We start from the raw sequence: 63,164 nt of genomic DNA, 5'->3' as shown, positions 1-63,164 counted from the left end.
CGCTAAATGGTGGAGGTCGAAGCCTCTCAAATCTCTCAAGTCTCCTCTACTCATCATCTGTCATAACAGGAACTACCGAGGCTTGAGTAGCTGTAGCCGGCTGGGCTGGTAGTACCCCCGGTACCTGAAGTCCCTGTACTACCTGGTCTGGAGTAAGGGCAATAGGGGTATGAGTACCTCCCCCGGTCTGAGAAGTGGCAGGTGCGGCCTGAGCCGAAACCACCTGAGCAAGACCAGTACAAGCTACCAATATCTGGGCCAAAGTCTCCTCAAGGCCTGAAATCTCAATGGGCACAACTGGTGCCTGAGCTGGTCTTGTCGGCTCAGCTATATCTGGAATCTGCTCCTGACGTGGAGTAACTGGTAGTACTACAAGTGCTAGTCCAACTGTGGTACGAGCTACACCTCGACCTCGACCTCTATCTCGGCTCCGGCCTCTACCACGGCCCCGGCCTCTCGCGACCCTAAATGGTGGCACTGCTGGCTCACCGTCTGATCCGGTAGTACGTGTTCTCATCATATGTGAGAGAATAGAATAACATAAATTTAGTTTTCGGAATCAGCAAATTCGCACGACAGAATACAAGAAAGTGATATTTTTTTCCTAAGGGTTCTGCAGCCCCTCGAAGATAAATACAGACGTTTCCGTACCGACCCGTAAGACTCTACTAAACCTGTTTATGACTCGTCAGACCTATGTAACCTAGGCTCTGATACCAACTTGTCACGATCAAAAATCCCACCTGTCGTGATGGCGCCTATCTCAATACTAGGCAAGCCAAAAATCCCAATAAACCACCATTTCTCTTAAATTTAAAAGCAAAATAATTAAATTCAGCGGAATAAATCTCAAAATTTCAAATATATCACTCCCAAAACCCGGTATCACTGAGTACATGAGCATCTAATATGAATACAATGTCTGACTGATAATAAAAAAAAAGCCACTGTCTGAAAGTATAAAACCGTACAATAACTGGAGGAAAGAGAGACAAGGTGAGCGGCTGCCAAATAGTTACCTTGATAGTCCCCAACTGATAATACTCTGAAATCTAAAAATCTCCGTGTCCGAAAGCACCTGGATCTGCAAACGAAGTGCAGAGTATAGTATGAGTACAACTAACTCAATAAGTAACAACACTAACCTCTAGGCTGAAAGAAATGATGAGCTCTGCAGGTACAGTCCAGTAAAAATAATGGTACAGAAATATAGACATGCTTTCAAGTTCAACAGTTAAACTGAGTACAAGTGAAATAGATCAATATAGCATGATGTGAGGCATATGACATCTCAGTAGAAAGACCTCAAGTAAATACTGATCATAAATTATCCGGTCACTTGGTATTGTTTATGGCCAATCCAGCCCAGGGGTGTTCCAACCCGTATATATATGCACATCGACTGACAATCAGTCACCTAGTACCGTATAAGGCAAATCTAGCCCTGGGATAATTTATCCCTAAATATAAATGATACTGACAAGATCCATGTCCGCATAACTCTTTACAATACAAATAAGTAAGGCAAGTCCATGCCCTAGGAAAAATCCATCCCCAAAATAATTTTATATATATATATATATATATAAGCAGTAAGTAAGGCAAGTTCATCCCGAATATCGATGATCATCTATGCTCACTGGGGGTGTGTATAGACTCCGGAGGGGCTCCTTCAGCCCAAGCGTAATACAAGCCAATATGGCCTACTGCAGGCGGGCAGTCCCGATCCGTATAATAACAAAGCCTTTAAGGCCCGCTGCAGGCGGGCATCCCCGATCCATAAAATAGTAAAGCCAATAAGGCCTACTGCAGGCGGGCAGCCCCGATCCAGAACAATAATAATGTATAAAGCCATTCTGGCCTGCTGCAGGCAGGCAACCCCGATCCATTTAATAGTAACATATATAAAGCCAAATGGCCTGCTGCATTATGCAGCTCAATCCCATAAATATCCTCACAATGGACAATTATTATTGAGTGTGAAATATATATTTTAGAACAATTAATTCAACAGCATCACGACCCCATGGGTCCAAAAATATCGACACATAGCCTAAACATGATCTTTATTACTAGCCTCAGCTTAATTCCTCAATCAAGTGCCGCATGTTCAGATAATAACATGATTCTTTAATTTTTCTTCTTCACAGGATTTATTCAAGACACACTTTCTGTGGTGCACGCCTACATGTTCGTCACCTATCGTGTCTGTCACCTCCAAATAATTCATATCATATCAAATTCGGGGATTCATACCCTCAGAACCAAGTTTAGAATTGTTACCTACCTCAGAGTGGGACATTCTTTACTCTGCTATGCCTTTGCCTCGCAAATCGCCTTCCGAATGCCTCAAATCTAGTCACAAATAATTCGTTTCAGTCAATAAAATTCATTGGAATTAATTCCATAAGAAAATAATGATTTTTCATAAAAATCCGAAAATTAGCTCAATCATCGCCCGAGGGGCCCACGTCTCGGAACTCGATAAAATTTACAAAATCCGGAAGCTCATTCAACCACGAGTCTAACCATACCAATTTTATTAAAATCCGACCCCAACTCGACCCTCAAATCTTCAATTTAAACCAAGAGGGTTTTCAAACTTTTCCAACTCAATTCACCAATTAAATGATAAAAATAACCATGAATTCGGGTAATTTAACAAATAATGAGTTAAGAACACTTACCCCATTGTTTTCTCTGAAAATCACCCAAAATTGCCTCAATTCGAGCAAACGCGACAGGTCCCTCGCGTTCGCGAAGCAAAAAATGTGCTGCCCAACATTTGCTCTTCGCGAACGCGAGACACTGCTCGTGAACGCGATGCTTTAGAGAGCCCTTCTTCACGAATGCGAGCTCCCCTTCGCGAACGCGAAGGCAAAAATTCATGTCCACTATTTTTCCCTTCGCGAACGCGATACCCAAACGCGAACGCGATGTACAACCCAGCTCCTCTTCGCGAATGCGAGACCCCATCGCGAACGCGAAGAGTAAATCCTGACTGCCTGAAATTCCTCTTCGCGAACGCGAATGCGAAAGAGAAAATTCGAAAAATGCAGCAAAAGATATCAGCAATCCCACCAAGGCCACAAATGATCCGTTAACCATCCCAAACTCACCCGAGCCCCTCGGGACCTCAAACAAATATACCAACAAGTCCTAAAACATCATACAGACTTAGGCGAACCCTCAAATCACCTAAAACAACGCTAAAACCATAAATTACACCCCAATTCAAGCCTAATGAACTTTGAAATTTCTAATTTCTACAAACGACTCTGGAACCTATCAAATCACGTCTGATTGACTTCAAATTTTGCACACAAGTCAAAAATAATATAACAGAGGTATTTTAATTTTCAGAATCGGATTCCGACCCCGATATCAAAAAGTCAACCCCTCGGTCAAACTTCTCACAATTTTAACTTTCGGCATTTCAAGTCTGATTCCACTACGGACCTCCAAATGATTTTTCGGACACACTCCTAAGTCCAAAATTACCATACAGAGCTATTGGAATCATCTGAATGTCGTTTACACATAAGTCAATATCCGATCAACTATTTCAACTTAAGCTTCCAAGCTAACTCTGAAATACCTTAAAACCAAAACCAACAATTCACACAAGTCATAATACCTCGTAGGAAATTATTCAAGACTTCAAATAGTTGAAATGAGCGTAAATTCTCAAAACGACCGGCCGGGTCGTTACAATCTCCCCCACTTAAACATACGTTCGTCCTCGAACATGCCAAGAGTTGTTCTTAACCTTCAAATCTCTATTCCACCTTACCACGCACATACCCGGGGGTGATTTCACGTCACCCTATTCTATATAGGCCTGACCACACAACATAGCTAAACATCATTAATTTAACATTAGCTCAAAAATCGTTGGAGCCAAATTTCTAACATCCAGAGTTCTTTTCAAGACCCGAATCTCACATCTACACACCGTATACGCCTGAACAAGCTGTATCAAGCCATAGCCATAACCTCAGATATAATCACATTGCATACTATACAACTCACAACCTTGTACCCAAAAATGGAAAATATCTCAACGTAGAGAACCGCATTGTAAGTTCAACAAGCACCACCACAACTGTAATGCTATAAGCTCATTATATATAGTAGTACCAATACACACAAGTTTAATAACAGTAACCAGCTCTTCTAGAGCTCACATTAACATCACTCGCACGGATAACTCACGTGTTAACGTATCAATATCTGAACCTGCACGGACAACTCACGTGCCAATAATATCAATAATTTGAGTATCAATAATATATCAACCAAGAGAGTACCGTAATACCAATGAACATCTGTAAATCAAAACACAATGCCCCTTTCAACTGCACACCTTTCTCAAGGATTACCGAGCAACTATAACATTCATCTAAATATATAACACTGACTATTCCGTTCAGAATTTGTGATCTTCCTTTCAAGAATGAACTGTCACCTCATACATATAAATCTAAATCCCTCACAACACACCACATCTATCACGTGAAAAGCACAAAAATCTCATTATAAACTTTGAGTCACTAGCAAATTACATACCCTATTAGTTGGAAACTTTTCTCTTGCTTCTTTCCAGGAGGAAATCATAATGCACAACACATTTCCCATATCGGTAGGCAATATCCGGTTCAAACCATGGTAGAAACCATTAATAACACTTTGAAATCCATTTTCACCTAATCAAGCCATCATAACTAATTCCCTCTATCTCGTCCAAGCCACGCTGGTCACCAAAACCCAAAAATATTGCCACCAAAACATCTGTAAAGCTTCTACATCATTATTGCCCAAAAGAACAGAGCATGCCATTACCATACTGGTCTAGCCCACTACCCAGTGGTCCTATTTTCTCTGAGGTTCTCCTGAATTACCCTCAAGTTGACGTTTCTCCTTACCACAACACTACTACCCTTACCCAAAGCTCACTCAGTATGCTCAAATCTAAATTACACCGCCCGAACGGGCCAAAAGACACAAGCCCCCAAAGAAGTAACTCTGCCTTAACACCACCAATCTAATTCATATTCCGTGCGCACTACATCCTTCAAAATAACAATTTAATCATCTCATGATTTTTCATAAAGTGCAATATAACCCGCATTCAAGAAGTTTTCTTACTCGAATCATCCCTAATCTCAACCTTTGCAAGTCATAACTAATCAACAAGTATGCCTCGGACTAAAACCAATACCACACATAATCGTGCAATCAAATCATAGATAACAGACTTCCCCACTTAGCCCAAGGCCATATAACAAAACATCTGATATCTCACCATACCCAAATAATATCTAAATTGACAATACTAAGCAATAAAAGACCAACTCTAGTCTCGCCCCCCAGTAATTTCTATACACGATCGATACACCCGATACACAATTATAGGATCGCCCATTGGCGTAGGTACATGAACAGGTGAAACTAAGGACTCACGGGGCATATCCAGAAAATGAACAAAAATATGATGAAACCGGAGTCAAATAATATAGATGCCTCCCTATGGCACACTGAGACAATACCTGTGATCACTGCAACTGAAGCAACAACATCTGGTCTGGTAGGAAAAGCATAGAATCAGCCCTGACCGTCACCGAATTGGCCTCCCCCTCTTGGGTGACCCCTAGCTGACTGAGCTCCACCCTGAGCTGGCTGAGCGGGTGGTGGAGCAACTGGTGCAGAAGTAGTAACCTGACTCCTTTGCTGAACTGGACCTCGCGTACGGCGGGGACAATATTTCCTCACATGGCCCAGCTCTCCACACTTATAACACTCAATCTCGAAGAATGGTGGCGAGTTCTGAGGCGAACCTCGGGAACCAGAATAACTACCAGACGGACCTGGTACATATGATCCTTGAACTGATAATGCACAGAGCGTACTCGGGGATAGAAGTGCACTGAGAGATGGCTGACTCTGATGAGAACTATATGAACCATGGTCGGATGATGCACCACGGTGAACTGGACGACCTCTTTTGTGGTATAACTGCCCTCCAGAAGGTACCTCACTAACACTGCCCGAACTTCGGGGCCTCTTAGCCTCCCTATCACCACACTCCTCGCTACAGACCAACTCTATATGTCGAGCAATGTCAACTACCTCGTCAAAAGTGGCACCAGATAAACTCTTCCTAGTCATAAGTAACCACAACTGATATGTAAGGCCATCAATAAACCTCCTAATCCTCTCCCTATTAGTGGAAACCAACCAGACTGCGTGACGAGCCAACTCAGAAAATCTCATCTCGTACTGCGTCATGGACATATCACCCTGGCGAAGCTTCTCAAACTGTCTGCGCAGCTCCTCTCTACGGGACTGAGGCATGAACTTCTCCAAAAAGGCCACAGAGAACTGCTGCCAAGTAAGGGGTGATGCACCAACAGGCCTACGCCTCTCGTAAGTCTCCCACCATCTGAGTGCAGCCCCAGAAAACTAAAAAGTAGTGAATGAGACCCCACTGGCCTCCAGAATACCCGCTGTTCGAAGCATCCGTTGACACCTATCCAGAAAACCCTGAGCATCCTCTGACTCGGTACCGCTAAATGGTGGAGGTCGAAGCCTCTCAAATCTCTCAAGTCTCCCCTGCTCATCATCTGTCATAACAGGAACTACCGGGGCCTGAGCAGCTACAGCCGGCTGGGCTGGTAGTGCCCTCGGTACCTGAAGTCCCTGTACTACCTGGTCTGGAGTAAGGGCAACAGGGGTATGAGTACCTCCTCCGGCCTGAGAAGTGGCAGGTGCGGCCTGAGCCGAAACCACCTAAGCAAGACCAGTGCAAGCTGCCAATATCTGGGCTAAAGTCTCCTGAAGGCCTGAAATCTCAATGGGCACAACTGGTGCCTGAGCTGGTCTTGTCGGCTTAGCTATATCTGGAATCTGCTCCTGACTTGGAACAACTAGTGGTACTACAGGTGCTAGTCTAACTGTGGTACGAGCTATACCTCGACCTCGACCTCTACCTCGGCCCCAGCCTCTCGCGGCCCTAACTAGTGGCACTGCTGGCTGATCGTCTGATCCGGTAGTACGTGTTCTTACCATCTGTGAGAGAATAGAATAATAGAAATTTAGTTTCCGGAATCAGCAAATTCGCATGATAGAATACAAGAAAGTGATATTTTTTTCCTAAGGGTTCTGCAGCCCCTCAAAGATAAGTACAAACGTCTCCGTACCGATCCGCAAGACTCTACTAAACCTGCTCATGACTCGTGAGACCTATGTAACATAGGCTCTGATACCAACTTGTCAAAACCCAAAATCCCACCTGTCTTGATGGCGTTTATCTCAATACTAGGCAAGCCAAAAATCCCAATAAACCACCATTTCTCTTAAATTTGAAAATAAAATAATTAAATTTAGCGGAAGAAATCTCAAAATTTCAAATATATTACTCCCAAAACCCGGTGTCACTGAGTACATGAGCATCTAATATTAATACAATGCCTGACTGATAATAAAAAAAAAAAGCCACTGTCTGAAAGTATAGAACAGTACAATAACTGAAGGAAAGAGAGACAAGGTCAGCGGATGCCAACAGCTACCTTGATAGTCCCCAACTGATAGTACTTTGAAATCTAAAAATCTCCGTATCCGAAAGCACCTGGATCTGCACACGAGGTGCAGAGTATAATATGAGTACAACTAACTAATGGTACATAAATATAGGCATGCTTTCAATTTCAACAGTTAAACTCATTATAAGTGAAATAGATCAATACTGCATGATGTGAGGCATATGACATCTCAGTAGAAAGACCTCAAGTAAATACTGATCACAAATTATCCGGTCACTTGGTACTGTTTATGGCCAATCCAGCCCAGGGGCATTCCAACCTATATATATATTTGCACATCGACTGACAATCAGTTACCCAGTACCGTATAAGGCCAATCTAGCCCTGGGATAATTTATCCCTAAATATAAATAATACTGACAAGATCCATATCCGCATAACTCATTACAATACAAATAAGTAAGGCAAGTCGATGCCCTGAAAAAAATCCATCCCAAATATATATATATATATATATATAAGCAGTATGTAAGGCAAGTCCATGCCCTGAGAAGTCCATCCCGAATATCGATGATCATCTATGCTCATTGGGGGTGTGTACAGACTCCGGAGGGGCTCTTTCAGTCCAAGCGTAATACAAGCCAATATGGCCTACTGCAGGCGGACAGTCCCGATCCGTATAATAACAAAACCTTTAAGGCCTGCTGCGGGCGGGCAGCCCCGATCCAGAATAATAATAATGTATAAAGCCATTTTAGCCTGCTGCAGGCGGGCAACCCCGATCCATTTAATAATAGCATATATAAAGCCAAATGGCCTGCTGCATTGCGCGGCTCAATCCCATAAATATCCTCACAATGGACAATTATTACCGAGTGTGAAATATATATTTTAGAATAATTAATTCAACAGCATCACGACCCCATGGGTCCAAAAATATCGGCACATAGCCTAAACATGATCTTTATTACTAGCCTCAGCTTAATTCCTCTATCAAGTACCACATGTTCAGATAATAACATGTTTCTTTAATTTTTCTTCTTCACAGGATTTATTCAAGACACACTTTCTGTGGTACACGCCTACATGTTCGTCACCTATCGTGTTTGTCACCTCCAAACAATTCATATCATATCAAATTCGGGGATTCATACCCTCAGAACTAAGTTTAGAATTGTTACTTACCTCAGAGCGTGAAATTCTTTACTCTGCTATGCCTTTGCCTCTCAAATCGGCCTCCGAATGCCTCGAATCTAGTCACAAATAATTAATTTCAGTCAATAAAATTCATTGGAATTAATTCCATAAGAAAATAATGATTTTTCATAAAAATCCGAAAATTAGCTCAAAAATCGCCCGTGGGGCCCACGTCTCGAAACTCGATAAAAGCTACAAAATTCGGAAGCTCATTCAACCACGAGTCTAACCATACCAATTTTACCAAAATCCGACCCCAACTCGACCCTCAAATCTTCAATTTAAACCAAGAGGGTTTTCAAACTTTTCCAACTCAATTCACCAATTAAATGATAAAAACAACCATGGATTCGGGTAACTTAACCAATAATGAGTTAAGAACACTTACCCCATTATTTTCTCTGAAAATCACCCAAAAATTGCCTCAATCCGAGCTCCGAATCGTTAAAAATGGAAAATGGGACTTTTCTGAACTTAAACTTTCTGTCCAGGCCTCTCTTTTTCGCGAACGCGACAGGTCCCTCGCGTTCGCGAAGCACAAAATGTGCTACCCAACATTTGCTCTTCGCGAACGCGATACACTGCTCGCGAACGCGATGCTTTAGAGAGCCCTTCTTCACGAACGCGAGCTCCCCTTCGCGAACGCGAAGGCAAAAACCCATGTCCACTATTTTTCCCTTCGTGAATGCGATACCCAAACGCGAACGCGATGCACAACCCAGCTCCTCTTCGCGAATGCGAGACCACATCGCGAACACGAAGAGTAAATCCTGCCTGCCTGAAATTCCTCTTCGCGAACGCGAACGCGAAAGAGAAAATCCGAAAAATGCAGCAACAAATATCAACAATCCCACCAAGGCCACAAATGATCCCTTAACCATCCCAAACTTACCCGAGCCCCTCGGGACCTCAACCAAATATACCAACAAGTCCTAAAATATCATACGGACTTAGTCGAACCCTTAATTCACCTAAAACAACGCTAAAACCATAAATTACACCCCAATTCAAGCCTAATGAACTTTGAAATTTCTAATTTCTACAAACGACTCCGGAACTTATCAAATCACGTCCGATTGACTTCAAATTTTGCACACAAGTCATAAATGACATAACGGAGGTATTTCAATTTTCAGAATCGGATTCTGACTCCGATATCAAAAAGTCAACCCCTCGGTCAAACTTCCCAAAATTTTAACTTTCGGCATTTCAAGCCTAATTTCACTACGGACCTCCAAATAATTTTTCGGACACACTCCTAAGTCCAAAATCACCATACAGAGCTATTGGAATCATTTGAATTAAATTTCGAGGTCGTTTACACATAAGTCAATATCCGGTCAACTATTTCAACTTAAGCTTTCAAACTAACTCCGAAATACCTTAAAACCAAAACTAATAATTCACACAAGTCATAATATCTCGTAGAAAATTATTCAAGATTTCAAATAGTTGAAATAAGCGTAAATGTCAAAATGACCGGTCGGGTCGTTACATACCAAATCTAATATCATTTATTCTTATAAAAAATTATTTTTAGGCATATATTTATTATATTAACTTTTAAGTTTTGATAATTAATTCATTTAAAATTTAATCTGACTGTTTAATTACACTTGTGTAACCAAACAGTATATTTGTGTAATTACGTTATGACAAATAAATATGTCGTCATGTGTAATTATTACCCTAGTAACTGCACCAATTCACCGGATGACTTTCCAAACATACTGAATCGAATAACTGTAGAAAATGAGTGATTGTTCCTTGGAATTATTACCGTATGAATACTCATAAGGTTGTCATTTATGTGAAGAAAAGGTCTGAACCTACATATAGATAATGAAGAGAGGCATTAATGATCTTCCTCTTATATAATCGCGGTTTTTACATGCATGTTGGTGAAATTTAATCAAAAATTTCACAGCACTAATTTTAAACAGAAGAAGCAATCTTCTAGGAGTTAGCTCAATCACATGCAAATATCAATCAATCAATTGTATCCATTTTGTTTATTAATTAAGTTTTATTTCATAGTATTCAGAAGATTCATATAGTTTGACTATTTTAATGCAAATTGTAACTCTTCTCTTTTATCCGAGTTCAGGACCAGATATTGTTTGCAAAACTCATATGAGTGGAGCTTGTTCTAGCATAATACTAGTGTGTTAATGCTATAAAAGAAGGTACAACAAGTAATGGGAAGAGCACTAGCACTTATTAATATGATTAGTATTGTAGGCAACTTGGTGTAAATCCTGCAAATTAGACTAGGCTAACCTGTTCCTTTTGCTTGCACGTAAAGATCACACATCTACTCTTGTTAATATTTATTGACTTACTCCTGAGATGGAGAAATTACAAAAAATGGAACTCAATTGTTGTCCTATTTAAAATAGGAAGAAGAAATAGAAGTGCTTTAAAAAAGAAATTATGAAAATGAAAAGTGGCCGAAAGTTTATACGAAACAGCCTCTTTGAATTCCAAGATAAGGAAAATGTTTGTATTTGTTGTTGTAGTTATTACTTGTTAAGAAATAACAAAGTCACTAACTCATTAAAACATACTTGCATTCCGTGGCGGAGCCAGAATTTTCATCGAGGGATGTTAAAAAATAAATAATTAGCTACATCAAAAAGTCAAGGGAAGTCAACGTATAATAAATATACATAAAATATAAAAACTTATCTAGCAATATAGTGTAATTTTTTGACCCCTTAGTTCAATGTGGCTCCGCGTGCTTACATCACTTCATGATTCCCACGTTGGCAACCCCCTTCATTTGGGACCAACTTCTTCCTTTTTTACATAGAAACAATTTAGGTCCATATTATTTTTTTAAAGAATTCTTTGCACTTTTAATAGGAGTAGCTTTAATTACAAGAGCATTTCTTTTAACTATCATTTTTCTCTCCTTAAATGTCTATTTTAATTAACATTCCACTAATTGGAACACTAGTAAGCGACAAAAATATAGATTTAGAAAAAAATAAAAAATAAAACAAGTCTTATTTTTCAAAAATGTCAAATATTTTCAGACACATTCAATTTGTCAAAATAATTACTTTGTCCGTCCCAATTTATATGACATACTTTCGTTTTATATATATGTCCCAAGACTAAGAACAATGCCACATTTCTATATTAAAAAAAATACTCCTATTAACTCTTTTTTTAATTGAGATAATTTACATTCACATAAATATCTAATATTTGTTTTATACCATGCATTTCAAATTATGCCACATAAAATAAGACAAAAAAAATAATATTTAAAAGAAAATTTTACCTCCTATAGCAAAGGTATACACCCTATTTATTATAAACTAAAATTATTTTAAAATATTATTTTCTATAGCTACCTTTTATATTTTATAGCAAAATAAATATTTTATGCTATTTACTACCATTGAGGAATGAAATAAGGCATGAGATACGCTATTTATGTTTTTTCTCTCTCTTAGACAGCTGGACATACCTATTTTTAAGGCATTGTTGTTACTGTATTCATGAATACATGGCGCGAATACATGCGCGTACAACTGGACAGCCCTGATTTTAGGTGCTTTTGCTGCTGTATTCATGAATACATGGCGCGAATACATGTGAATACATGCGCGTACAGATAGACTGCCCTGATTTTAGGCGTTTTTTACTGCTGTATTCATGAATATAGCAGCGCGAATACATGCGCGTACAACTGGACTACCCTGATTTTAGGCGCTTTTTACTGTTGTATTCATGAATACATGGCGTAAATACATGTGAATACATGCGCGTACAACTGGACTGCCCTGATTTTAGGCGCTTTTTACTGCTGTATTCATGAATACGACACCGTGAATACACTACCGTAACAATAGAATTGTAGCTATATAAAGTAATTATGTATATGGTAGCTATAAGAAGTTAATAGCCACACAACAATAGTGATTTCTGAAAATTCATTTATTTAAAACTAGACTAATAGAGAAAAAGGAGAATAAGCTCACACTTCTTTTCTTCTCTCCCTTTCTTAGGCGTGTCATCCAAATCCAGGCTCTCATTATGCTATATGCTCTCTCCTCTATCTTCTCTTATTAAAATCATCATCAAACCAAACCCCATATTGATTACTCTTGTCTACATTATTAATCCTTCCCTTCCAATTTTTCCTTCACCAATCAGCATATGCTCTTTCTCACTCTCTAGCCCTTTCTTGAAAATGGTGCTGATAGCCGGAGGTAACGAGTATTCCGTAAAATTAATTGAGACGTGCGTAAGGTGATCCGGACATCACTGTTATCTAAAAGAAATTCAATTAAATGTTAGCTAATTAATTAAGCTCATATCCCCAGGGGCGGAGATAGTAGTGTAGTAGTTAGGGATTCGGACGAACCCAATAATTTTTGCTTAAATCTTGTATTTGTATTAGAAAATCTATTAAATATATAAAAATATTTAATTACAAGACCAATAACTACAACGAACCAGGTTTCAACAATAAGATCAAAACCTATAATCTTCAAATTCTAGATCGGGCTCTGCATGTCCCAACTCCCCATTATACTCTCTCTTGAAGCTTTTGGCTCTTTTAAAGCAGACAATAAAGAGATTAAATTATCATTTTATCTCCCACTTTCTCCCCCCTTGTTATTTTCTTCATCTTACTACTGTCGACAAAGACTCACTCTCCTCTCTTTTGCTTACTTCTTTCAGTTTAGCAATACTATAATTATATACTCCTAAAATGGATAAATATAACTACTACCCACGAGATTCTTGTAGCCCTTCTTTCTCTTCCACAATTCTTGACTCTATTTACCACTCCATTGACCAAACACATGATCATCAAAAGCATTATAAGGCAAGTGAAAAAGTTGTTGTTAGACGAAAATCTGCAGCTGATTCTGAGAAGAATTCAGGTTCCTCAAATTGTGGTTCTTCAGCTTGTTTTAATGGTCTTAATAATAGGCCTAAACCAATTAGAACTAGCATTTCAGCTGACCAAGAAAATTTCCACAAGCACCAATATTGTCCTAAACACCTCAACTTTTATGGTAAGTATATATGTCTATATATAATGAAAGCCATTTTATTCAGTTGAATAATAGTAACTCAAAGTTTTTCCTATTTCTTTTGTTTGCTAGAGTAGTCTATCTTTCACAATTTGTTAGTCAAATTAAAGATATAATAGGCTGAGTCGTAAGCAGAATTTGGAGTTTATGAGTTCGAGTTCGAAATTTTACCGCAACTCATTTGATTTACTAGGTACGAAATATATTGTTTGTTCTTCTTTAATTAACCTTTTAAACATAAAACCAAAAATATTGAGTTTGGATGAACCCATTACTTGTATACTATTATGTTAGCCCTGATAATAGGCTTAAATTATGCTAGTAGTTGATGATTATTAGAATAGGCTGTAAACTTAGAAATAGGCATTTTCACTTTATTGTTTTTTTATGGCAATATTAAACTCCCATTTAGCCATAAAATTTGGGAACTTTTTTTTCGACTTTTGTTTTCAAATATATGTTTGTTTTCAAATTCTTTTCAAGTAAAATGCATGCCCAAATATAATTTCAAATTCAATTTTTTTTTCATCTCATCTTCAAAAATACATTTTTTCAAGTTTCAACCAAATTTATGTCCAAACGCTAGCTGAGTTAGTTTTCATTTTTTTCTCCATTCTCTTAACATTTCTTCCTATTGTAACATGTATACTCTATTTAATGTTTCAACAGATTTTTCTCTAGCAAAGGAAAAAACTAAACATCAAGAAGATGGATTTGTGAAGACAAAGTCAAGAGCTTTGAAAATTTACAGAAATTTAAAGAAAGTTAAGCAGCCAATTTCTCCAGGAGGTAGGCTATCGAGTTTCTTGAACTCACTTTTTACAAATTCAAAAAAATCAAAAATTTCGTCAAATTCTAGAGGGTATGAAAATGAGGAAAGAAAATTAAAGTCTACAAATGTATCAACTTGTTCTTCAGCTTCTTCATTCTCTAGATCATGTTTAAGCAATAATAATAATAATAATAATAATAATAATAATAATAATAATAACTAATAATAATAATAATAATAATAATAATAATAATAATAATAATAATAATAATAATAATAATAATAATATTACTCCATCTTCAAAAACCAAAACGTCAGTCAAATTCTACCCAATGAGTGATGTAGTTGTAGATGATCAAGATTGTCACAAGAATAATTTGTACATGGACAAACAAAAAAATTTGGAGAAAAATCGTCGAGTGGAGGAGGCATCGGCTAGAGATTTGCGACGAAACTGTCAGTATAGTTTAACATGTGATAACGGTCGGAGATTTGATAATGATAACGAGGAGGAAGAATATGATGATGATGATGTAAGTTGTGCTAGTTCTGATCTATTTGAGCTTGATAATCTTTCTTCCATTGGAATGGAATTGCCTGTCTATGAAACAACAAAACCGTGGTATTAATCGAGCTATTAATTACGTACCTTTTGTAGTTTGCTTTTGTAATTCTTATAATACATTTGGATAATCGTAGTTGTATTGATATATTAGTTGTGATTGGTTTTGGTGTTTATAGCAAGAGTATTTGTGACCTACTTTACTTTTTTTTTTTTTAAATCATAATTTGTAAGTTGTAACGTCTTCTTGTTTTCTAATTTTCCTAATTATTCTTTGCACTAGTGCACAAAAAATAGTTACACAATTTGGTAAACTATAAAGTAATTATATATAAATTTTATGATAAACACTAGTTGAATGGTGCTGAATATGGTAAGTAATATGCTATAATTGATTAAACTAAACTGATAATAATGCAATTTTTATATACTTTCAATTTATGTAAATTAAGTGCTTATTTTATTTGTTTACTGTTTGCTAAGGAGAATGATAAAATAAAGGTTGATTATCAAGGAAAGGTCAAAGAGAAAACGGAATGATCGTTTTCACACGCGAATTAAGATAATGAGGTAAAAGCAAGGCAAAGGGGCGAAGACAGATTTTCTTCGTTTTTCATCCTTCAATTCTCACTAATCAAGAAAGAGATAGAAAAGAGAGAGCGCGAATATATATATATATATATATATATATATATATATATATATATATATATATATATATATATATATATATATTTTGCTTCAAATACAATTAAGTATCGGGCTTTACTTTTTGACAGTCAATCTAACTCATTTTCGAAACTAAATTGGATTAGATCAATTTAATACTGTAAAATTAAAATTAAAATATTTAAAAATTATACAAAAAATACTACTAATAAATTATAATTTTTTTTTATGTTTATACGATCAAAATATATGTTAAATACTAGTCAAAGTTTATATTTCTCTAATTTGAATTTTAAATTTAAAATAGAAGACGCTTGAGTTGTCACAATGCTTGATTTCCATTTTGATAAGTCGAGGCAAAATTTGCTAAAGCTAACTTTAGTTATTATAGTGGCTGGCAATAAAGAGGGGTGGAAATGGGGATTGATGAATACGATGATTGGAGAAAGAAAGAAAAAGATGAAAGAGATACTTATCAAAGAGGGATTGCTGGTCTCAAAAGCTCATGACACAAAATCTAAGGTCAGATTTTTGTTGGGTGGATTAATTTTCCTAGAAATTAATTATTTTAAGAGAGACAGTGTGCACTTGATAAAAGAAGTAATACTGTAAAATCTCTTTGTTTCAAATATTTTTTAATGTTATAACGAACTGCTATTATAGAGAACATATATTATAACGTAACATGAAAATTGGTTCCAGAAAAAATCTGACTTTTATAGTGAAGTGTTGTTATATAGGGATATTATTATAGAAATGTCTGACTGTATTACATAACCCTATTGAGTACAAGTAAATCTTTCCTTTAAAATAAGCATAAGTTCATAAACTCACAAAAATATTTTCAAATTAGATGAATCTATTTCCCTTTTAGTCCATCTAAAAAAATAAATTCTTTTTAAATTTGAAAATAATTTAACTTAATTTTCTCATTTTATTATTTATGAGAAGATTTTATAGTCACACAAATAATGTTATGACATGTTTAAAATCACAAGTTTCAAAATTCTTACATTCACATAAACGTTATGACATGTTTAAGAACACAAGTTTTAAAAATCATTCTTTGTTTCTTAAACTCTCCATTACCAGTCAAATAGGTTCACATAAATTAAAACAGAGAAAATATTATAAATTACCCTGATAATATAAACATTATTTATACTTTGGCTAAATATTAACTTAATTCTTTTCTTTTTCACCTCAAATTTTCATTTTGTCATCGGGTTGGAGGTTGAGCAACTAGGGACTAGGGTCCAACGTTTAGTTGTGATATTAAAACCAATATGATGATCATACTTGTGGAAATTTCAAGAATATATACAAATTAATGACCTATGTTAGAATAATTAATGGCAGCCCACATATGGAAATGAAGATAAAGTATTGAGAGAAGATTAACAAGTCATTTTTGCTCATTAAAAATTGAGGTCCCAAGCTAATTTGGGAATCCAATGTATTTAAATAAATACAAAATGAGTTTTTAATAAACTTATATCGGGCTAATGTTTATTTAGTGCCGAAACATGCATTGTACAATGCACATATACGTACTCCTTCATTCATATATAATCAGGATATATATAAGTTTTTCTAGTCAGGTATACGTTTCTTGTTGGTTTAATGTATTCTTTTAGGGGTAATTTGGTTGGAAAACAAGTTATTCCAACAAGAGTATTAATTATTTTGGGATTATTATCCACCCTTCTACAGGGATAAAAATAACATTACAATCCCGGGATAACTAATCACAGTCTTCGTTATATCACGATTTATGCTCGATTTCAAGTGGCGCACCCTCCATACAAGCACCGCCCGACGAAGGGGGACGGGGAAAGCTACATGCCCAAAACCTTCAACCCTTCTTTATTTATTCCAATTAAACGTGAGATAAAATCATCTAAAATTTAATCCGAAATTAGTTATCCATTATAGCTCGTACCAAAGATGCCTTTGGCAGAGACTCAAGAGTTGGAATTAATTTACACAAAGCTTTAGCCAAATAATGAATGACGTTAACAGCTCAATGAAGTGAGATTAGGGACAACCAGCGAATCATAACAGTGATATGCTAATTAAGATATATCATAATATATGCTCAACTTACACATTATATTAATTAATTAATATAATTCGAAAGTGATGGAAGCTTGAAATATATGAAAAGAAAAGGCTATATCCTATGTGTTAAAAGTTGTGATAGTCTCATATAGGCTTAGAATGGTCTACGAAGAAAAAGGGAGTTCTTTTAGACATTCAGTTAGTTCAAAGTTAGCACTATGGCCTAGCGTGTCATATCAAGATACTAAAATATTTGGAAAAGGGCTAATCCAAATTCAAATTTAGTGATTTTCAAATGCGATAATAAGCTCTATCTAGCTTTAATTTGATGCTAAAACTTTAAGCAAACCCTAGATTAATATGGTTAATATTTTACATAATTTTTCATAGATAAGTACGTTGGGAACACATTTTGTTGGTTATGATGCACGCCTTAAAGTAGGAAAATCATTCTTCCTCGTATATATATAAAAGTTTTCTTCTTTTTGTCAAGAGTTCATCAAAACAATTAAGCGTTTTTGTTGTTCAATTATTAACTAAAATAGAAGGCACTTTTGATTCCCTTCCATTCTATTCCATTATCTGAGAAATTTCTTTTTCAAGTCTCAAACATAAATCGATTTAAAAGGTTTTTCTAGTTAATCTTGGGGAAGAACTCGAAAAGCTAAATCAAGGATAATAATGAAGTAATTTTCAACCCTAGGAAGGATTTTATTTGTTTGGTTCTTCATCTTCTCTGCTATGCAAACATTAAAGGAATGTGACACAAATATTACACTTGTGGGGAAGCAATTTGCTGCCAAGCTGGCCGGTCTATTAGATCTTTTGGTTTACTATTCAGATACAACAAAAATGAAAATTGTTTATTTCTTCATATCGTTTTCATTGGTCTAAAAAATATTGGTGGTTTTTTATTAATATTTGGCAGGCTAGAGGGGGTATTTTTTTTAAAAAAACTTCATGCAGAATATGGCATTATTTAGTGCATTATTGTTTTTCACAGAAATGAAGATCATAATTTTCCAGAGGCAACAAAGAAACAAATCCCCAAGTCCAAGTCAACTTAAGAATTATCAAATGAGGATGGTAGGAAATTGTCATATTCTTGGTCGTTGACCCATAATTTGTGTTCCGTCCCCAGGATTGTAGGAAATTGTAATCGGAGGCTATTTTTTAAAATAATACTCCCTCAGTTTCAATTTATGTGAACCTGTTTGACTGGACACAGAGTTTAAGAAAAAATAAAATTTTTAGAAATTTGTGGTCCTAAATAAGTCAAAAAGGGGGTTCCGAGTATTTGTGTGGTTATAAAACCTTCTCATTAAGGGTAGAATTAGAAGTTTAAGCTAAATTATTTTCAAATTTAGAAAATGATCATTCTTTTTAGAACGGACTAAAAAAAAAATAGGTTCATATAAACCGGAACACAGAGAGTACCAATTTTGAAGACATTGGGCTAAGACCATTTCTGTCAATCACTCTATTGAATCAAGCGGCCCTGAACTAACGCAGAACATAACATACAAAAGTATACTATTATCCTTACATATAGATGTTGTGTGAACTAGTTTATAAATTAAATCTTCTTTACTGTTGTTACGCTTATATAATGTCCAGCTAGCGAAGTGTGAGATTTGAGAATATCGATCTAGATTTAAGAAACAATAATTTAACCTTAGAGACAAATTAATTACTTATCGATATATATTAAAAGATCTGCACGAATAGAATTAATCTGATGAAGCTGAGACATTGAAAATTGTTGAGTAAATTATAAATATATTTTTACGCTATATTCATAGTTATAATACAAAAAACCTAATAATTGCATTAGTATAATATTTCAAAAGTTAGATTTAAATTCTGAATATACATCTATGGAATGCTCACAAACCGAGAGAGAGTATCCCACCGCTCAACAGTGCCTTGCTAGTTCCTACCCATAATATAGCTATCTTATTCTTAGGCTTAGACTTTAATATAGTATTTCCTATTTATTGGACTGAGACATTTGATTTGATTTCTTTCTTGAAAAAATATTTGGATCCAAACATTGTTTGATTGATGGGTACGTACGTATTATTTTTGCCGCTGGTTTCGTTATTATATATGTTGCTCGAATAACCTAAAATCCAAAATAAGGTTGAGGTGGCTAAGAAAAATTTGCAGCTATACCGTGACTTTCTTGATATCTTCTTCAATTCTGATTCCCTATTTTTCTGACATACCTTCTCTATCAAAAATAGATATTCATTCAACTTTGGAATTCAAAGTCATAGCTCATCCACTTTGACAATCTGTTTGAATTGTTGTTTTGTTAGAACACATTTTTATGTACTGTATTGTATTGTAAAGCGATGTCTTGATACACTGTTTTTTCTTGTTTGATTTGACTCTATTATACTGTATATATAAGAACTGAAAATTTTAGACCTATTATGTTAATGTAGTTTTCATTTAACTAAAGTTTGCTGCTATTAAACAACATAGACTGTTGATGTTTGTTCAATTCATCTTAATGATAACCGTTAGGTTATGATAAAGTAGTAAGTAGTTTTTCATTTTTAATTAAAAATCTTGATATTTAAACCCCGAATATAAAGTAATCCTCGGTAGAGAACAATTTATCCCCAAAGTGAGACTTCTCACCACAAATTCATATTAGTCCAAATACCGAACGTCATGTGAAACAAAAATACATTGAAATGGTAGAATGAGATCAAATAAGAAGCACTAGTCTTGTCATTGTGAATACTACAAAATTAGGCATTAGGAGATGCTATCTCTGATCACATCCAGAATTCGGTACAACGTGGATTTATTGTTGGAGTTCCCTTTCTCATATTAACAAATATGTCACTGTTTTGTTTTCTTGTTCTCTTCTAAGTCGTTTACTGTATTGTAAAACCTAAAGTAAATTAGAAACGACTGAGACGTGACAACATGGATTGGACATAACCATTTTACACTAATCAAAATTGATTCTCACACGCTAACTAAAGATATCGCAGTATGGATCAAAATCTGTCTTTAGAATATTTGAGCCAACATAGTACTAGAGTGAAAAGTTCTCAAGTCGTCGTTTGTCGAAACGGCTCAAGAAGCGGCGAAGTCCGTGGTCGAAGAGTCAACAAGGGACGAGATCGAAGAGTCAACAAGGGCCAAAGTCGAGGTGTCAACAAGGGTCGAGGCCGAGTTCGAGTACCTTTGACTGAGTTATAACAGCTAGTTTCAATATAAGATATTAAAGAGAATATTCTAATGGATATTCTCTGCACTTATACTATTAGGGTTTCTTAAAAGCATGTTCCCTAAAAATGAAAAAAGACACAATGATAGGGGACATGTGATATTCATTTGTAAAAACAACACTTTGACTTGAGAAAGAGAATCAAATCTTCTTTGATAAGATAAAAGCATCACATTTTCACTGAGATTCTTATCTATACTTTTCCATCTGATCCGAGAATAACTCGAATATTCAAGGGATTGTCTATCATTCATCATTGTCAGAGAGAATATCGACTTATTCCATTCTTTCTTGGGTGAATCATTCATTCTATTTACTTAAATGACATTTATTGCTATTCATTGATATTGAATGCTACATTATTGCTTCTGATTTCTAGAGTATTTATTGTATACCACTGCCGTTGTCCGACCGTATGTACGTAGTATTTATCGCTTCTTTAAGAACTCCATCCACGGATATTATTATTAGCGAAGATCAACCCTTATTAATATAAGTTTAATTATTTGAACCAAGGTCCATATTTTTGGTAAAACAATTTGGCGCCGTCTGTGGGGATTTCTTAGTTAAATTTTTAGTTTCCTCTAGATCTACAATTAATGCAAATCACTAACATCGAAAAACCTCGAGATCTCCTTTCTTTGTGTATACAAAACCCTACATGGTAGGTAACCAAGGAGAAAGGACAAAAATAACAAGTGATTTTCTAACCAACCTCATGAATATCATCAACGAAAGCTACGAAATAGTAGGTGAGGACACGACGCCCAATGCGTCCCCTAGACGAGAAAGGTCACCACCCCCGCACTGCAACATAACAAAAACCAGCGGAAAAGGGGACTCTATGTCTACAGAGGAGGGGACGCCCCAGCTGTGAAGAAACTCCTCGAGGCATGGCTAACCAACACGTAAGCAAGCGTCCTCAACAAACCCGCTCCAGGCGTGACTGTCGCAAGGGCATGTACAATACAACAAACAGACGAGCAATGCAACCGACCCCTCCCTCCAACGATAGGTATAACTCACAACGTTACTTATAGTGCAGGTGACAACACCCCCGCTGCCATTCTAAAAAGGATGGAGAAAATGGAGAATGAAAACAAAGCACTTCGGGACCAGATGAAAGAACACCAAGAATGAGTTGACAAGGCACCGGATGCTCCTAAGCTGCTGCCAAAAAGGGACGCCGGCAGGTTCGTAGAGTAGCTGTACAGCGATGATGCACCCCCGCATGCCATACCAAAGACCTTCAAAATGCTGCCTTACCTCAGGATATACGACGGAACGACCGATCCTGAAGATCATATGATTCATTATGTCACCACCGTGAAAGGCTACGACCTCGCCAAGGAACAAGTATCCTCCATTTTGCTGAAGAAGTTTGGCGAAACCCTCACGGGAGGGGCATTAACATGGTATTTGCAGCTACCAGCCCGCTCCGTAGAAAATTTCGAAGAAATGGCCAATAAGTCCGTAACCGCCCATGCTGGAGCCAAGAAGGCCGAGGCGAGAGTAAATGACATATTTGCCATTAATCAGTCCCTGGGAGAGGGACTAAGGGACTTCCTCGCCTGGTTCAACAGAGTAAGGATGACTCTGCCAAACGTATCCAAAGGGATGGCGGTCACATCTTTTCAGAAAGGGCTAAGCAGAGAGTGTTCAAGAGCTACTAGAAAACTGTTGAGCCAATTGATGAAGTATCCTCCAACCACTTGGGATGAAATCCATAATGCTTATTGTGCTGAGGTCCGAGCAGACGAGGACGATCTCAACATACCAATTTACCGGCTAACCTCGGTACAAGCCGAATCCAGAAAAGAACGAAGAGACAGTACCAGAAGAGATCATCCGATTCCGCGACCTAACAGGGAATGACACCAACCATATGTTAGGGAAACTACCGCACCTACGCTCCTCTATGAACAAGGCCCATCCAGACCAAGGACAGGGACTCATCAGAACGAAAGAGGTATGCCTCCTTTATTATCTGCTCACAATTTTTGTGTGTCACCTACAGAAATAGTGTACGCTCTTGAGAAACTCGGAACAAAAGTGAAGTGGCCGCCAAAGATGAGATCAGATCCGAACACCAGAAGGTCCGATGCCCTCTGTGAGTTCCACCAAGAATGCGGGGACAAAATGAAAGATTGCATCGCCCTCAGACAAGAAGTCGTAGACATGTTACGGCAATGGCACCTCAAAAAGCTATTAAGCGATAAGGGGAGAACCAACTTCGTCAGAGGACGTGAACATCAAGGCCCGCCGAAACCGCCATCATCAGCTCGTACCATCAACATGATCATCTGCGGCAACGACGACGCCTATATCAACAACATTAAGTTCACCACCACTCACAAACGCAAGCGGTCTATCACCCGCGAACAGTACGATTTACTCGAAGAAAGTATCATCTTCGATGAGTCGGATACCGATGGTTTGACTTTCCCTCATAATGATGCCCTCGTTATTACTTTACGCATTTTAGACACCGATGTCAGACGCATTATAGTGGACGATGGAAGGGGTGCGTGCATTATCCATCCCCGAGTCCTTACCCAAATGAGGCTCGAGAATAAGATAGTACCGCGCTGCATCACGCTAACCTGTTTTAATAATGCATAATGCGGTTGAGCGAACATACGGGGAAATTACACTTCTCGTCTTGGCCGGCGGCGTGACTCTGGAGACAATATTCCGTATCATGGACCAGGCCACTGCGTACAACGCCATAGTGGGATGGCCATGGATACACCCCATGAGAGCCATCCCATCCAACCTATACCAAGTAATTATATTCTCGATACCATGAGGGATATTCAGCATACCCAGAGAACAATGCACGTCCCAGGAATGCTACCGCATTGCCTTGGACAACACGACCATCCAATAGAGAAAAGATAAATAAAAAGAGGCATAACAATCAACTGGGTCGAGGTCGAAGCAAGAAGAAACCGAGGATGTCATCATAGACCCCGACATGGTTTGAGGCTGCAGGTTCGACCATAGAAGACCTCGACCCCGTTCAACTGGACCTCAGCGATCATAGCAAGAAGGCCTATATCGGCTGTAAACTCCAAGAACTAGGTAAATTCAATCAATTCTTAATAACTAATGTGAATTTGTTTGCTTTCAGCTGCAGACATGCCGGGCATCCCAAAGGAAATCGCCACACACAAGTTAAACATCGACCCATTCCACCCCCAGTAAGGCAAGTCAGACATAAATTCAACTCCGCCATCAACGATGCAGTCCGCGAGGAGGTGGAAAAATTGTTAGAGAACCGATCTATTAGGGAGTTGAAGTACTCCAAATGGATTGCCAATGTAGTGATGGTTAAAAAGAAAAATGGAAAATGGCGGATGTGCGTGGATTTCACATACTTGAACAAAGCATGTCCAAAGGATTCGTTCCCATTACCCTACATTGACCAGCTCATCGACGCAACAACCGGGCACGAACTATTGAGTTTTTTGGACGCTTACTCAGGATATAATCAAATTCTCTTGAAGGAAGAAGACCAGGAGAAGACCACGTTCATCACCCACCAAGGAATGTATTGCTATCGGGTCATGCCGTTTGGACTAAAAAATGTGGGGGCTACTTATCAAAGGTTGGTAACCAAGATATTCAAAGTCCAGCTTGATAAGACCATGAAGATATATATAGACGATATGTTGTCAATTCAAAAAGGGAAAAGGATCACATCGATCATTTGACAGAAACTTTTGACATACGCAGAGGATACAAAATGAAGCTGAACCTAGAGAAATATGCGTTTGGCGTAGCCTCAGGAAAATTCTTGGGTTTCCTGGTGTCACAGCGAGAGATCGAGGTCAACCCAGGCCAAATCAAAGCTATCGAGGGGATAACAAAACTCTTAACCACCAAAAAACAAGTCCAAAGGCTGACTGGTCGTATTGCCGCCCTATCAAGGTTTATTTCACGGTCATCGGATAGATCTCACAATTTGTTTGGCGTACTCAAGAAGGACAACTGCCTCGATCGGGCTTCCGAGTGCATCCAGGCTCTGACAAAACTAAAGGCATACCTATCATCACCGCCCCTACTTTCGAAACCCGAACCTGGGGAGCAACTTCTCGTCTATCTAGCCATATCCAAGGTAACAGTAATCGCAGTCTTGATCAGTGAAAATAAATGTATGCAATCTCCCATCTATTACATTAGCAAAACACTCATCGATGCCGATACGAGGTACCCACACCTCGAAAAACTGGCCCTGACCTTGGTCACAACTTCACGAGAGCTTAGACCCTATTTCCAATGCCACCCCATCTTGGTCGTCACAACTTTTCCCTTGAGGAGCATTTTGCATAAATTCGAGCTATTGCAGAGGCTGGCCAAATGGGCCATCGAGCTAAGCGAGCACGATATCACATACAAGCCGCGAACGACGATAAATTCATAAGTGCTCGCCGACTTCGTCGCCGACTTCAGTGCAAAAATAATGCCTGAAGTCGAAAGGGAAGCCGTCAAAGCTTCCTTCCAAACATAAGACCTCTGGGTCCTATACACCGACGGTGCATCCAATGCATCAGGGTCCAGAACTCGTACTCGAGGTCCCAACAGGGAAGTAATTCGCCAGTCTATAAGGTACCCGTATATGACTAACAATGAGGTCAAGTATAAGGCCGTAATTGTAGGGTTAAGGCTGATACTCAAATATGGGGCGAAATGGTTGAAACTCCGACGTGACTCTTAGCTCGTAGTCAACCAAGTCATAGGGACTTTTCAAATCAAGGAATAAAGATTGCAAAAATACCAGACGAAAATCTGTAAGTTATTGCCTCAGTTCAACGAATTCCAGCTCAATCAAATCCTACCAGTGCAGAATGCCGAAGCAGATGGCCTCGCCAAACTGGTCGCAACTACCAAAATCATCACAACCGGAGATAAAAGCATAGTCCACCTCCTCAAATCATCACTAGGCCGAATCGAGGTAAGAACCATAAACTTAACTTGACTCTGCGCAATCGCATTGTTGCATATTTGCAGGACGACACACTCCCATGCGACAAAAAAAGACCAAGAAACTAAGAATGCATGCGGCCAGATGCAGTCTCCTTCATAGCGACCTATACAAGAGGACTTATGGCGGACCTCTGGCAAAATTCTTATGCCCGAACCAACCCATCGCATCCTTGAAGAAGTCCACGAAGGCCATTGCAGAGTTCATTCCGGTAATCGAGCACTGGTTAGATGCCTCATACGGGCGGGTTACTATTGGCCCACCATGAAAAATGATGCCGCATACTTCGTGAGAAAATGTGAACAGTGCCAGAGGTACGCCCCAATGATTAACCAAGCAGGCGAACACCTCTACTCGGTCACCTCCCCTTGTCCGTTCATCAAATGAGGAATGGACATCGCGGGCCCTCTCCCAGCAGGGCGAGGTAATGTACGATTCCTTTTGGTTTTAACTGGTTATTTCTCTAAATGGGTGGAAGCAAGAGCATTCGCCCAAATGCGGGAACATGAGGTAATCACTTTTATATGGAGAAACATCATATGCCGATTCGGCCTACCCAAGGATCAACTGTGATAATGGACCACACTTCACAGGGAAGATAACAGCTGAATTCTTCGAAAAATGACACATCAAGTGAATACTCTCAACCTCATACCACCCAGCGGGTAACGGGAAAGCAAAGTCCTCTAATAAGTCTATACTGGACATCATGAAGAAAAAGCTCGAAGATGCCAACGGACTGTGGCCGAAAATGCTACCAGAAGTATTATGGGCCTATCGAACAACTCCGAAGACTAGAACAGGAGAGACACCATACTCTTTGGTCTATGGGACTGAGGCAGTAATACCAGTCTAGGTCGGAGAACCCAGCATAAGGTACTTCTATGAAAGCAGCATGAGCAACGATGAAAGTAGAAGGCAGGAATTCAACGAAATCAACGAATGAATAGACATGGCCTACATAATAATGGTCGTCCAAAAACAACAAGCATAACGTTATTACAACAAGAAATTAAAGGTTCGACCACTTAAAATCGGGGACTACGTACTGAAATCCAAAACTCAAGTGAGCAAAGATTCCCGAGAAGAAAAGCTGGGAACAAACTGGGATGGTCCGTACAAAATCACAGCCAAAGCGAACAAGGGTTCATTCCAACTAGAGACAATGGAAAGAAAGCTACAACCAAACAACTGGAATATCAGCCACCTCAAATACTTCAATTTCTGAGAGAAAAAGTGTCCCCCAAGTCGTACTCTTTTTTCCCTCACTTGAGTTTTGTCCCATTTGGGTTTTCTCATGGAGATTTTTAACGAGGCGGCGAAGGGAACGCTTCGAGTCAAAGTACGCGAAGGTAAGGGTCGTGGTTACTATTTCATTGCTTGACTTCTCAATACTCTCCAAGTCAACCAATGAAGGGACAAGATAGACTGGGACTGGGACTGAAACGCTAGTCAACACCCAAAAATTTGTAAATTTCTCCAAGTATGTAACCAAAGCAATAAGAAACTTACAATTATAAATACACTTTTTTCGTGTTAAGGGTATGCTCGACCCCACTCGAACAAACGCATACCGGCCCTCGACCGCGATATAATGAAAGGTTATGCTCGACCCCGATCGAACAAACACCTAACAGCACTCAGCCACGATATAATGAAAGGTTATGTTCGACCCCACTCGAACAAACACCTACCGGCCCTCGGCCGCGACTTAACGCAAGGTTATGTTCGACTAAGCTCGAACAAACACCTATCGACCCTCAGCCACGATATAATGAAAGGTTATGTTTGACCACACTAGAACAAACACCTACCAGCCCGCCCTCAGCCGCGATTTAACAAAAGATTATGTCCGACCTTGCCCGAACAAATACCTACCGGCCCTCACCCGCGATTTAACGAAAGATTATGTCCGAACTTGCTTGAACAAACACCTATTGGCCCTCGGCCACATCACAACAAAGAAACAAAAATATACACAAGTACAAAAAATAAACCACAGGAAGAGAACAAGATGCAAGAACCAACTTTGATATTTCATATACTTAAAACTGTTTACAATAGGCTCATGGAGACGCTGACAAAAAATACACAAAAAATCAAAAGAGAAAACTACTAGTCACCACCATTACGGCCTTCAACATCCTAGCCAACTTGGCCCTCAACAGCATTGCCACCCTGACCATCAACACCTTCGCCATTGCCACCTTCACCCTCAGGATATGCGACATCATACCAGGCATACTCCTTGATCCGGCCTACACCCTCGTCCTCACCGACCTCAGGCGTGGAAGAATCATACCCACAAGCAACTCGAGCTTCACGAGCCTTAACACAGACATCTTCAAGGACAACCTCAGAAACAGATCCCGCCACATGCAAATCTCGAAAGATATCTAACTGGGCCTCGACGTGGATCCACTCCTCGTATAACTCCCGAGGAACATTAGGAAAATCTAAAGTGCGGGAAGAGGACGGATGTGCCAGTAACTGGGCCTTCTCGGTCTCCAGAACAACAACTCGATGGTAGAGGCCGAATTATCTTTCTCCAACTCTCTAATCCTCTTATCGAGCCGCTCTTCTTTAAGCCTTGCCGTTGTTAAGTCATTTTCTTGCTCGGAGCGGAGAGTCGGAATCACCATTTCAAGAGACTCCGCCTTCTTGAAAGCCTCCGACCGAGTGGACTCCGCCTTCTCTAGCTCCTTCGTCTTCTCGGCGACCTCGCAACTAAGAGCTTACGCCCTGAATTGACACTCCTCAAGCTGGGATCACAGCAAAACCACCTAAGCATGGAGATCACTACACTGGGCTTCAACCCCTTGCTGAGCTCGAGCTATTCCTCCTTGCTCCTCAACGTCCCCTCCAAAACGCTGCACTTCCCCACCATCCGCACTAGCTCCTCGTCCCTCGCCTTTAAGTCGTCCCTCAATTGGCGCACATCACCGCTTTCATGGAGCCAACACCGAAACTCTCGGTACTTTCCAAGGACTCTGAAGTACTTGTCCTTCAACTCCATATAGATATCTTTATGCCTCTGCTCCCTACGAGCACTCTCAATCTCCAGGATGACTGTCTACAAAACGAATAAAATCAGGGCCTACTAAAGGACAAAACTTAAGGAAAATAATGGATAACAAATGTACTTACTCGAAGGGTGAGGCCAGCAATGTAATTCGATAAGCCGCTTCATTTATAGTCTTGAGAGGTGTACCCTCAACTTTAGAAATAAAAGGGACAAGGGATGGGATAATCTTCTCGGTATCCACGAGAACATTACAGTCCATCGAGATCGTAATAGTCCTTGACCCCCCCTCCAACCGCACTTTAATCTGAGTGAGCCACTCATCAATTATTCTCAGTTCGTCTATATCTATGTCGGAATCGGATCCAACATCCTCCTCGGCAAAAACCTTCACTCTATCAATAGTCGAAGAAGGTACGTCCGCTGTAACAAGAAGACGATGCCTCTTCGCGTCTTGGAAGAATAGGGCCGCCACTGCCCACCACGTCTTCGACTGCATCCCCCACAGGTCATGTAGCCGTATCCTCCAAACAAATGGCCTCCCGAAGGACAAAACCGTAATCTCCTATATCGACGGCCGCCGATTTCTCTCCCCCGACATCTATGGCCCTCTTTTTATGAGGCATCAAATCTCCATCACCGGACAAAGGTTTGTCATCCTCGTCTATAAGGGAATATAAGGGAGAAGCCGAGGTCTCCGCTGCCGAAGTCTCCACAGACGAAGAAGGGACAAATTTAGGCTCAACAACAGGAGGGACCGGGACAAAAGCAGGATCAGCCGCAGTCGTAGAAGGGATGAGAGTCGAGGACGTAGTAGCTTTCCTCTTCTGGAACGAGGGTGAGGGAGCTCTCGACCTCCTCGAAGACCCCTTGGCCGAAGCTATGCAAACACAAAGAAAGGGATAGGTCGGCAAAGGTTAACAAAAAAAAGAGAAGCTAAGACACCGGTGGTAAAAAAAACTTACCAGTCGAAGGGAGAGCAAGCCCAAACTTCTTGAAAAAATTAGGCCATTCACAAATTCCTATGATGTTAGGGAGGAGCCGATCGACCCAGTCAGAAATGTGAGCGCCCAGAGGAGGAGGCGATGTCTTGGCTGCATGAGAAGAAGACAAGAGGTCAAAACCCGCGACCAAGCATAGGTGAAAAATCGGATACCTACAAACAAGGGAATTAGGTACTTACGAGCATAATTCTAAGTCTCAGGAAAACTGTCAACATTAGCCACTACGTCCTCGGTTCTGATAAAAATATAAGTTGAACCAGAATTAATGGTTGGCTTTTTCGTCCATCTTCACCACCAAGCACTTGCCCCCTCAGTGGCAAAGATTCAACATCGTCCCCCTATAATAGCTAGGGGCGAACAGATGTATTTAGTGCCCAAGTGTCAACTCAACCTCGGATAGCTCGGAAAATTTGGCAAGCATCTTTATAAGCTTGTAAACGTATGGCGCGAGTTGAGTTGGGCAAACGCCGTAATAGCGACATAACTTCTCGACCAATGGTAGGAGAGGAAGGGAATAGCCGATTTGGAAGGGGTAAGCGTAGAAGGCGCAATACCCAGGACTGTGAACCTGTACCGTGTCCCACCCAGTCGGAATTAATTCAATATGATTGGGAATGCCAAACTTAGCCTTAAGCTCTTCCAATTCCTTCACCGTCATCACTGTCATACGCCCAAGTCTCAAATCACAATACGGACCTATCGGAACTGTCAAAATACTGATCCGAATCCGTTTGCTCAAAATGCTGACTAAAGTCAACTCAATTGAGTTTTAAGGCTCTATTTCACATTTTAATCAATTTTTCATATAAAAACTTTTCGAAAAATTATACGGACTGCGCACACATGTCGAGGTATGATAAATAGTGCTTTTGGAGGTCTTAGAACACAGAATTAATTATTAAATTTAAAGATAACCTTTTGGGTCATCACAAAAGCCCAAACATATAAAATGGCAACATAAATCATAAGAATCGTTCTCCTTAAAGCTTAGTATGAATTGTTTCCCGACTAACCTACGAAAAAAATGAAAAGAAACTTTTTTGGAATCAAATATCCGTCAGGCATCTACAATTTGAAACCATATCAGTTCTTGCAAAAACATGTTGCTAGTTGGAAGCTGACATCTAAAGTTCCAATAACAGATGGAAACTCTTAGCAGCACACCTTGTCTTCAGAGGGAAGGCATAAGTCCCAAATGTTTATACACTGCAAATGGTAATATCATAATCAAGTAAAGAATACAAGGGTGAAAAGTACCTACACTCTTCAATGAGTAACTTCACGCCATAGTGATGAAGAAACAACCTCTAACTATAGCTTATTACTTTACTGCAATCTACCAAAAACAAAACAAAAAAAGAACATTGACGCCTCAACAGTTAGCACATACATAAAAGATTCACTGTCTGAGTAAATTATGCCTTCAGTGGAGCCTTCTTTTCTCGGTCAGATATCCGAGCAGGAGCATTAGAATGCGTTTTGAACCGGCCTTTACCTCCTTCCTTCTCCTGCACAACACAAACACAATGTTTTGAATGTCTCCAGCGTGTCATCATAGAGGCACATTGTGAGATGACACTCAAGGGAAGCTAAAAAGCTCAAGAAATCCCACTACAAGTTTTGCATATACTTTGTGATAAGTTGCTGATTTTAGCAGGAAAAGAAGCTTGGTTGCTTGCTGAGATATTGACAGAATAGTCAAGGCACAAATTGAACTATACAAGAAAAGAAAAATAGCAAACACGTTGCCCTAAGAAATGTAAAAATAATTGTGTCTGAAGATCAAAGATATGTGGAGTTTGAGAAACAACTGCTATGAAGCAAGAAGTGGCACGGCTGATATTAATGTAATAGTTAGTATACGTTGAAAGCCCATAACCGAAACTAGCCACCTTTTTCTTGACAATCTGAACCACGTCTTCATCCTGAAGCAGATGACTGAGGCCACAATGCTGAGGGCCGTGGACTTGTGGCCCAAACCAAGACATACTTCACATCCTTAACAAGACTCCTATGTATGTGATTACAGAAATCTTCGACAATACAGCCACCTCTGTTCTGAAATCATAAAAACATGATAAGAAAATCTAAAAGTAAAGTAGGGAGACAAGAAAGAAGGGGGCAGAGGGAATCTGTTCAAAGAACTTTCTTCAACATAACAAACTGCCCCAACCTAAAGACCAGAAGTGACATAAGACATACAGCAGAAAGAACCATAGGCTCTTCGAAATCTGGTTGCTCGTCTTGAGGCTTCGCATAAACTATGCAAAGACCCATCTCTTCCCACATTTTAGCTAGTAGTCTGTCCAGATTCAGCTGCTTCAAAATCGACAGCAAAGTCAATTATATAGACAAGGCAATGAATGAGAAGTGTTCTAAAAAGCATGTCAGCAAGCAAGGATAGTTTGACCAATTCCAACACAAGCAACAGTGCATTCACATGTATCTAGGGATTCACATCCACCAGTCTCCAATTTCCCTGTATACATTCAAGCAAAATGCAAAGGAAAATGAAGTAAATACAATTATGACCCCAGAGAACATATTCAAAATGAAGAAACCCAACTTGGAAGGATCTTTGCGATCCTGGAAAAGTAAGGCTCTTGCTATCTAGAGAAGGACAAGCTGCACGAGAGATAAGACTTCTTAATAAAGCAAGGCCTTGGAAGTCATCTAGAATCATACAAAAAGAAAGGACTTCTCTGGGTTTCCCAGAGAGCACATATCTGCAACTTCATGTAATGTATATTGTCACAGCCAACTGTATTTATTGGACAAGCCCAAAAAATGCACATCCATAATGTTTAAATATGTTCTTCATTTCAGAACCAATAAATATCAGTTCGCAGATGCAGAAAAAGCAGTAAATTTCAAATCTAGCACCTTGCTAACAAATTAGACTAGATCAGCAAGCTTTCTAGTCCATCAACAATCTTGCTATATCCATAGATGTTATTTTTTTAATTATTCAAATAACTATTACACATTATGAAATACCTTCAAGTTGCAGCTGATAACAATGGAATTTGGTTGTCAGGCTAATCTGTCCACATCATCAATACCTACAACATCTATCTTGTTGTAGACATATATACACTTCATGTATTTACGATTCCCTCAATAACATCAATAAGGTCATCAACTGTAGCATCTTCATGAAATCAAACGTAACAAGGTGAGCAACAACAACTGTAAAGGTTAAAAGAGTTTTTGCACATATAAAAGAGGAAGAGGCAGATGTAAATTTTCAAACAGGAATTCAAAAAATGTTAGTAGAATCAACACTTTTGTTGGTGAGAAAATACAAGTTCCCACATGCTGTTTGGAAACTTATTAGGCTAACTGGGCAAAATACCTCAGCATTGTGTATCCTGTATTCATGAAGAATTTGATAGCAGAACTTCTCATCAATATGTGTCAATAGCAAAGTGCTGTTGAAAGAAATTCCCCAAGTCTTTTTCTTCTTGAAGTATATCTGCAAACATTTGATAATGTAAGTTAAAATCCAGAGTTTGAAGAAGTCAAATCTGAGGGGAATATACTGCCAACGAATGCAACAACAACAACAACAACCCAGTAAAATCCCACTAATGGGGTCTGGGGAGGGTAGTGTGTACGCAGACCTTACCCCTACCCCGAAGGAGTAGAGAGGCTGTTTCCGAAAGACCCTCGGCTCAAAAAAATAAAAAGACAAAAGGACAAAAAGGGAGACAATATTAGTATCACAACAACAATCATAGGATAAATAGGAGCACCATGAAATTAAGAAGAAAGATGCAAAGCAAAGGGAGACAATATTAGTAAATATTAGTATTACCACAACAGTCATACTGCCAACGAATGCATGGAGCTAAAATTACACTATAAAGGAAAAGAAAGAGACTTTCCAGACAGATTATTCTGATAAAGAAACATTTTCAAACAACTTTTCAACCACTGAGCCTAAGTAATCCTCTGTATCACATGAGAAACAAAAAGCAATGCAAATTAACTTGTAAAAATTATCAGAACCATGAGAAATCTCAGTTGAAGCTTTCATTATCCAGCTAGGGCAGACATAAATCATTTCACAGGTTGAATTCTGATAATTAAACAGAACTGGTGATCGTTCAATTTAGGAGTTACTTTCAGAATGCAACACACCGTGCATTGACACTGTAACAACAGGAATTTAATAAAATCAAAGCTTCAATCAGAAAACTACGAGCTAAAGCAATAAGTGAAAACTCATACAAAAGTAAAATGAAATAAAATTACGAGCATAGAATCTATAAGAGCTAATCGGCGTATACCTGAACGAGGAGAAGAGGTAGTATACTCTGGCGAACGTAACGGAGACTATATGCGGTGTCGCGGCGGCTCCTGTGTAAGGAGAAGATCGAGTATGCTCTGAGTAGAAGAACGATAGTGAAGAAACAAGGGGGCGCAATTAAGTGGGTTAAAGTGAAGAGTTCTTCAACTTAGAGCACCTGGTTTTAATTTTGATAATTACATTACATGACCAGGTATAGTTTTGTGAGTCACTAATGCCCTCTGCATATGGTTTAGTTTCAAATAAGGACATTTAAAAGTGTGAAATAATAAAATTTAGCCCCTTTAATAGGAACAAAACTGAACACACTCAGTGTTTTAAAAGGTATGGGCGTAAGGCGACACGTTTTACATATGGCTCAGCGAGGCGTAAGCCCCGAGGCGTAAGCCCCATAGGTATTTAATTTTTAATATTTTATAAAATAATATAATGATAGTAAATATTTATAAACAGATAAAATTGCATAAAAATTATATATATATATATATATATATATATATATATATATATATATATATATATATATATAAAAATATCTAGCATGATTCTTAAGTATAACTAATGCATACAAATCACGTATAACGTCTTTAACTTTCAAATAATTAAAAACTTACAATTTCTTTAAAAAAAATGATCAAACTCCACATTTTACCTTCCTAAAAGTAAATAATTAATAAAATCTTATTAGTACGATAATTAAAATATTACTCCTTCATGAATAAATACAAATTAGTTTAAGATATCAAATTAATAAAAGTGTATAACAAGGAAGTACAAATGAACTAAGACACGACCAATAACAAGTGAAGATATAAATTCGCAATACTTTATCTCATTATTAGAGTTATGCTCAATCTTCATATTTCTATTGATGAATAGAACTTTTATCATTAATTTCAACGATATTAATTAGGAAATTCGACACGTGATTTGCGTTAGAACTGTTAGGCGAGCCTCGAGCGTTGTACGTTAGGCGTATTTAGGGCGCACGGTCGGGCACTTGGTGCGTAAGTCTCACAGAACTAAATCTCATACATGAGCCTCAGGGCATTTTGCAAGTGCCCCGCTCAGGGGCGAGCCCCGGGCGAGTCCCAGAAATGCCTTTTAAAACACTGAACACACTACAATTAGCTTTTAATCTTGTTATGCAAAATACATTACATTTTCAAGATAAAAAGTTAAACTCGGAATTTAGTTAACTAAAATTGTGTACGGTATTAAATGTTAGATAATATAAAGAGTTTTTAGTTTTTATTAAATAATAGTGTAAAAATATGTACATTATCTAGACACCCAAAAACTAATGACTAATTACACGTAATATGCGTGGAGGACTTACTGAAGTCCTTATAACCTGAAAAATCAAGTAAATCTTATATATATATATATATATATATATATATATATATATATATACACAATATATGTTGAATTCTTTTGATTTTATTGTGTATTACTCATTTATATTTTGACTCTCCTTATTAAAAAATTTGGCTCTGTAAGTTCCTCATTTATAGGCAAAATCATTTTTATTCGCTACCATCTCAACTCTTAGGACCGTTAACCGAAATTATCGCCAAATAAAATTTATGATTGTATTTACAGAAAAGGTCCAAATATGCCCTTATACTATACGAAATTGAGCACATTTGTTCTTCATTAATACTTTAGCTCAAATATGCCCTTACCGTCACATAGTTGGTCCATATATGCCTTAGAGTTACACAATTGGCCCATATATGCCCTTTTCAAAACAGAATACACCCAAACTAATTATCTCTTTCGTTAATTGTATTAAAGTGTATTACAAACACTATTTTCTTATTATTAGTACTTTTTTTTCTTTACCTTTCTCTTTTCTTTCTTCTTTTTTCTTTTCTTCTCTTTTGTTTTTCCTTTTTCTTTCTCCCTTATTCGATTTCCTCCATTAATGATGTCTTCTCCATTTTCATCACCAATTTCACTTGACAAAACTCATGAATTCCAATTACTAAGAAAATTCTCCCATAAGAATATTTTTATAGATCATATATTTATCAATTTTTTAAAAAATTTAACAAAGTAAGATTGAAATAATATTTATGTAATAAAAAATCCGAAAATCCAACAAAACCGAACAATCTAAACCGATATAATTGGTTTGGTTTGATTTTGATAAAAATCGAACCAACCCGTTCCATGTACACCCCTAATCTACATAGTTAATAAAAAAAATTAGGAAATGTTCAGCTGAAAAAAGACTAACAATTCAAATTTATAACACTACAACTTGAACTCTAGGCTTTTAATCATTAAATTATCTTTCTGGAAATAATTTAAATATTTTGATCTTTTGAGTATTGTTATAGGTTGAGATATTTTTATTATTTTAAAGTTTAAACCATAATTTTTGGAACAATTTAATTCCATTTATTTAGAGGGCCAGTGAAATTGGAACTTGATTAACTTATGGGAGAATTTTCTTAGTAATTAAAATTCATGAGTTTTGTCAAGTGAAATTGATGATGAAAATGGAGAAGACATCATTAATGGAGGAAATCGGATAAGGGAGAAAGAAAAAGGAAAAAAAAGAGAAGAAAAGAAAAAAGAAGAAAGAAAAGAGAAAGGTAAAGAAAAAAAAGGTAAAGAAAAAAAAGGTACTAATAATAAGGAAATAGTGTTTGTAATACACTTTAATACAATTAAAGAAAGAGCTAATTAGTTTGGATGAATTTCGTTTCGAAAAGGGCATATATGGGCCAACTGTGTAATTTTAAGGGCATACATGGACCAACTATGTGACGGTAAGGTCATATTTGAGCTAAAATATTAACGAAGGGCAAATGTGCTCAAATTCGTATAGTATAAGGGCATATTTGGACCTTTGCCCTTGTATTTATCTCATGTTGCGTAGAGAAGGTAGAATAGGTAATCTCATAATATATTCCAACTCATGGAATATCCTAGTTTATCTCACAATTGAATCAAACGAGGCCTTAACTTCATATCAGTATTCAATTAATACTAAGACATTATTTTTAATATTACTACAATGATATTTAATCAAAATACTATCCAATTGCCAATACTATTATCAATCTTCAACAAATACTTATTTTGTTACGAAAAGTAATTTCTACTCGCCAAGTCATAAAAACTGAAAACTATTTTTCAAAATAGATTTCTATTTTATGAAAACATTTTTTCCTCTTTTGATAAAATGACTTAAAATCAGTTAATTTTCTAAGAAAAGAGGTAGCTGATTGATAACAGAAACCAACCGTTTGGAGCTCTATGGCCAGTTCAGCTTTATCTCTTTCTGTGCATCAACCCAATTCCCAATTCTTCTCTCCATGTCTACAATGCTGCAAAATTTGGAAAAACAATCCCTCTTCTTTCTTTTTCTCAGATGGAGATTATAAGCGTTCTGTCACTTGCTTTTCTTCCAAGAAAAAAATAGGTTTTATGGACCAAATTCTTGATTACATTGAAGGTTCGTTTTCGTTTTTATTTCCTTTACTTCCATACTTTTTAATTGAACATTAATTATTCTTTCACCTAGTAACTTGTATAAAAATTCAACAACTACTACTACTCAATTCTAAACTAGCTGGACTTAATCGGCTTGTTAAATATTCAGTATCCGTTTTGTTCTATTTTGAAGATTCTTGCTTTCAACTAGCAGCTTGTACTTGACTGAATTTGGTAAATTTTATGCTGAAGCTAGATTTTTTTCTAAAATTTTTCTGTTGGGGGTGTGGTGACTTGGGGTAGAGACTAGAGAGCCGGTGAAGGGAAAGATTTGGGAATCAACATTGCATAAGGTATAGCTGAGCTACCGCTTAATTCTCAATTGAAATTGTTGTTCAGTCTATATTTGCAGTTAATTGAATGCTGCAAAGATATCTGAAAGTTGCATTCTTTGTGTTATGATGTCGCAAAATATTGCTTGGACGGGCGTGGCAGGCCACTATGGCACGACATTGGTCGTGGCAGGCCACTATGGCACGACGTCGGCCGTGGGAGGTCATTATGGGCCGAAGCCGGCTGTGGCATGCCTATGTCAATGGTACGAAGTCGGGCGTGGCAGGCCACTATGGCATGAGTCGGGCGTGGCAGGCCACTATGGGCCGTGGCAGGCCGCTATGGCACGATTTCGGCTGTGCCAGGCATCTATGGCACAACGGTGGCTTAAGTAAGAGCCTAGGAGGTACGGCTTAATCCAATAGATTCTTTCTCCCTAGATCTATAGTCATGTTGTTCCTAGAAGCCTGATTTATTTGGTTCAACCGTACCTAGTATTTTCGAGACGTGGTGTAGATACATAAATAAAATTCCAAATCCATAATTTTTGAAAGTGCAGTGGATTCAATGGTAGGAACTTAAAGTTTGAACCCTGAAGTTCAAATTTTGGATCTACCTCTGCTTAGAGGAGGTGTTGGCTGATTGATATTGTAGTAGCAGTTTATGTTAAGCTGAGTGCAGATGAAGGTCAAGCACAGTGGCATAGCTACATACAATGAAAGATGGTCAGTTGAATATCCTTCATCGAAAAATTATACTGTGTATATAAAAAATTATACTACGTATATAAATCAAAATTGCTTTTTATACTCGTATATTAAATCTTGAACATCCTTAGCAAAATTCCTGGCTTCGCCACTGGTCAAGCATATAAGCAGTGGGTGCACCTAGCATATAAGCAGTGGGTGCACCTAGCATCCACTTCTGTATATAAAAGACCCAAAGAGAAGTTCTATAAAGGGGTGCATCCATTGCGTTTAAATTCTAGATCTACCTCTAGCTGCGAGATAGCTTTATTCTTTCTATATGAAATATGGATGACAAACAGGAAGTGCTCTGGTTGAACTTTGAAACCAAAGGTTTTAGGACAGAAAACAGCCTCTCTAAAATTCCCCAGTTTATGATTTATATAGCTCTCGTTTTCTAGATTCTGTAATAGTGAAAACTTAATTTTTCTTGCCTGAAGGACTCAGTATATCAGTATCTTTGGTACACCACAAAACGCTTGGTGCATGACTGCATGGTCCGTTGCATTATCATGCTGTGTTCAGCTCGTCTTTGTGTTTTAAACTCCTGATAAGTATCTGCATCTTTTTTCTCGACGGAAATTTATGACCTCCCCGTATCAAATCTCTACTGGCTGATGATGACAAGTCATAGTTTCATCATTGATTTTGCTCCAAGATTGTAAATATTGTTACTATCATGTATATTCATGATTTCAGTGCAAAAAAGGTAAGGAGTCCAAAACACGGAGAGTTTAAATGCTTATTACGCCAATCCCTTCCAACTAGAATTATGTGATATGATGTAATCTAATCCATCTCAAAGTCTGCTGATCGAACAGATTTCCTTTATTGTTTACATTCTCCTTCACGCATGCCATTGATTTCAGGGGGTCCGAAGCTAAGGAAATGGTATGGGGCACCTGACCTCCTTCCAAAAGATGGATCCATTTCAGAAGAAAATGAGTCTTCTGGTAGCTACATTTAGTAATATTTTCCATATGAGTCTCTCTAAGGTATCATATCAACATTGCGTTTTTTTTTAAAAAAACAGAAGAAGATGAAGTCAGGGATGCAGTTTTAGTTACCGATGGAGATAATGAGATTGGTCAGGTTCGTATATGGTAGCATCAGATACCGTGCACTACAACTGTATAACTATCTTGTTTACAATAAGCAATGTGCAAGCAGAGGACATAATTCAGTTTTCTTTAAAATCTCACCTCAGTGATTCAGCATGTTGCTCAATCTCTAATCAGTCTCATCCTATGTCAACTTTACTTATACATGATCTTGGACAGATGGTTATATTATCTTTGATAATCAAACGAGCTCGGATCAAAGCTCTGGTAAAGGATAAGCGGGTTGCCATGGAAGCTTTTGGTACTTATGTTGAGGTTGGTGGCATCTTGATGCATTTTGTAGTATTATAGACTTGGTAGTATTTTAATACTTAATGTTCCTAAGCTGTTATGAAGCCAATAGCAGGTGATACAAAGGACAGGTCATTGCTAAAGAAGGCTTTAAGTGGTGTTCGTGCAGTGATATGCCCAAATGTATGCTCGTCCTTATCATCTCCACTGTCATTCTTTTAGTATGATCCCCACCAAAAACATTTACACAGAAACAATAATGGGATTGTCACACAAATAGCCGGTCAGATTTAATGTTTACTTTTTCTAGCCGGTATACATAGATTATATATTGATTATATACAGTTATACATATATTATATATGTATTATACATATATTATATATGTGTTATACATATATATTATACAACTGCCGGCTATTTTTAGTTTAGGAGATTAGGTGGACGGCTATTTGGATTAATTCTTCAACAATAATGATTAGCATTTAAGTCTTGCATACAGATCTATAATTCACCTGCTTTACTTCCTCACTTATGCTTCTGGTGTTTGGATTTATCTTGTAAATTTTGTTCCTTCTTGTTCTTCTTAATCTATATAGCTACTTTCTTTCTACAAATAGTAGCTTAGAAGCTCTCTTATGTCTAATGTTGCATTTGTAGGAAGGTTTTATATCAGATATAGAGAGTTGGAAAGGTTTACAACATGTGATCCTATTATCTCAGGTAATCTTCTCTCATTTATGTCTAGGCAATGGCAATTTCCCAGTGGTTTACGTTTTGATTTTATGATACGATGACGTTGCAGCTGTCTGTTTATAGAGGTTCTAGTGGGGTTCAAGCAATTGTTACTGCCAATGCAAGGAAACTGGCAGAACAAGATGAATCACTGGTTATGGCTTCGGGTGTCCCTTACACTATTATTAGAGCTGGCTTATTAGTAAATGCACCGGGTGGAAATCAAGGTTTTAACTTTAAAGAGGTAATTGTTGTTTGTGTTGCTTATTTATTAGGTAGATGGTGTCAAACTCGCCATATGTAGTCATTGGCTCTATCCAGATAAGCATCAAATCGTACATTTTTTCCCAAGGTTGAAAGCCACCAGCAAGACAAGACTGGGTTGCTCTAGTGGTAAGCACCCCCCACTTCCAACCAAGAGGTTGTGAGTTCGAGTCACTCCAAGAGCAAGGTGGGGAGTTCTTGGAGGGAGGGAGCCGAGGGTCTATCGGAAACAGCCTCTCTACCTCAGGGTAGGGGTAAGGTCTGCGTACACACTACCCTCCCCAAACCCCACTAGTGGGATTATACTGGGTTGTTGTTGTTGTTGAAAGCCACCAGCAAATGCACTCTAAGTTCTCCTTCTCTTTTCGAGCAAAGAAAATCAAAATTATTCACAAATTGAAGAGAATACCAATTTTTCATTGTTCATGCCAAGAAAATTCCCTACAGTTGCTACTCAGGACAGTATTTCCTTCAAACACGAAGTACTATGCCCATCAGACAGATGATGACCTAATAGCTAAAGTTTTGCTAAAGACTCCTACATAGCCATATTTGCCAGTTACCGCCGTTCCAACATTGCTATAACATAGTATCTTATAGGAGATACTTAGCATTTGAGATGTCTTCAGTTCTGGCACTAGAGAAAATAAGAATAGAACGTTGGAATTCCTTGCATGAAATGTATGATGGAATATGTTTTCAGTAAATGGTTTCCTATGTTTCCGAGTAATTTGGCTTGCTATTTTCATGCACTTAAAATCATTCTCAAGGAGGGTGGTTCATTAAATCAACTAGTGACGTTCTTCATTCCAGGGATGTGCATCACAAGGAACGCTGAGCAAGGAGGATGCTGCTTTCATCTGTGTAGAGGCCCTTGACACAGTACCACAGACAGGACTGATATTTGAGGTTTGTTTGAGGCATGCTTCTTGAATGACCTTTACTATTCAAAATATTCTGTAGCTGCACATTAAATAAATGTTTTAGGTAGGTCAATGACTTATAACTCTACTCTTGACGGCAAGAGAGGGTTGGCCTAGTTGAGAGGATCCTCCACCTCCAACCATGAGGTTAGGGGTTCGTGTCACCGAGGGGGTAAAGTAAAGATTCCATTGTTGAACACTGTGAACACTGGGGAAGAAGAGTTAGTGGTACCGCGTTTACAATATTAAAGGGCAGCCCGGTGCACTAAGCTCCCGCTATGCGCAGGGTCGGGGGAAGGGCCGGACCACAAGGGTCTATTGTACGCAACCTTACCCTGCATGTCTGCAAGAAGTTGCTTCCACGGCTCGAACCCGTGACCTCCTGGTCACATGGCAACAACGTTACCAGTTATGCCAAGACTCCCTTCGGCGTTTACCATAGTACAAAAAGAAAAAGAAACTACTTATTTATGAAATCATGCATTTATGAAAGCATGCATACTAGAAAAAAGAAAAATAAATAGGAAAAGCATATAAACCTGAAAGCTAGGAGTCTTCCTATGCATAAATGTTCTGCTAAAGGTCTTTCTAGTTGGTATTAGCTGATGCTAATGCTGCTTTGCTAACTGCAATCATCCATTGTTGATAAGTTGTATTGGAAAAAGTAGTCAATCCACTGCGTGTCTATTTGGAGCTTTTCACAGTCAAAGTCAAACGTTTGTTGGATCACGTCTACTGGAAAAAGAACCAACATTTTTAGTTTTTGCCTTAAATCTCATAGTTCTATTGGAAACCACCACTCTATCTTCACTGGGTAGGTAAGGTCTGCGTATACAATACCGTCCCTAAACCCCACCTGGGGAATATATTGGGTTTGTTGTTGTTGTTGTTGCCTTAAATTTCACAGTATCATTTGATGCTCAGAGAGGCGAGCTTCGCTATAATGGAACATTTTCCTGCTATACTATCTGATATGTCTCACTTAATTTGTTGTCAATGCACTTTCTTTTTCCATTGGTCTTGCTGTTAAATAGTTAACATCTCAGTATGTGGACTTTCAGGTGGTCAATGGTGAGGACAAGGTCATGGATTGGAAAGAGTGCTTCGCAACCTTGATAGAGAAATCGGAGCTGTAATTTGTTTGGATCCAAAATTGGTACATTCTTTTTTCTTGACTACAATGTACACATTATCATGTTTGAGATAATTCATCATAATATAATGAAGCTGAAATTTTCGATTCACCTTCCCATGGTTTCTGATATGCACATTGATTATGTTCTGCGCGTAACCTATGCTTAAAAGGGCATCAGAAGTACCAGTTTTAAAGAATTATAGAAGAAGGAAAAGGTTGTGGCGAGGAGTAAATTCTTATCATCCCATAAAGTGTAAATTCTATTATCACACAAAAGGTTAAGAACCAGATTTAACTACAACAACAACAACCCAGTGGATTCCCACAAGTGAGGTCTGGGAGAGTAGAATGTACACAACCTTACCCCTATCCTAGAAGGGCAGAGAGGCTGTTTCCGATAGACCCTCAGCTAAAGAAAAGATGACAGATTTAACTGAAATACAAAATGAGAAACTTTACTGATAGATATACAAGGAGAAAACTACAAATCCGCAACAAAGAATTTGAATCCAATTCCATAAGCAGATAGAAAAAGCTACAATGGAGCACTTAACCACAGAGTATTAGTTTCAAAATGTCACGGCCATTAGCCTAGAACTGATACCAATGATCAACGGATTTTTCACCTACACTGAGAAACAATAGGGTCAGCTACAAGAATCCTCTGTATCCATCCCATTCTACTCAAACCTAGTTAAAAAGAGAAAGCTGATCGACTGAGAAACAACGAAAAGAGAGCTGAACTCCAATACGATCAGTCAACTGGACCTAATTCTCTTCTGACCGCCTCTTCCATCTGACTGATTAGCATTTGTTGATTCACCTTCGGAGAAAGCCTCCATAGATATTGTCACAGAACTGGAGAGATCAGCATAGAGATCCACTACTCTTCTGATATTGTTATTTAGCTCTCTAATTAGACCCACGTTTCGAGTCAAGTTATCTGGGATTGTAGATTCATGGTTTTGGTTGATCTCATTGATTAACAACCTGTTTTGATCCAAAATGTTTTGCACTTGCACAAAATTCTTTTGCAATGTCTGAAGTACTTTGCGGTCTACTTGAATTCCATTGCCAATGCACGAGAATATATCATCTTCCATTTCAATTATCACTGAAAAAAATCAGAAAGAGCTCTCAAATACTGCAAATAGAAACATAAAGTAATCTCAGACAAAAAGGTTAAAATTATAAGCCAAAAATGCATAAGTTTGATTGAATTAAAATAAACTTGAAAAGGATGAACTTCCAGTTTCCGAAACAACAACATTTCTAGTTCAGGGTGATAAATCAAAGGGATCTTTACACAAATAGCTGGCCGAATTTACTGTTTACTTTTTCTAGCCGTATATTATACACTGATTATACACGGTTACACACATATTATACATGAATTATACATATGTTATACATCCCTGACTATTTTTAGTTTAAGCGGTTATTTAGGTTAATTTTTCTAAATCAAAAGCTATCAAATAACAGTTTTAAATAGTAAACAATTCACAGTATTTTATTTGGAGTTAATTATGTGACCATCTTATCTAAAATGCTTGGTTAAAACACTAATTATCTGATTATGTCTTCTCCTCAACGGTAATATACCCCTCACATTTCATAATGAGGATGACTAGTGAGAGTTGAAAGAATTTGAACATCCAATTCAAAGCTTTAAAGCAATGAATGGAATAAACCTTTATATACCCCTTATACCCAATTCATATAGGACAAGACAAGGATAAAATTTCAAAATTTATTTCGGAAAAGGAGGTCAAAGTAAGATGAACATGTAGGGGAAGGGAAGAAATCACTGAATTAGAAAATTTTACACAGATTCATAGAATAAGAAAACGCGTGTATAACCCCAGAAACACCAACAGAGAAATATAACTGGAAATTTTCCGACAAATGTTTGAGGAGGAGCGGAGAGGAGAGGATTGCCTTAAAATTGTAGCACACTCTTTACAGGTGAAGTATGGGAAATCACGACCAGAGTATGAAGAGCTAGATTACCTCAATAGTATGTTCTCAGGCTGCGGTCTTCTCTCTTGGGTTTCAGAATGTAGTAAATCCGAATTAGTCCCAGTCCCAAAATATAAAATACATATTTTATATATAATGGATATCTATTTTTATATTTTTGACTAGCAATCGTAAATATTTTTAGCTGATTTTTTTCAAAGAAATTGTTTTAAGTTTTTTATTATATTATTATATTAAACTATGAAAAATAGTTTTTGAAGAGAAAGTTTTTTCACCAAGGTGTGTTTGGTAGGACGAAAGATATACTCTCAAAGGTAAGTTACTCTTAGGTATTTGGTGCTAGAAAATATTAATATTCATCGAGAAAAATATATTTCAACAACTAGACGAAAATGAATTACCTCATTTTTTAACAAAAGTCTTTTTTCCTTATAACTAACTCTTAACTTCAGGTTGCAATTCCAATCAATATTTAGATATTATTATGTTATTTTGTGGCTTGAATTATTTCCTTGTATTTTTAGGAAACCCATAATCTCTTTAGGTTTGGGAAAACCCATTGTCCTAATAGATTTGGGAAAGGAAAACCTATTGTCCTTGTCAAATTGAAAAACTTTTGTCTTATAAGTTTGAGACTATTTGGGATATATATATATATATATATATATATATATATATATATAGGGGTTGTAGTTGTGGATTCTAGAGATTGTACTGTGCTTTTCTTCTCATTCATAGTGGAAAACTCTATTTGCTTCTGCCCCGAGGATTAGGCTTAGCCGAACCTCATTAAATCCTTGTGTTGATTTTTCTTCTCTATTTGCTTTGTGTGTGATTGTGTGTTAGTTAACCCACGATCTTCCGTAACAATTGGTATTAGAGCAAGGTTCGGGTTTCTACATATAATCTACAAGATGTCTTCATCATCTTCAACAAAGTATGAAGCAGAAAAATTTGGCGGGGGTTCTAGTTTTAGTCTATGGAAGATTATGATGAAATCGTCCCTGGTGTTACAAGGGTTATGGAAGGCAATTGATGAGGATTTTCTTGAATAGATGAAAGAGACAGAGAAGACAGACCTGAAGGAGAGGGCTTTGAGTTCGATCTTCATAAGCGTTACAGATAGCGTTCTTCGGGAAATTGCTGAAGAAACTTCCGCAGCAATGGCATGGAAGAAGTTGGAAGATTTGTATTCTAAGAAATCGCTAACAAACTGCCTCAACCTGGAAAAGAGGTTATACAATCTCCGTATGAACGAAGGTACACCTGTTAAAACTCACATTGATGAGTTTAATTCAATTATAATGGACCTGAAGAACGTGAATATCAAAATTGAGAGTGAGGATCAGGCCTTGATAGTGTTATGTTCTTTACCACCGTCTTATGATACTTTTGCCGATACACTGCTATATGGGAAAGACAATATTTTACTGGAAGATGTTAGTAATGCACTAAAATCTAAAAAGTTGAAAAAGAGCTTTCCGGATAGTAGAATTGAGGATGAGGGTCTTGTGAGTAGAGGAAGAACACAACAAAATGACTTTAACAGAAAAAAGTCAACCGCCAGATTGAAGCCTAAAGCAAGGAAGCAGAACTGTTATAAGTGCGGGGAGCAAGGTCACTACAAGAAAGATTGTCCCAAGCTGAAAGAGAAAAAAGAGAAGCAGAAAATACATAATTCAGCAAATATTGTTGACACTGGCAACAATTTTGATGATAGTAATTATGTAGGGAAAGTCTGTGCTGTAAGTTCTAGTCATGGGTAGAATTCTTGGGCTTTTGATTCTGGTGCTACTTTCCATATGTGTCCACACAAAAATTAGTTTGTAACTTACAAACAAATAAATGGGACTGTCTACATGGAAAATGATAATCCATTACTAGTAGAGGGGATTGGTAACATCAAATTGAGAATGTTCGATGGAATTATCAGAAACATTGAGTGTTGGCATATTCCTCGGATAAAGAGAAATTTGATCTCTCTTTCGACATTGGATGATCAAGGGTATAAGTTTCACTCTGAGAATGGAATACTTAAAGTGTGTAAAGGCTCTATGGAACTCATGAAAGGTAAACTGCATTCTAAATTGTATCATCTTCGGGCCAGTATAGTTGAAGGGGAAGCTGTTATAGCTTTTGGGAAAAGTGAACAGAATCGGTATCAGTTGTGGCACTTGCGACTTGGTCATATGAGTGAGAAGGGATTGTCTTTGTTGAGTAAGCAGAATTTACTGAATGGGTAAAAATCAAGTTTTGAATTTTTATGAGCATTGTGTGTTTGGTAAATGGATAAGGGTAAAGTTCAACAAGAAGGCCGAGCACAAGACTAGAGACAAGTTAGATTATATACATTCAGACTTATGGGGTCCAAACAGAGTTCCCTCCAAGAGTGGTGCCAGGTATTTTATGACTTTGATTGATGATTACTCAAGGATGGTGTGGGTGTATTTTATGAAAATAAAAGATGAGGCATTTTTGACATTTGTTAAATGTAAGACCTTGGTTGAGAGGCATACGGAAAGAAAAGTTAAGCGTCTTCGAACTGATAATAGTTGGAATTTTGCAATTCCGAGTTCGATAATTTCTGCAGCAGAGAAGGCATAGTGAGACACCGCACTTATGTCGGAACACCAAAATAAAATGGTATTGTAGAACGTATGAACAGGACGCTTTGTGATAAGGGACAAAGCATGCTTTCACACTCATGTGTTAGCAAGGATTTTTGGGCTGAAGCAATCAATACAACTTATTATTTGGTCAACAGATATCCATCCACATCTATTGAGTTCAAAACTCCTTTTGAGGTATGGCCCGGTTCGCCTGTTGATTATTCAAATTTAAGGATATTTGGTTGTCCTGCTTATGCTCATATGAGGGATGGAAAACTTGAGCCGCGGGCAAAGAAGTGCATATTTCTAGGGTATGCAACTGGAGTGAAAGGTTATAGGTTGTGGTGCACAGATAAAAAGACTTCAGGTCTAATTATCAGTAGGGATGTAACATTCAATGAATCTGCCTCACTGGACAGTCAGAGGGAGAAGGCAATAGCAAAAACAGATCGTGGTATCAACGATGACGTCCGCAACACACCTCAATAAGAGATATGATACGGTCGTATGCAATATAAATTACCCAACTATGAGTCGGGGTCAAATCCACATGGAGTTATAAGGGGTGTTAGGAGTATATGCTTGAAGAAAGCGAATGGACTAACTAAATTTGCACTTCTACAATGAGTTGTGATTTTTACTTCTACTATTACTCTAACAGTTATGAGCTAAGGAAAATAAACTAAAAATGAACGATTATTTTTGATGTTTTCCAAATAGTTTAAAAGCCTAGGAATGTGACCATGACCTAGGTGTTTGCCTAATAGGTTAATACATTAATGCTTGTTTTGTTGATTGGGGTGTATTATAGCTCTCAACTCTACGTTACCCACTTAATACCTCTCGGTCAAAGAGTAATTTTGCCCAATTTGGCATTCTCAAGCTCAAATGGGCATCAAACAAAATAATTGATATGAGCTCAAGTCGGATTTTTACTATCTCTATTTTGAACCCTTTAATTAGGCTAATCGAACTCTCAATTAACCCAATTTCTTGTTAGCCAAGTTATCCTAGACTAGGTCCATCTTTCTCAAGTAGAGACTAAGTCAAAAAGGCATGAATCAATGTTTGCAACCATTAATTCTAAAATTGAAGCATGAACTAGGCTAAATAATCAACACCCAATCATAAACAAGCATTAAATTAAATACCCATAAGGTTTACACACTAGGGTTGAGTCACAATCATAGTAAAAATCTAGCTACTCATAGTGGGTATTGAAGAAAATAAAGAAAAAATGCAAATAAAACCCATAATCATAGATTAAATTGATGAAGTATAAAGTTTAAACACTAAAATAATCAAAAACTTCCTAAAATGGCTAAAGGTAACGGCTACAACAACTTTCTACTTCGAAACTTGACCTAAAATACTAAAACTCGTCTATTTAAAGTGGGCCAGAATTCGCTGACAAAAAAGCCCATCGGGAGGTTCTGCGGCCTCATAATTCCATGTGCGGCCCGCAGATTTTTTCAGCTAGCAAGAGAGTGGGTTTTGCATCCGCACATTTCTGGATTGCGGCTGCGAAGCAACTTCTGCAGCCTCACAATTCTTGTGCGGTCCACACTTCAGCTAGGCGTCAGGACTTGGTCTTTTTGCATATTCTCTGAACTTTGAATTTTTGTCGGTGAAAGCCCTGTTCTGCGGCCACACAATTCATGTGCGGTCCGCACATTGGTCAAAATCCTGTTGGATTTTGTTGCTTGGTTTGCGGCCGCAGATGGAATTTTGCAGTCCGCAATTTCTTCTGCGGCCGCATAAATCCTTCTGCGGACCACACTTCTTTGCCTTTGCACCCTTTAATGCCTTGTGCTTCGGAACACTCCTTTTTGAGTATAATTTTATCATGGTAGATCAAACTTCCAATATTTCTGCAATTTACACAATTTTATTAGTTTCGGGGACACAATTTAATACTTTCGGACTAAAACCAAAGCAAAAAGGTGCTAATAAGCTGTCAAAATCCCCACTTATCAGCTCCCTCAAACTTAAGTGTTTGCTTGTGCTCAAGCGAATAAATTAGTTCCCACCTCTTAAAGTTAAGGGTCATTTCAGCGAGCCAAAGGTGAGCCATTCACACATCAGTTGGGATCAACAATTACTCACACTACTCATGCATTATCAACAAGGTGACAAGTCAAATATTAATGCACATATAGTTCTAATGTGGCATTTGAGTTTCAAGAATTGACTTTACTCATCAAGGAATCTTGTTCTATCATGTAGGTCATGGTGGACTCCAAACTCTTCCTCCTCCATTTGCCAATCTCAATTAAGAAGTTAGCACTCAATCCGAAGATTCATGAAAGGTTCACTCATCTCTCACGCGAGAATGTCACAAGTACGGCTTTAAGTACCATAGGCTTTTCCCTCATGTAGATCGCCTCTAATGTAAGTTTACACGGTTTGAAATCAAGCAGGGCTTCTTTCGGGATGTAATTATGGCTTTTTGGTTAGGGTAGGATACCGTATGGGTAAGTGGTTACACATTTCCTTAAGCACTCCATCTTTCATTTCTCGGCTCACAATTGCCAATTCTTAGAGGCATTTTCTTTTCATTGGGGACTAGAGAGACTTAACATCACTCTTTCTTGATCGTTTTATTCTGTTTCTCCCTTTTTGATTTCTCAATGTTTGGGATCATTACCTCTTTTTGAATCCATCAACCCTTCCACTTATTCACGTTTTGTATTTTTCTTTTTGTTCTTTTATTTTCTTGCCTTCTCTTTTTATAGAGATCATTTCTTTTCTCCTTTTGTGCCTTGATACCTTTTTTCAAATTCCTCATCTCCCCCCCAAACTTACGTTTTAAGTTATTTATTTCACAAAAGTGTTAAGAAAAGTCCGGGTGCCAAGAGAAGGTCACGACAAAGCGGGTAACGGCTTATGACATGGTTATCAAATGAGAAAGGCTAGAGGAGAACGCTCAAACGGGCCAATGAGAGCCTACAATCACTTCTCAAACCAAGCAAAACTTAGAATTTCGCCTTGAAACACATTTGGGGCAAGTTCTAGACCTGTGTTGTACCAAGGTGCTCATAATTATCTTCTGGTTTTCCAAAATCTTCTTTAGGGTCTCATCAATGGTAGAAGGAGCCTGAGGTGCCTGAGAAGTGGACTGGCTACAACAGTACTGGACAAGTCAGACAGCTTTGCAGTAGCTGTCTGCATCCAGTTGTTGAGACTCGCCAATGTCTGGGAGACTCGCAGCGAAAATAGTGGGACAGTAGGCATGGACACTGGCCTCAGAGCTGTAGTGAGAGCTGTGACATGAGTTGTTGTAGGGGCTGTGGATGATGGCGGAGGCATAACTGCGGCGCTTGAGGAAGGCTCAGATAAAGTTGATGGAACATCAATTGCCTTAAGAGCTACCATTGTTGGCTCATCAGACTGCCAGTGGTGGTAGAAGGCTGAACTTTCTTCTTCGGGTTGCTCGCATCCATTAGTGAGTACCAAGTAAAAGGCTTCTTCAGCTTCACCTTTGCGTCAAAGTCCCTCGGCTCTACCTTTGCATTGGTGAGATATTCTGTACTAGTGTTGGGATATGGGTATGACGATTCATCTTGTCGTGCGATCACTGAGATGTTGACTGACATCACAACACCCACATTGATTGGGTAGCAGGCCATAATAGATGCCGCAAGAACTGCTCGAGGAATATGAAAGTGAGTGTCGTTTTGGCACGGATCCAACCTACTGCACACAAATGTCTATCACCCCTTCGCCTTAAAACTCAGAGTGTTCCGGTGGATAAGAACCCCAGTGGCAATCCATGGTGCTGGTGGCCCTGATGATACTAGAATCTCAGCTAACCAAGGTCGGACTTCGTCTCCCAGTGCTCACTTCTCCAAATACTCCTTTGGCTCAACATCCTCGAAGCCCAAGTACGTGTTGAGTGTATGCTGATCAAACCTCACCTTGAGGTTACGTAATTTGGTCACCTTCGTCCCCTTTTTATATAGGCCACATTGGAATAGAATTCACGGACAATGTATTCTTTGGCATCCACTAAACTTTGAGTGAACCATATCTACCCCTTGTGTGCCCTAAACTGTCTCAAAATGGCTGGATTGTACCTCTCCAAATCTTTCAACAGAAACTGTCACTCAAGAGTTAGCGACCTCACTGGCCACCACATACGAAAGATGGTGAAGGTGGCCAAGCTAACAAAGCGGTTCTCCTAAACCTCTTTCTTCTTTGATCTTTCAAGGCCGACAACTGTAGCATCTCCCTCTCTGCCATCATCGGGATCTCATGAACTGGTGTATTCTGTGCCTCAGGGACTGGTGTAGCCGATGGTTCAGAAGACTGGCTAGCACTCTTCGATCCATCGGAAGTGTTGTGGGATGAAGATGGCTCATCCCTGAGCTGGTATCTCCCTTACAGCCTCGACTATATGGCCGGTTGCTCCTGAACAGAGGCTGAGTTGCCCTCAGACACTTCCCTAGATGGGGCATATGAGCTAGCCTCGGAGAGGTCTGCCCCTCTCCCTCTGCTTGCTGGTGCTTTCTTTTTTATTGTCTTTTGCTGGCCAAGGGGCAAGGCACTTTTGCCTAGGTCCCGAGAAGGTTCACCTCTCCCTTTTGAAGTGTCGCCCCGTCATCTGGATCGAACCATTGTCTGTATCAAGCAAAGGCGATTGTTAGGTTCAATTCAATGTTCAAACATACACATGAGACATGCAAGTAAAGGATAAACCAGAGGACACAGTGAGGGTGTACAATTAGGTCATGCTTGCAGGGACAGTGATCTGCGGTCCGCACAATTTCATTTGTGAACGCAGATGAAGACTTGCGGACCACACATTTTTGTTGTGCGGTCCGCACAATTGACTTGCGACCGCACCTCTGAAACCCAAAAATGCCAACTCTTTGATGACAGAGAATTGGCTAATGTACGGCCGCGACAGGATTTCTGCGGTCCATACATTTTAACTTGCGGCCGCAGATCTGAAGCTCAAAAATTCCGATGACAGAGAATTGGCTAATGTGCGTCCGCGACAAGATTTCTGCGGTCTGCACATTTTAACTTGCGGTCGCTGATCCCTTCTTTACTAAGTTGCCCTAAATTCAACATCTGCAGACCGCACAATTTCAAGTGCGGCCTCAAATTTCAAAAATTACGTACATATCAGACTTTTCTATCTAAGGATTTTCATTTCGTGCACAATTAGACATGGAAACATTGTAAAAACAACAAACTATACTAACCCAGTCCCCATAGAGCATGTTACAAGTTAACCCAGTTCGAATTTACCCCACATGGACACACAATTTGAACTCAAATAACAAATGGCCTAAAAATAACTAAAAATCTACAAATTAAACTAACTAAAAAGATTAACGTGAAATTGAAGCATACAAGATGAATGAGTGTAATGAGTGAATGATCAAATTGGCTGTGTGTGTGGACAGATGAAATTTTCCAAGAAAATTCTACAAAGCACATTTTTTAGTTCAGAGAGAGAAAAGTGTAAAATTGGCCCCGTTCCTCTATTTATACCAGTCGTTTGCTAAGGGGAAGAAGGTCGAGTGCGGCCGCACATTTTCATGTGCGGTCCGCACTTGATACCTTGGGCCTCATCTCAGCTTTTCATCTACGGTCCGCACATTTTCATGTGAGGCCGCAGATTTCATGTGCGGTTGCAGATCGACCTCCGCACTGACATGCTAAAACTTTAGAGAGTTGGTATTTTCATCATCTCGATTGTTCGGTCCGCAAGATAAATGTGCAGCCGCAATGCTCTTTTTTATAGCACCAACAAATGTGCGGTCTGCATTCCTTAGAATACTTAGCCATCATTTCATCCATAATTCTTGTAATTCACACTCACCCCTGTAGCACACTTCAAATCAGGTTAGAACAAAAAATAACACCTAACTACAAAAGAAAAAGGAAAAGAAACATGGGTTGCCTCCTAAGAAACTCCTAATTTAACATCGCGGTACGACGCAGAATACCCTCAAGTGAAATGAATGACCGCCACGACGTGGCTATCTCCAACTTTTCCAAAGTAGTGCTTCACCCGGTGACCATTGACTCGGAATACTTTATTATTTTTGTTCTTCAAGTCTAATGCACCAAGAGGTGTCACACCCACAATTTCAAAAGGACCGCTCCATTTAGATTTTAGCTTCCCTGGAAACATCCTCAACCTTGAGTTAAACAATAATACAAGATCGCCCACCTTGAACTCTTTGTTCCAAATGTATTTTTCATGAAGATATTTCATCTTTTCTTTGTACAAGGACGAACTTTCATAAGCATGGTACCGGAACTCATCCAATTCATTCAAGTGCGCAACCCTCAAGTTAGTGGCTACGTCCCAATCAAAATTCAACTTCTTTAGAGCCCACATGGCCTTGTGCTCTAGTTCCACCGAAAGATGACAAGCTTTTCCGAATACCAACCGGTATGGCGACATTCCAATAGGTGTTTTGTAAGCCGTCCGATAAGCCCATAATGCATCATCAAGCTTTTTGGACCAATCTGTCCGATTAGCATTCACCATTTTGGATAAGATACTCTTTATATCCCAATTGGAGACTTTCACTTGCCCGCTAGCTTGTGACTTTGTGAGTAACACCATACTTGCTAAGTAAAGTGTCGAAAGTCTTGTTGCAAAAATGTGATCCCACATCGCTTATAATTGTACGTGGAGTACCAAACCTTTTGAAAATATTATTTTTTAAGAAAGTCACCACACTTCTCGCCTCATTGTTGGGTAAAGCAACGGCCTCAACCCATTTGGATACATAATCGACCGCGACCAAGATGTAGTTGTTTCCACAAGAACTCACAAAAGGGCCCATGAAGTCAATACCCCACACATCAAAAATATCAATCTCCAAAATGGTAGTGAGAGACATTTCATTTTTCTTTGAGATTCCACCGGCCCGTTTAAATCCATCACATCTTTTCACTAACTCACTTGCATCCTTGTAAAGAGTAGGCCAATAGAACCCGCAATTAAGCATTTTGGCTACCGTTCTTGCTCCACCATGATGACCACCATATGGCAAAGAATGGCAAGCCCCAAGAATTTCACCTTGCTCTTCTTCCGGTACACATCTTCTAATCACCCCATCCGTACAAATCTAGAAGAGGTATGGTTCATCCCAATAATAATCTTGACAATCCCGTTTGAGCTTCTTCCTTTGGTTTGAAGAGAACTCATCCGGAATGATTCCACACACAAGAAAATTTTCTAGATCCGCGAATCACGACACCTCTTTCATTGAAATTGCCAAGAGGTTCTAATCAGGAAAGGAGTCATTGATTTCAAGGCCATCATGCGGCCTCCCCTCCTCCTCCAAACAAGACAAGTGGTCTGCCACTTGGTTTTCACTACCTTTTTTTTTTTATCTTGGATGTCAATATCAACCGAGCTTTGGATTCCTTTTTGCTCATAAGATAACGAAGCGCCGCAAGATCCGTGTGGATAATGACTTTTGCACCCACCAAGTATGGGCGGAACTTCTCAATTGCAAACACAATGGCAAGGAGCTCTTTCTCCGTAACGGTATAATTGACTTGGGAACTATTCATGGTCTTACTAGCATAGTAGACTGGATGAAAAATCTTGTTGATGTGTTACCCCAAAACAGTCACAACCGCTACGTCATTTGCATCACACATGAGTTCAAATGATACACTCCAATTTGGAGCGGTGATGATGGGAGTAGTTGTTAACTTGAACTTCAACAATTCAAAAGCTCTCATGCAATCATCATTGAAGTTGAACTTAGCATCCTTCTCAAGAAGCTTGCACAACAGATTCACCACCTTAGAGAAATCTTTGATGAAGCGCCGGTAAAAACCCGCGTGGCATAAGAAACTCTGCATACCCTTCACCGAAGTTGGAGGTGGCAGTTTAGAAATCACCTTAATCTTTGCTTTGTCAACTTCAATTCCGTTCTTTGAGATTTTGTGGCCAAGGACAATGCCTTCCTCGACCATGAAATGACATTTCTCTTAATTATGCACCAAATTTGTTTCTTCACATCTAGCCAACACTTTATCTTAATTTTCAAGACAATCATCAAAAGAATCTCCAACCACCAAGAAGGTATCCATGAAAACTTCAAGGTAGTTCTCCACCACATCCGTGAAAATAGCTATCATACACCTTTAAAAAGTCGTTGGTGCATCACACAAACCAAATGGCATCCGCTTGAAGACGAAAGTACCATAGGGGCATGTAAAGGTTATTTTCTCTTGATATTTCGAAGCGATAAAAATTTGGTTGTAGCCTGAATACCCATAAAGAAAGCATTAGAAAGCACGACCGGCCAATCTATCGAGCATTTGATCTAAGAAAGGAAGTGGAAAGTGATCCTTCCTTGTGACTTTGTTGAGCTTGCGATAGTCCATACACACCCTCCATCCGGTGCCGTTCTTGTAGGAATCAACTCATTCTTGTCATTGGTGACCACCGTCATGCTCCCTTTCTTTGGGACACATTGAACCGGAGAAGTCCAGGAACTATCGGATATGGGGTAGACAACCCCGACATCCAACCACTTGATCATCTCCTTTTTGACAACTTCTTGCATAGATTCATTGAGTCTCCTTGGAGGCAATGGCTTCAACTTCAAGGTAGGAGGCTCTTCAATAGAAGGCTTTGTAGGAGGAGTTGTCCTATTTTCAAGATCCAAGGATAATTTTCGGGGTGCATAGCTGTACGACCCCATTCCTTGCAAAGAGTTCACACATTCCATGAAGCCATCCATCTCATCATCATCAAAGTTGAGCAAGAAGGCCTCCAACATATCACCAACATTGATTGTAGCACTTGTTTCATTAACAATAACATTGGTTACCAAGTCCACAAAAGAACACACCTCATTGCTATTTGGTTGCCGCATGGACTTACACACATGGAATACCATTTTTTCATCACCAACCCGGAATGTAAGTTCCGGCTTCAACATCACAAATATCCTTCCTCATAGCAAGGAAAGGTCTACCAAGAATTATCGGCACTTCATAATCAACCTCACAATCTAGAATGACAAAATCTGCCGGAAGAATGAATTTATCAACACGAACCAAGACATCTTCAATCACACCCAAAGGCCTCTTCATAGTACGATCGTCCATTTGCAATCTCATGGAGATGGGTCTTGGTTGCCCAATTCCCAAAGTCTTGAAAACCGAATAGGGCATCAAATTGATACTTGCCCCAAGATCACAAAGAGCTTTAGCAAACTCGGCACTTTCAATTGTACAAGGAATAGTGAAAGCACCGAGATCCTCCAACTTAGGAGCCATTGAGTGCACAATCGCACTTACTTGATGAGTGACTTTAATAGTTTTAAAATTCATTGACCGTTTCTTTGTCACAAGATCCTTCATAAACTTTGTATAATTGGGCATTTGTTCCAAAGCTTCAACTAATGGCACATTAATTGAGAGACTCTTCATCATTTGAATGAACTTCTTGAATTGATTCTCACCATTTTGCTTGGTAAGTCTTTAAGGGTATGGAGGTGGAGGCTTAGGCAATGGTGCCTTAGCCTTTTGCACTTCCGGCTCCGATATGTCAGTAATGTGTTCCCTGGATGGGTTCACCTCCTCTTGAGTCTCTTCCACACTATCATCAATATCAATCTGAACTTCATCATTAGGTTGCACCACATTGTTCGGGAGCTCCTCTTCTTGCATCACTTGCTCATCATCAACAAGTTGCCTTTGACTTGAGGTGGGTGCATTACCACCTCTTCCACTTCTTGTGATAACGGTCATGGGATGTCCCGTGTTGTTTCCACCCTTTGGATTTACTACCGTGTCACTTGGTAGTGCCCTCTTAGGACGAGAATTTAGTGCTTGAGAGATTTGCCTCATTTGAACTTCTAGGTTGCGGATTGATGTGTTGTGTAAGGCAAGTTGGGCATCCGAATCGTCATTCTTTTCCATCATTTTCTTGAACATATTTTCAATATGCCCCATCTCATTGTTTGCATAACTTGAACCATGGGAAGGATAAGAAGGCGGGTTGCTCGGTTGTTGATACATCGGGGGCCTTTGAAAACCCGACACTCGGTTGCCTTGATTGTTGTTCCATCCACCTTGATTATTACTGTCACGACCCGAAATTACCACCTTCGGGACCGTGATGGCGCCTAACATTTCACTTGCTAGGCAAGCCAACGTTAGAATAATATAATCCATTTTAAAACAATTTTAAATTTATTAATAACAAAGAAACAAATGCGGAAGTAAAGTCTGAAATATATTGAATAATCCATAAAATAACGGAATCTAAATACCATCCTAGAATTGGTGTCACAAGCAAACGAGCTTCTAAAATAATACAAATAAAGGTCTGAATAAAATAAAGCTGTCTGAAAACAAACACACAACTAAAGTAAAGTAGACGGGGACTTCAGAACTGCGAAATTGGGTGGCATCCCCGGCAAATCTGCAGTAAATACTTCTGGAAATTCACGAACAACTGGTACAGAGTCTAGAGAAGGAACATCCGCACTGGGATCGCGAATATAAGCCAAATAGGCTAGACACCCTTTCTCTACCATACGCCGAGCTTTCATATAAGAAATAACACTGCTGGCAGAATGACCAGGATTTCCTTTCCACTCTAACCGAGGTAGCCCCGGCATGGTTAGGGTTACTGTCTTGGCATGACAATCCAATATAGCATGATAAGGTGACAACCAATCCATACCCAAGATGACATCAAAATCTACCATATCAAGAAGTTGAAGATCCACACTAGTCTCAAGACTACCAATAGTAACCACACACGAACGATAAACATGATCTACTACAACAGAGTATCCCACTGGTGTAGATACACACACAGAAGCACTCAGAGAATCACAAGGCACAACCAAATATGAAGCAAAATAGGATGACACATAAGAATAAGTAGATCATGGATCAAATAGAACTGAAGCATCTCTATGGCAAACTGGAATAATACTTGTGATAACAACATCAGATGACTCGGACTTAGGCCTAGCTGGAAAAGCATAAAATTGGGGCTGGGCCCCACCACTCTGAACTGTGTCTCTGGGACGGCCTCTAACTGACTGGCCTCTACCTCTAACGGTCTGACCTCTACCTCTAATGTCCTTACCTCCACCTCTATTGGACTGACCTCCACCTCTAGCTACCTAACCCCTACCTCTAGCTGGCTGAGCAGGCGGTGAAGCGACCGGTGCCGGTATGATGGCACGAGAATCCTGCCGAGATCTGTTACTCACCAACCTAGGGCAATACCTCCTGATGTGACTAATGTTTCCACACACATAACACCCATCCTGATGTCGTGGCCGCTGAAGCTGACCCGAATGGGCCAGATAACCGTTGTAGTAACTCTGGAGTGGTGGTGCACTGATAGGAGCTGAATGTGCACTAAATGCTGGCTGCCCATAGTAAGGCATAATAGGACCGTGACTCCCTGAAGCACAGGGAGATGCATGAAGTGCTGAATGAAATGGTCTGGGAGGATGGCCCCTACCAAAATTACCCCTACCTCCAGACGAGGCACCACTGAAACCACCGAACTGATGAGGCCTTTTATCCGACCTCTGCCCCCTCTCCTGTGCAAGAACTATCTCGATCCTCCTCGCGGCATTAGCAGCCGCCTGAAAAGAAATCTCACTTCCGGGCTCCTTGGTCATCTGAAGCCTGATAGGGTGAGTGAGTCCCTCAATAAACCTCCTCACTCTCTATCCCTCAGTAGGTAGTTAAAGGAGAGCATGACGGGCCAAATACACAAAACAGGACTCATACTGAGTTACAGTTATACTGCCCTGCTGTAGACGCTTAAATTATTTGCGAAAATTCTCTCTCAGTGTGATAGGAAGGAACTTCTCCAGAAATAGCTGAGAGAACTACTCCCAGTAAGTGAAGGTGATCCAGCTGGTCTGGTCAATGTATAATATCTCCACCATCTCTTGGTGGAACCCGTCATCTAAAATACAGCAAAATCAACCACATTGGTCTCAACAGTACCCATGTTCCGCAGCACCTCATGACAGCGGTCAAAGTAATCCTGTGGGTCCTCAGGAGGTGTACCACTGAAGTGAACTGGAAAGAGATTAGTAAACTTATCTAGTCTCAATAAGGCCTCAAAAGACATGGCGGGCCTATCACCGGTCTGTGCCGCAACAACTGGCTGAACTTCCCCAACTGGCGGAGCTGCTGGAGCTTGATTCTGGGGAGCCATCTGCTCCGGAGCAGGAGTAGTGGGAATTTGTGCTCCTCCCCCAGCCTGTGAGACGGCTGGTGCCACTGGAAATGTACCATTCTGGGCCACGCCCTCCATAAGACTCACCAAAAGGACTAGAGCGTCGTGAAGAACTGGAGTAGCTATGAATCCCCTGGGACCTGATATGGTCTAACTGGTACATTCTGAACTGGAACCTCCTCCTGAAGGTCCACCTGAGGTTCTATAACAGGTGCAGCTGCTCGAGCTCTGGACCGATCTCTACCTCGGCCTCTGCCTTGGCCTCTAGCACGACTTCGGCCTCGACCTCTACCCCTAGCCATAGTTGCCATAGGGGGCTCTGGTCACTGTCTATCGGTAGATATATTACGTGTTCTCACCATCTGCGAGAGAATAAGAGTAGAATGGTTCAATCATCGATGATAAAATAAATTGCACGACAGAATAAGAAAGAAGTGATATTGTTCCTAAACTTCATAGCCCCTGAGAGATAAGTACAGACGTCTCCGTACCGATCCTTCAGATTCTACTAAGCTTGCTCGTGACTCGTGAGACCTATGTAACCTAGTGCTCTGATACCAACTGTCACGACCCGAAATTCCCACCTTCGGAGGACCGTTATGACGCCTAACATTTGACTTGCTAGGCAAGCCAACGTTAGAATAATATACTCCATTTTAAAATAATTTTTAAATTTATTAATAACAAAGAAACAAATGCGGAAGTAAAGTTTGAAATGTAGTGAATAATCCATAAAATAACGAAATCTAAATACCATCCCAGAAATAGTGTCACAAGTGCATGAGCTTCTAGAATAATACAAATAAAGGTCTGAATAAAATAAAGTTGTCTGGAAACAAACACACAGCTAAAGTAAAGTAGACACGGACTTCAGAACTGCGGACGCCGTGCAGCTATACCTCAAGTCTCCTCTGGTAGCTGAAATCCGAGCAAATTTATGGTACGCCGCTGGGACCAACTCAGAAATCTGCACAAGAAGTGTAGAGTGTAGTATCAGTACAACCGACCCCATATACTGGTAAGTGTCGTGGTTAACCTTGACTTGAGGGAATAAAACCCTTAAACTATTTGTTATGTGAAATGCATGTGAACAACGTATAGGCGAGGTGATGAGTGTCTATACATCGTTAAATTAATTGTTTGCAGAATTACTTGAAAAAACATAAATCGTTTTAAATCATGAATTAATTGTTATAATAATTGTTTCTCTCCTATTCTTTATCAAATATTAATTCTTGAATTCCTGCAATAATTATTACATGCTATTTGATTTATGTGTTTAATTCTTATTTGACATTTAACATACTAAATATTAACTGTCTATTTTCTCCATGATTTTTATAATTAATTGCTAATTGTCATTGTTTGTTCATAAATAAATTATAATTATTGTGTGCCTTGATGCTTAATAGTTTCTCATTGGATGTGGTAATTATTGGAGTAATTTTTATTACATTTATTAGTTGTTTAAAGTTATATTGGGGGAATGGGTTGCACGCCGCAACGTAAATGTGTGTGTGTGTGTATATATATATATATATATATATATATATATATATATATATATATATATATATATATATTGGGGGATCAGATTGCACGCCGCAACAGACTTATTTAAAATTCTATATCGGGGGATCAGATTACACGCCGCAACAGACTTATTTAAAAGTCTATATTGGGGAATCGGATTGCAAGCTGCACCAGACTTATTTAAAAGTCTATATTGGGGGATCAGATTCCACGCCACAATAGAGTTATTTAAAAAGTATATATTGGAGGATCGTATTGCACGCCGCAATAGACTTATTTAAAAGTCTACATATACTTGATTAAAATAAATATATGGGAGGATTTAAAATGAATATGTTGTGTGAGCTGGTTGCATGCTGCAACGGAAATTAATTGAAATAATAATTGGTTATGACTGCTGAGTTGGCTTCAACTATTAAAAATGAGTTACCTGATTTATTTCTATTACTGTTGTTGTTACTACTATTGCGTACAGGTTAATGTGAGTGACCTGCCTTAGACTTGTCACTACTTCATCGAGGTTAGGCTCAGCACTTACCAGTACATGCGTCGGTTGTACTGATACTACACTCTACACTTCTTGTGCAGATTTCGGAGTTGGTCCCAGCGGCGTACCATAGATTTGCTCAGATTTCAACTACCAGAGGAGACTTGAGGTATAACTGCATGGCAACCGCAGTTCTGAAGTCCCCGTCTACTTTACTTTAGTTGTGTGTTTGTTTCCAGACAGTTTTATTTTATTCAGACCTTTATTTGTATTATTCTAAAAACTCGTACACTTGTGACACCAATTCTGGAATGGTATTTAGATTTCATTATTTTATGGATTATTCACTACATTTCGGACTTTACTTCCGCATTTATTTCTTTGTTATTAATAAATTTAAAAATTATTTTAAAATGGATTATTTATTCTAACGTTGGCTTGCCTAGCAAGTGAAATGTTAGGCGTCATTACGGTCCCGAAGGTGGGAATTTCGGGTTGTGACAGTTACCTCCCCCCCTCCCCCTAATTTCCTTGGTTATTTTCACTCCAATTTCCTTGATTGTTGTTGTTATGCCAATTCCCTTGATTGTTGTATCAGCTCTAATTGCCTTGGTTGTTAGAATTACAATTTCTTTGATTGTTTTGAGGTTGCCATTGTTGTTGGTTTGGGCCTTGGAAATTATTTCTTTTCCCTTGAAAATTGTTCGCATATTGCACCTCCTATTCTTGTTCATTATAGGAATCATCTTGCTCAAAACTACCATCTTATTGCACATAGTTCTCCACTCTATTTTGCACTTATGGACCCTTGGTCCTCCTTTTGTTCACCATCATGTTCACTCCCTCCATGGCATTGACTTGCTTGGGATTTTGCACTTGATTTAGTTGGGCCTTTGCTAGTTGAGTCATGGTGGTTTCCAATTCGGCAATGGATTGCCCATGGTCTTGCAATTCTTTATGAAGGTG

The 63,164-nt window shown here is 38.8% G+C and overlaps 4 protein-coding genes, 1 long non-coding RNA gene and 1 pseudogene across 11 annotated transcripts; 3 read left to right on the top strand and 3 right to left on the bottom strand.

Annotated features, from left to right (window-relative positions):
- The first annotated feature begins 13,331 nt into the window (after nucleotides 1-13,331).
- LOC104095195 (uncharacterized) lies at nucleotides 13,332-15,303 on the top strand. The gene is made up of 2 exons (XR_011412711.1): nucleotides 13,332-13,777; nucleotides 14,465-15,303. It is a non-coding gene; the product is annotated as an uncharacterized lncRNA (long non-coding RNA).
- Nucleotides 15,304-31,240: 15,937 nt separating this feature from the next.
- LOC104095196 (developmentally-regulated G-protein 1-like) lies at nucleotides 31,241-36,141 on the bottom strand (annotated as a pseudogene).
- A 1,512-nt stretch (nucleotides 36,142-37,653) lies between these two features.
- On the top strand, nucleotides 37,654-62,560 carry LOC104095193 (uncharacterized). 6 transcript variants are annotated; one of them, XM_070191756.1, is made up of 12 exons: nucleotides 37,654-37,906; nucleotides 38,188-38,237; nucleotides 38,410-38,623; nucleotides 39,833-39,916; nucleotides 39,997-40,055; nucleotides 40,244-40,339; nucleotides 40,421-40,498; nucleotides 40,976-41,038; nucleotides 41,121-41,294; nucleotides 42,128-42,223; nucleotides 43,299-43,393; nucleotides 62,300-62,560. In XM_070191756.1, exons 1-11 carry the CDS (start codon nucleotides 37,708-37,710, stop codon nucleotides 43,371-43,373), a joined length of 1,188 nt encoding a protein of 395 aa, XP_070047857.1. In that variant the 5' UTR covers nucleotides 37,654-37,707; the 3' UTR covers nucleotides 43,374-43,393; nucleotides 62,300-62,560. The 6 variants fall into 6 exon arrangements, with proteins under 6 accessions (XP_070047857.1, XP_070047856.1, XP_033511732.1 ...); XM_070191755.1 differs by lacking the exon at nucleotides 62,300-62,560 and adding an exon at nucleotides 44,018-44,378; XM_033655841.2 differs by lacking the exon at nucleotides 62,300-62,560 and having other exon boundaries at nucleotides 37,655-37,906; nucleotides 43,299-43,481.
- Nucleotides 43,807-45,456, bottom strand: LOC104095194 (protein ELF4-LIKE 3-like). Of its 2 annotated transcripts, none has more exons than XM_009601267.4 (2): nucleotides 45,383-45,456; nucleotides 43,807-44,486 (listed from the first exon to the last, which is right to left on the bottom strand). In XM_009601267.4, the coding sequence occupies exon 2, from the start codon at nucleotides 44,473-44,475 to the stop codon at nucleotides 44,131-44,133; it is 345 nt and encodes a 114-aa protein (XP_009599562.1). In that variant the 5' UTR covers nucleotides 44,476-44,486; nucleotides 45,383-45,456; the 3' UTR covers nucleotides 43,807-44,130. The 2 variants fall into 2 exon arrangements, with proteins under 2 accessions (XP_009599562.1, XP_009599561.1); XM_009601266.4 differs by having other exon boundaries at nucleotides 45,311-45,447.
- LOC138903273 (uncharacterized mitochondrial protein AtMg00710-like) lies at nucleotides 48,010-48,450 on the top strand. Its single transcript, XM_070191215.1, has one exon. The coding sequence runs from the start codon at nucleotides 48,010-48,012 to the stop codon at nucleotides 48,448-48,450; it is 441 nt and encodes a 146-aa protein (XP_070047316.1).
- Nucleotides 53,765-54,601, bottom strand: LOC138903272 (uncharacterized). Its single transcript, XM_070191214.1, has 2 exons — nucleotides 54,217-54,601; nucleotides 53,765-53,796 (listed from the first exon to the last, which is right to left on the bottom strand). Exons 1-2 carry the CDS (start codon nucleotides 54,599-54,601, stop codon nucleotides 53,765-53,767), a joined length of 417 nt encoding a protein of 138 aa, XP_070047315.1.
- Nucleotides 62,561-63,164: the final 604 nt, after the last annotated feature.

This window comes from Nicotiana tomentosiformis, chromosome 12 (genome assembly GCF_000390325.3).
Source record: "Nicotiana tomentosiformis chromosome 12, ASM39032v3, whole genome shotgun sequence".
Classification (NCBI taxonomy): Eukaryota; Viridiplantae; Streptophyta; class Magnoliopsida; order Solanales; family Solanaceae; genus Nicotiana; species Nicotiana tomentosiformis.
This window is presented reverse-complemented; position numbering and strand designations above follow the sequence as displayed.

Excerpts from the sequence above, each read along its gene's own strand:
- LOC104095193 (XM_070191756.1), top strand. The coding sequence starts at position 37,708 with ATGGCCAGTTCAGCTTTATCTCTTTCTGTGCATCAACCCAATTCCCAA. Across the intron at positions 38,238-38,409 it reads GGGAATCAACATTGCATAAG|GCCACTATGGCACGACGTCG; the intron begins GTATAGCTGAGC and ends TGGTCGTGGCAG. Across the intron at positions 40,340-40,420 it reads CTTTTGGTACTTATGTTGAG|CCAATAGCAGGTGATACAAA; the intron begins GTTGGTGGCATC and ends GCTGTTATGAAG.
- LOC104095194 (XM_009601267.4), bottom strand. The coding sequence starts at position 44,475 with ATGGAAGATGATATATTCTCGTGCATTGGCAATGGAATTCAAGTAGAC.
- LOC138903273 (XM_070191215.1), top strand. The coding sequence starts at position 48,010 with ATGAACAGGACGCTTTGTGATAAGGGACAAAGCATGCTTTCACACTCA.
- LOC138903272 (XM_070191214.1), bottom strand. The coding sequence starts at position 54,601 with ATGTGGGATCACATTTTTGCAACAAGACTTTCGACACTTTACTTAGCA. Across the intron at positions 53,797-54,216 it reads CCGGTACCATGCTTATGAAA|GGGTGAGTGTGAATTACAAG; the intron begins GTTCGTCCTTGT and ends AGTGTGCTACAG.